At 40.9% G+C, this 71,296-nt stretch overlaps 4 protein-coding genes and 1 long non-coding RNA gene across 7 annotated transcripts in view; 4 read left to right on the top strand and 1 right to left on the bottom strand.

The window, feature by feature from the left end:
- The window catches only part of FETUB (fetuin B), a 14,768-nt gene extending 1,970 nt beyond the window's left edge, over window positions 1–12,798 (top strand). Inside the window, exons 3-7 of the mRNA XM_043473470.1 lie at window positions 264–351; window positions 2,547–2,716; window positions 3,430–3,531; window positions 9,980–10,069; window positions 12,308–12,798. Coding sequence (XP_043329405.1) covers window positions 264–351; window positions 2,547–2,716; window positions 3,430–3,531; window positions 9,980–10,069; window positions 12,308–12,682 — 825 coding nt within the window. The 3' untranslated portion in view covers window positions 12,683–12,798. The remainder of the gene's footprint in view (window positions 1–263; window positions 352–2,546; window positions 2,717–3,429; window positions 3,532–9,979; window positions 10,070–12,307) is intronic.
- An 11,009-nt stretch (window positions 12,799–23,807) lies between these two features.
- HRG (histidine rich glycoprotein) lies at window positions 23,808–32,070 on the top strand. Of its 2 annotated transcripts, XM_043473465.1 has the most exons (8): window positions 23,808–24,068; window positions 25,802–25,918; window positions 26,682–26,772; window positions 27,905–28,071; window positions 29,020–29,100; window positions 29,806–29,907; window positions 31,136–31,190; window positions 31,365–32,070. In XM_043473465.1, the coding sequence occupies exons 1-8, from the start codon at window positions 23,877–23,879 to the stop codon at window positions 31,988–31,990; spliced, it is 1,431 nt and encodes a 476-aa protein (XP_043329400.1). In that variant the 5' UTR covers window positions 23,808–23,876; the 3' UTR covers window positions 31,991–32,070. The 2 variants fall into 2 exon arrangements, with proteins under 2 accessions (XP_043329400.1, XP_043329399.1); XM_043473464.1 differs by having other exon boundaries at window positions 31,136–32,070.
- Window positions 32,071–34,279: 2,209 nt separating this feature from the next.
- On the bottom strand, window positions 34,280–56,795 carry LOC122444820. The gene is made up of 3 exons (XR_006270358.1): window positions 56,702–56,795; window positions 41,753–41,953; window positions 34,280–34,484 (listed from the first exon to the last, which is right to left on the bottom strand). It is a non-coding gene; the product is annotated as an uncharacterized LOC122444820 (long non-coding RNA).
- KNG1 (kininogen 1) lies at window positions 37,810–62,863 on the top strand. 2 transcript variants are annotated; one of them, XM_043473463.1, is made up of 11 exons: window positions 37,818–38,240; window positions 40,493–40,603; window positions 41,595–41,679; window positions 44,916–45,088; window positions 46,221–46,328; window positions 50,459–50,543; window positions 52,618–52,790; window positions 58,671–58,778; window positions 58,896–58,982; window positions 60,477–60,554; window positions 62,629–62,863. In XM_043473463.1, exons 1-11 carry the CDS (start codon window positions 38,049–38,051, stop codon window positions 62,737–62,739), a joined length of 1,311 nt encoding a protein of 436 aa, XP_043329398.1. In that variant the 5' UTR covers window positions 37,818–38,048; the 3' UTR covers window positions 62,740–62,863. The 2 variants fall into 2 exon arrangements, with proteins under 2 accessions (XP_043329397.1, XP_043329398.1); XM_043473462.1 differs by lacking the exon at window positions 62,629–62,863 and having other exon boundaries at window positions 37,810–38,240; window positions 60,477–61,465.
- Window positions 48,085–48,877, top strand: LOC122444818 (40S ribosomal protein S6). Its single transcript, XM_043473472.1, has one exon. It carries the CDS (start codon window positions 48,126–48,128, stop codon window positions 48,873–48,875), a length of 750 nt encoding a protein of 249 aa, XP_043329407.1. The 5' UTR covers window positions 48,085–48,125; the 3' UTR covers window positions 48,876–48,877.
- Window positions 62,864–71,296: the final 8,433 nt, after the last annotated feature.

Raw genomic sequence — 71,296 nt, 5'->3', positions numbered from 1 at the left:
TGCTCACTTGGCTGTGGTTAGAGCTCATCTACACACAATCACATCTAAGCAGGAAGGAGGCTGGGAAGAAGTCAAGCTGTGTCTCAGATGAGGGTTAAATTGTTTAATGATCAGCTGGCAGTTTACTCCACCCCAAAACTACGAAAATTGATCTTGAGTTTCTTGTTCCTTAAAAATGAAATGTCCAGTTTCATTTCAGAGGTATTTTTTTTTTAAGTCTTAGTTCATTCCACTGTGTCATGAAGTGCATTTGTTGGTTCTAGGTTTATGGCCAATGCAAAGCAATATTTTACATCAATAAGGAAAAAAGAATTTTCTATTTAGCTGCATATAATTGTACTCTTCGCCCAGGTAAGAGATCACTTTCATTTTGTTCATTTTAATAACAGGTGAAAAAAGAGCATTTAAGTCTACTATGCTGTAGTGTATAGGGTTTCTTCCATCCTCACTTCTTATTCATCCCAAAGCTAGGTTTTTTGTATACCCAGCACTTGCACTGCTCCTCTTCCCACAATTAATCTTTCTAAATAACCTGCAATAGCTCTACATTGTGTCCTATATCAAATCCTAAATTTTCAGTCTGATGTAAATGGCACAATCTCCATGACAGGTCCCCAGGTTTCCTTTCTAGCTATCTGTGCCTTGTTTCACTGACTGTACCAATTCTGCACTCCATTTAACCAGATGACTCACTATTTTCTGAACACACATCACATTCTCCAATCTCTGCATCTAGTTTGTGCTTCTCCCTCTGCTGAGGATAACCTCTGCCCTTGGAACTCCTAAGCATTCTTTAAAGATCATTGCCAAGGCTGCTTCTTCTATCATGTTCTCTATTCAAGAAAACAAAACAGAACAGAAACAAACAAGAAATAGTGCTTTCGTGTTCTACAGCCCTGTACAACTTTACCCTAACCATTCATGGAGCACAGACCATGCACTGCCTGGATTTGGGGTCCTCTGTCTTATATCTTGTAGAGCATTTTATCCCTTCTTCCTCTCTGCTACAACGCTTCCCCCAGTTCCTAGCAAGTGGGTGTGCGTATGTGTGTGCGGGTTCAGTCGTGTCAGACTCAGCGACCCCATGGACTATAACTTGCCAGGATCCTCTGTCCATGGAATTTTCCAGGCAAGAGTACTGAAGCGGGTTACCATTTCCTCCTCCACCTATCAAGTATAAGGAGTCTATAATATCATTGAATAAATTAATAAATACATATATTCATTCTGGGTCCTGAAAAGTAAGCATCCACAGCATGGGAAAATAGGATGGCTCCTCATCAAACTATTAAGTGCATGTGACTCCCTTGAGGGATCTCATTCAAGAGCAGATTCTGATTCCTGTAGATCTGGGGTGGAACCTGAGAGTCTGCATTTCTAACAAGGTCTAGGTGATAACAATATGATTGGTTCCTTTGAAGGACAAGGCAATAGAACTAAACCTTCCTGGTTGTGAAGATGAGACTCATCTAAAATAAATTCGAGGACAACAACTAATAAAACAGATCAAGTCTGAAATGGAAGTCCTAGGTACCAGAGGTATGGGAGGTCAGGCAATGACATGTGCCTGGGAGTGACAAGCCGTGGATGTCACTCCCCCACAATATGCCTAAATACATCTAAATAAAACCACAGTTGATCAAAGCAATGTGTTTGCTTTGTTAGAACAACTGCTAGACAAGCTTCCTAGTGTGACTTTTACACTAGTTATGCCACCCCCAGCCCCTCCCAGTCAAGACATTCTAGCTGTATCTTTAGTGTGATTAACCTATTCAGTCATACAGTGATTGGATCAACTTCTGTTTTCCAGCTCACGTACATTGTCTAACCAAAGAGGGTGTGTTTCCACCTTCCATATGTCATTAACTCACTCATTCATTCAGCAGGCACTTACTAAGCACCATCCATGTGTCAGACATTATTTTAGGTGCTGGTGACTAAAAGGTAAATAGAACATGACGGTAATGAAATCCCAACTCATTCTCTTTATAGAGGCAGTGATGGGGGAAGATAGTGAGCTAATAGGGAAAATGTTTTTATATCAAAGTAAGTTGACACTTGAACAACATATGTTTGAACTATCAGTGTCCACTCATACATGGATTTATTTTTTCATGAAATACATACTATAATACTGCACTATACTTGGTTGATTGAATCTGTGGGTACAGAACCATGGATACAGAGGGCTCAAAACAAAGTTAAACTGGGATGTTTGACTATGTGGAGGGTCAGCACCCCAACCCTCATGTTGTTCAAGGGTCAACTGTACTATATTATGTGTTTTTAAACTAAATTTCTAGGGTAAAAAGATTTGCATAAGGTGAAAAAAAATATTGCCTTGTTTCTTTTTAAATTGTGAAAGTAATACAGGCTCCTTGCAGAAAGCATGTATTTCTAAATAATGCTTTTCCACTCCATCCTTGACAGTGCTGAGTGTTATCTTTTCTCCTTTTGATCTCCACCTCTGTTGTGATCATGTGATTTACAGAATTATACATAATTAAGGAGTTTTATTTTAAACTTGTTCTCTTTGGCACTTATAGTTTCTCGAAGAGTGATTTCCATGACGTGCCCTGACTGCCCCAGCACCAGTCCCTATGATTTGTCAAACCCCAGGTACATGGAAACTGCTACTGAGTCTCTTGCAAAACACAACAGTGGGAGCCCCTCAAAGCAGTATTCTCTCGTCAAAATCACCAAGACTTTTAGTCAGGTGAGTCTGAAATGTCAGCTACAACAACATGTCTCATAATTCTTGCCATGGTTATCAAGGTACTCCCTTTGATTAGAACCTAAGAGCCTTTTCCTCATTTCCTACCTTGGTAACCTTGATGCACATTCAATTGTGTCTAGTTTCTGAGTTGGTCTGTGGGATTTCCACTAGAATTGTGTGATTTGATTTCATTTCATTGCCCTGAAGGCAAGAAGGGAAATGGACTCATGGTCTCCATGGGTTATTCTACTTAGGTTCACTGTTTATTACCATAGTCCCACACCTGGCTGACCACAGACCACTTAGCAAGTCAACTTCTGTGTTTTAAATACAGGAGTACTTGTTGAGTTTTATGGGTTAGAGGAAAGGAAATGTTCATTTGTGTCTGGATTGTGTTGGTATCTATCAAATGGAGAAAAGTTAATTTAATAACAAATTTACAGGGGGAAAAATAAGCTCACCCAAGGGAAGATTTTTGAGCCCATTTAAATCCTTAAGAAGGGAAGAAATGTATGGGAAAAGTTACATTTTCGAAATAACAAAATCATAATACAAGGTTTGGTCATGGTGGGGATTTCAGGGACAAAAAGCGGCCTTTGTTGACAGTGACTCTGGGGATGCGTGGTTTCTATAAATCTAATGTTGTCAAAGCTGAGTCATGGCACCACTTGGGAAGGTTTGACTTTTATTTCTCACCTCTTGTTTCCTACTAGTGGGTGTTTGGCCCTGCCTACTTTGTGGAATATTTGATCAAAGAATCACCATGCACCAAGTCACAGGGTAGCAGCTGTGCACTGGAGTCCCCTGACTCTGTGGTGAGTATTGCTGAATGTTTTCATAACTCAAGATTTGTGCTCACAGATCATCTATGTGTATTCATAATGTGTAAAATTACACATGAAGTGTTGTAATGCACAAAGCACTTTCATTCACCTTAAGGAGCAACTGGTTAGTTAAAGATGGCCCAGATGCAATAACATTTGATCATAAATGCAGTTTTCATCAGCAACATGGTGCCTTGGCAAAAAATAATCACAGGAGGCTACAAAACATAGACAAATCTCTCAGTGGTTGGTAGCGGCCCTACTTTTATCTGAACAAAACCAGTTACATTTGGAATACATCATGATGTTCCATTCCTTGGACCACTCTTTATTAAGAAGGACGAAATCAAACAGGACTTATTTCAAAGAAAGCAGCCAAGATGGCGAAGGTGCCACCTTGAAACCATCTGAGGCACAGCTGGTAGGAATGTCAATTGGCACAGTGGATTATAGCACAATTAGGCAGAATGCAAGCTGTTTCCCCCATTATTCACTTAGCTATAATAAAAGTTTTATTAAGATATAATTCACATACCATAAAATTCACCCTTTCAAGGTATACAATTCAGTGCTTTTTAGTCTATTCAAAGAGTTGAATCATCAGCACTACTATCTAATTTTAGAATATTTTCATCAACCTTCAAAGAAATTCCATGTCCATTAACGGTCATTCCCCTTACATCATTCAGAGGATCTCAGTTCCCCAACCAAGGGTTGACCCAGCCCCATGGCAGTGAAAGCACCGAGTCCTCACTACTGGACTTCCAGGGAATTCCCTATGTATAAGTTATTATGTATACATATGTTTTCATTTCTTTTGGGTACACACCTTGGAGTGGGATTGCTGGGTCATATGAGAATTCTAGGCTTCCCTGGGGGCTCAGATGGTAAAGAATCTGTCTGCAAATCAGGAGACCCCTGTTTGGTCCCTGGGTCTGGAAGATCCCCTGGAGAAGGGAATGGCTACCCACTACAGTATTCTCTTGCCTGGAGAACTCCTTGGACAGAGTAGCCTGGCGGGCTACAGTCCACAGGGTCGCAAAGGGTCAGACATGACTAAGCAACTAAGCATACACGCATGAGAATTCTATGTTTAACCTTTTGACTAACAGCAAACTTTTCCAAAGTGACTACACCAATTATACAATCCCATCAGCAGTATGTGAGGGTTTCAATTTCTCTATGTTTTTGTGAATGCCTATTATTATCTGGGCTTCCCAGGTGGTGCTTGTGGTAAAGAACCCACCTGCCAATGCAGGAGATGTAAGAGAAGTGGATTTGCTCCTTGGGTCAGGAAGATCCCCTGGAGGAAGGCATGGCAACCCACTCCAGTATTCTTGCCTGGAGAATCTCATGGAGGGAGGAGCCTGGCGGGCTACAGTCCATAGGGTTGCAAAGAGTCAGACATGACTAAAATGACTTAACATGCATGCATGCATTACTATTATCTGTCTTTCTTATCATAGATATCTTACTGTGTATGAAATAGTCTCTCTTTTTGGTTATATTTGAATTTCCCTAATGGCTAATGATATTGAGTATCTTTTAATATGCTTTTGGGCCATTTGTATGTATTCTTTGGAGACACATCTATTGAAATCCTTTGTCATTTAAAAATTGGATTATTTGTATTTTTATTGTTGAATTGTAGGAATTCTTTACATACTCTGGATATGATTCCTTTATCAGATATATGACTTTCAAATATATTCTCCCATTATCTGATTTTTCTATTCATTTCTATTCTTGATGATGTTCTTTGAAGTACAAAAGTTTTTAATTTTAATGAAATGCTGTTTTTTTTTCTTTTGTTGAATGTGCTTTCTGTATCATATCTAAGAATCCATTGCCTAATCTAAGATCACTAAGATTTACTCCTATGTAATCCTCTAAGAGCTTTATAGTTTTAGCTTTAGGTCTCTGACCCATTTTTGAGTTTTTTTGTATATGGTATGAGGTAGGAGGTTCAACTTTATTTGTCTGCTTGTGAATATCCAGTTGTCCCTGCACTATTTGTTGAAAGACTATTACTATTGTTTACCCTGTTTAATTATATTGACATACATTCTAAAGACCTATTGACTATTAATGTAAGGGCTTATTTTTGTACCCTCTATTTTATTCCATTGATCTGCATATCTCTTCTTGTACCAGTACCACACTATCTCCAATACTGTAGTTTTGTAGTAAATTTTGAATTGGGAAGTGTGAGCCCTCCTATTTTGTTTTCTTATTCAATATTGCTTTGAGTATTCTGAATCCCTTGCATTTTCATAATATGTCAACTTCAGAATCAGCTTGTCAGTTTCTATCTTTAAAAAGCAGGAAATTTGATAGGGATTTCACTGACTCTCTAGACCAAATGTAGAAAGTACTATCCTCTTAAAAATACTAATTTTTCCAGTCCATGAATATGGGAAGTCTTTCCATCTGTTTAGGATGGAAATATAATTTCTTTAAGCAATATTTTGTAGTCTTCACTTTTTTTATAGCTAAGTATTTTATTTTTCTCTTTGATGCTGGTATAATGTATTTGACTTTTCCATTTTATTTTGGATTATTCATTGCAAATATATAGAAATATAGTTGATTTTTATATTTTCACCTGTATCCTGTAACCTTGCTGAACTCGTTTATTATTTCTAATAGTTTTCTAGTACAGTCTTTAGGATTTTCTGTATATAAGATCATGTCTTCTACAAAGAGATATAGTTTTACTTCTTCCCTTCCAATCTGAATGACTTTTAATTCTTACCTAACTTTCCTGACTAGAACTTCCAGTACAATGTTAAATAGAGGTGGGAAGCGCAGATGACCTTATCTTATCCCTGATTTTAGGAGGAAAGCATTCAGCATTTCATTATTGAATATGATGGTAACTGTAGGCTTTTTATAGCTGCTTTTTATCAAGTTGAGAAAGTTCCCTTCTAGTCCTAGTTTTGTTGAATGTTTTTTATTGAAAAACAGTGCTAGCATTTGCCAAATGCTTTTTCTGTGTTAGTGAGATAGTCGTTTGGTTTTTTCCTCCTTTAATCTACTAGTGTTGTATACACCACTGATTTTTGTATGTTAAGACAACCTTGTGCTTTGGGGTAAGTCACAGTTGATCACGATATTTAATCCCTCTATATGTTTCTGAACTCAGCTTGCCAGTGATTTTTTTTTTAAGATTTTAAATCTACATTTATAAGAGACATTGGCCTGTAGTTACTCTGTCTTGTCTCTGCCTGATCTTCATGTAAGTGTAATGTTGGCTTCATAAAATGAGTTGGGAAATTTTCCCTCTTCTATTTTATCTTGGAAGAATTTGTGAAAGAGTGGTGTTCATTCTTCTTTAAATATTTGGTAGCATTCACCAGTGAAGCCATCTGGGCCTGGGCTTTTCTTTGTGGGAAGTTTATTTGATTAATAATTCAATTTCTCTACTTGCTATATACCTATTCAGATTTTATATTTCTTCTTGAGCAAGTTTTGGTAGTTCATATCTTCCTAGGAATTTATCCATTTCATCTAACTTATCTAATTAGACAGCGTACAACTGTTTACAGTACTTCATTTTTATTTCTGAAATATTAGAGGTGTTGTACCCTATTTAATTTCAATTTTAGTGGTTTGAGTCTTTTTTTTGTCTATCTAAAACTTTGTCAATTTTATTAATTTTTTCCAAAAAAATCAATTTTCAGTCTCATTTATTTTTTCTTTTACTTTTTTAGTATCTAGTTTTTATATTTCCTCTCTATCTTTATTATAACTTTCTTTTTGCTTGCTTTGGGCTTAGTTTACACCTCTTTTTTCTGGCTTTTTAAAGTAGAAACTTAAGTTATTTATTTACAATCATTAGTCTCTTTTAACATAAGCATTTACATCTATAAATTTCCTTCTAAGCTATGATTGAATCGATTCTCACAAGTTATTCTTGTCATTTTTGTTCCCATCCATCTCAAAATATTTTCTAATTTTCCTTGTGATTATTCTTTAACCAAATGGTTACTTAGGAGAGTTATTTAATTTCTTCATATTTGTGAAAATTCCAATTTCCTTCTGTTATTCATGTCTAATTTCATCTCATTGTGGTTGGAGAATGTACTCTGTGCGATCTCAATTCTTTTTAATTTATTGAAACTTGTTTTATGGTTTAACCTAAGGTATATCCTAGAGAAATTTCCATGTACACTTGAGAAGAATGTATTCTGCTGTTGTTAGGTAAAACAGTCTGTAGTTGTCTGTTAGGTTTAGTTTGTTTATAGTGTTGTTCAAGACTTCTGTTTCTTTATTGATGTTCTGCATACTTGTTTTATTCATTATTGAAAGTGAGCTTTCCAACTATTATTGTTGAATTACCTATGGCTTCCTTGAATTCTGTCAGGTTTTGCTTATGTACTTTGGGGATCTGTTGTGAAGGGCACATATATTTATAGTTGTGTCTTTCCAATAAATTGAGCCTTCTATCATTATAAAATATTTTTCCTTGTCTCTAGTAACAATTTTTGTCTTAAAGTCAATTTTGTCTGATATTTGTATAGTCATTCTCAACTCTTTTCAGTTACTGTTTGCATTGTAATATTTTGTCCATCTTTTAACTTTCAACCTGTTTGTGTCTGAATCTGAACTATGTCTCTCAAAAGCCTTTTATAGGGACCTCTCTGGTGATCCAGTGGCTAAGACTCTGCTTTCGATGCAGAGGGTTGGGGTTTGACTCCTGGTCGGGGAACTAGATCTCACATGCTGCAACCAAGACCCTATGAAGCCAAATAAGTAAATGTTTTTTTTAAAAAAGACTTTTATAACCAGCCAATTGAATATTAGGGAATCATTGGGAAAACATCTTCATCATCTTCTGTGGAATCTCCCTGTCTCACTTTTTGATACCATCTTGGGCAGATCACATAGTTTTCTAGTCATTTTCAGTAATAAGAATGATTTCACTTAGATTATTAAGATTCACTTTCAGGTATTAAAAAATTCCTTTTAGTCAATTCTAAATCAAAACTTCTATCTCATATCCAATTCAAAGTGTTTTCCTCTCTGAGGCTTAAGCCTGACCCAGAGCTTAGGACCTGCTGTGAAGAAGGAGTCAAGGCCTGTCCTTTCATTCTTTTTACCCCTCCTGCAATCTTTTATTTAACTGTGGCTCTTCTGAGTTTCAGGAAGAATAAGACAGGAATAGAGAAAAGAGTCTACAGTCTTTTCACATTACTGGACCTGTAGTTGTAGTTTTCTCTTGGTTTACATTGGCCCTCTGTTTACACTTGAAAAAGTACATGCTCAATGACTCTAAAATTTATCTTCTAAGAATTTACCCTAAGGATATGTGAAAATGTTTAAACATAAAAAATTAGACTCAATCCACTGTTTTACAAAAGAACTTGTTAAATAACACAGAGGAATATTAGGCAGCCATTATAAAGAAAATCATAAAACTATTCGGTGTCATGAAAAGGATTTTCATTATATATTGTTAAATGACAAAAGAAGTTATAAAATATTATGTACTGTATAATTCTATTTTTCTAGAAGAAAAAGTGTGTATTCATTGGGGAAAATGTCAGAAGAAACAAAATCAAATCACTGTAGGAAACGGGTACCTTTCATGCAATTACAGGTCTTTTCATTTTCTTCTTGTTTATCCTATTCTAAATAGCTACTACATTTATAATAAGAAAATAAACATTTTATTTTTAAATAAAGTTTAAGGAGCTGAGAGTAGTCTTGTCTGAGAAGCAAAAACTCGGGGGAAACCTGCATAAAGGGCTGCTGCATGAGAGAGGAAAGCAAGTTTTCTAGCTGACGCAAGGATAGAGTGTGGCCAAGAGACAGATCCGGATTTCTGTGTCTGTCCTATAGACATAGATTTCTGCTCAATACAAAGAATTTTCTAATGGAATTTGTTCCTCAAGAAACCCTGAGTTTCTCTCATTGGAGGCAACTTAGCCTAGTTTGGGTGACTAATTGGTAGGGATGATCTAAAGAATTGGCTTGTGCTCAGTCCTCCGGTGTGTTTGACTCTTTGTCACCCATGGGCTGTAGCCTGCCAGGCTCCTCTGTCCATAGATTATCCCAGCAAGAGTATTGAAGTGGGTTGCCGCTTTTTCCTCCAAAAGAATTGGAGCCTTGTGGTTCAGTCTGTAAAGAATCTGCCTGCAATGAAGGAGACAGGGATTCAATCCCTGCTCCGGGAAGATAGTGTGGAGAAGGAAATGGCAACCCACTTCAGTATTCTTGCCTGGAAAGTCCCATGGACCAAGGAGCGTGACAGGCTACAGTCCATGGGGTCACAAGAGTCGGACGTGACTTAGTGACTACAGCACTATCAACACTACCTGTTACATGGTAGGAGCATAAAAGTGTTGATTGGCTGTGTGTCTATGTAAGCAAAAATGAAGTTGATTCCACCTATGATCATATGTGCACATATAACACTGTATTTTTTTTTCTTTAGCCTGTTGGTATTTGCCACGGTTCTATGAGTCAATCACCAGTAAAGCCGGGCAAGCTCATCTCCGTAAATTGCTCCTTCTTTAATTCACAGGTATTTTTTAGTCAAATTGTTTGTCTTTCTGTGAATATAAGAGCAGGTGATCTATAGTTAATTGCCTCTACCATACATTCTCCTTTTATTTTCTTAAATCCATGATTACCACTTTATTCAGGGTGCCCTAAGGCCACATCCACAAGGTAGCTGATTGAAGATCTCCTACACTTTTTTTTAGTTACAGCATGTTCCCTACAGCATAAGTAAGACCCATTTAGCTTGAATGGCTCAGCCCTCTGTGACATTAAATTCAGTGTCCCAAAGAGTCTTATCCTGAACCATAGGTAGAAGTTGTTTCCATGGAGACACTGAATCCCTTTTTGCAAGTATTTATTAAGCACTTACCATGAGGCAACCTGGTATAAATGAGAGGTGGCTAAGACAGGCCACCTGGGTTCCAGTCCTGTCCTGCCTCCTGCAAGCTGTGTGGACATGCACAAGTTCCTACCTCGCTGAGTCCTGGATGCCTCCTCTGTAGAATGGGATTGCAACACCTATCTTCTTCAGATCCCCATGAGACATAGGTCAGAGGATCTGACTGAAGGGAACTGCTCTGGGCCTGGCACAGAATAAGCAATCAGTAAAGGTGGCTTTCAACTGGTTTTAGAAAAGGCAAAGGAACCAGAGATCAAATTGCCAATATCCACTGGATCACTGAAAAAGCAAGAGAGTTCCAGAAAAACATCTATTTCTGCTTTATTGACTATGCCAAAGTCTTTGACTGCATGGATCACAATAAACTGTGGAAAATTCTGAAAGAGATGGGAATATCAGACCACCTGACCTGCCTCTTGAGAAATCTGTGTGCAGGTCAGAAAGCAACAGTTAGAACTGGACATGGAACAACAGACTGGTTCCAAATAGGAAAAGGAGTACATCAAGGCTGTATATTGTCACCCTGCTTATTTAACATATATGCAGAGTACCTCATGAGAAACGCTGGACTGGAAGAAGCACAAGCTGGAATCAAGATTGCAGGGAGAAATATCAATAACCTCAGATATGCAGATGACACCGCCCTTATGGCAGAATGTGAAGAGGAACTAAAAAAGCCTCTTGATGAAAGTGAAAGAGAAGAGTGAAAAAGTTGGCTTAAAGCTTTAACATTCAGAAAACTAAGATCATGGCATCTGATCTCATCACCTCATGGGAAATAGATGGGGAGACAGTGGAAACAGTGTCAGACTTTATTTTTTTGGGCTTCAAAATCACTGCAGATGGTGACTGCGGCCATGAAATTAAAAGACACTTACTCCTTGGAAGGAAAGTTATGACCAACCTAGATAGCATATTAAAAAGCAGAGACATTACTTTGCCAACAAAGGTCATCTTGTCAAGGCTATTGTTTTTCTAGTGGTCATGTGTGGATGTGAGAGTTGGACTGTGAAGAAAGCTGAGAGCCAAAAAATTGATGCTTTTGAACTATGGTGTTGGAGAAGACTCTTGAGAGTCCCTTGGACTGCAAGGAGATCCAACCAGTCCATCCTAAAGGATATCGGTCCGGGGTGTTCATTGGAAGAACTGATGCTGAAGCTGAAACTCCAATACTTTGGCCACCTCATGTGAAGAGTTGACTCATTGGAATAGACCCTGATGCTGGGAGGGACTGGGGGCAGGAGGAGAAGGGGACGACAGAGGATGAGATGGCTGGATGGCATCACCGACTCAATGGGCATGAGTTTGAGTAAACTCCGGGAGTTTGTGATGGACAGGGAGACCTGGTATGCTGCGATTCAAGGGGTCGCAAAGAGTCGGACACGACTGAGTGACTGAACTGAACTGAACTGAAAGGTGGCTTCTGCTGCCACTACTAGGAGCGGGGAGGCAGCTTATTAGGGACTTTGAACAAGCCATCTTACCTCTCTGGATCATGGTTCAGCTCTGAAATTTGTGAGGCTTACAGTCCAGTTTCCAAAGGTTTTGGTTTCCCCTAGCCCTTATCTGTTCTGATTTTTAACCTTTTATTTATTTATTTAACATTTTTTTTGGCCACATGGCTTGTGGAATCTTAGTTCCCCAACCAGAAATTCAACCCTGGCCCATGGCAAGTGAAAGCCCAGAGTCTTAACCACTAGATGTCAGGGAATTCCCTTTATCCCTTTAATCAGAGGCCCATCTAGCTAATCCCCTTTGGAGAATTCCATCAGAAAGGCACCAAACAGCGTAATCTAGTACCAGGCATAGCAGGGACTTTCTTGGAGGACATTCCCTTATTTGAAAACATTCTCTTTTCAGGCTCCCACCCCTAGAGGTGAAAACGCTGCTGTAAACCAGAGACCTGCAAACCTCACCGAGGCAGAAGAGCCCCAGCAGCAAAACACAGCTCCCACCAACTCACCCACCAAAGCTGTGCTCAAAGGGTCTGTCCAGTACCTTCCTGACTGGGGTAAGAAGCCTGAAGATTCCCAGGAAAAGGAACCTGTTGAGACTGTCCCTGTGCAGCTGGATCTAACCACCAATCCCCAAGGAGAACACCTGGATATCCCCTTCCTCTTCCTGGAGCCCATGGAGGAGCAGCTGGTTGTCCTGCCTTTCCCCTCAAAAGGATGGCGCTCTGCTGAGTGCCCAGGACCAGCTCAGAAGGATGACCCTCGTCTCCTCCCACCATGAGAACCACGTAGAGGATTCCTGGGGGCGTACTGTCCTGCAGGAGATGTGAGGTGATGGGAAAAGAAACAGAAAAACAGTTCAAACATAGAGCAGGCTAATAAAGTAAGTTTTTCGGACTCCTCTTGGTCTCATGTTGCCCAGAAATGGAAATAAAGCTCAACAGTTCACTTTGCACAGTGGGCTACCCCCTTCCTAAACCATCCAAGGCCTCATGCCATACATAGATGCCTCTCTCTTTGTAATGACTTCTTACTTTTAGCCAAGTGTCTCTGATGTAGGGCCTTACAAATATCTTCATCATTCTGATGTTGACCTAAAACAAATGGCCTGAAGATATCTCTCCAGCAAAGATGGATTTATTTAAGGGATAGTAGAGGATTGTGATTTGGGATCTGCAACCGTGGAGAGCCATACCAAGTCCCCAAACAGCAAGAGAAGGAGAAAGCCTTCATAGAGAGGAAAATGAAGTTGGGAGGGCCACACTAAACAAAAAGTCCATGGTTTTTCATTGGCTGAGTCCTTGCCAGGAAAGGAAAGTCTTTCTTCTTCCTCTTGGGCTGTACTGTTGTCACAGGTGAGAGCTCCTCCTTCTGGCTCCCAACTCTATTTAACAGAGGTTTCCGGTTTATAATTTTTTTACATTTCTCCCCTTTTGATCAAGATCTTTCTCTGAAAACACCACTGATCAAGAGTTGGGTTTCCTGACTTCCATGGCTTTTTGTCATTCATTGTCAGGAAGGACCTCTCCTGAGTATAATGTCTCAAACTGGGGGGAAAGCACAAAGATTACAAACCTATTAAGGCTGCATTTAAATGACATGAAAGGGTAGGGAATCTCAGGTCCTTTCATCTAAAGCTCATACTTTATCAAGATCCTAGACATTGGAGATCATCTGAAGCATTATATCATCAAAATTCTGTTAACAAACTTCTCACAGGCCTGGTCTGAGTATCTTTGGAAAGTTGTCTCATCAGATGTCATCTGCTTCAGTTCTGGGAAAGTTTTACTCTCAGGTCACCCGATGATGGGCAGGTCCAATTAGGGTTTGGTACTTTCATTAGATGTATCATGTTAATCCAAGAGTCTTTTCTTTGGAGTTTGGTGGCACAAGAGCTGGTTAGCAGTACCTGATAGAGGCCTTTCCATGAGGTTGAAGGAGAGTTCTTCTGGCGACGTCTTTTCAAACCAGACAAAATCTCCAGGTTGCAAGGTATGATGTTTAAGGTCTTTTTCTCCCAAGGGCACACCGTGAAAAGATTGCTTTACCGAAACATGGTTATTTTTAATAGGAACAATTAGCCCTTTTCAATATTGGAATGCCTCTCCTTTATCAGCTGTGGGTCAAAAGAAGCAGGAGCCAAGTGCATTGGGTGTCTTGTGACCATCTCAAAGGGTGCGAATTATGAGTTCCAAAATGGGCAGATCTGAGATCTAAAGAGACCAATAGCAATGCTTTTGGTCAAGGTAGCTGGAGGGCCTCTACAGACTTTTCCAAGTGAGTCTTAATGATGTTTTCAAGTCAGAGGATTGAGGGTGGTGAGCACAATGGTAGTGTAAAAGCGACCAAACAGCACATATTTATCAAAACACCTGGCAAGTAAACTGTGTTGCTCGATCACTCTGAAGTTTGAGAGGAGTTCCCCAGATAGGGAGAATCTTTTCTAGGAGGACTTTAGCCACAGAAGAGTCAGTAGCCTGTCTACAAGGGAAGGTTTCAGTTTAGTGTGAAAACATGCAGACTGTGACTGAAATATTCTTATGTTCATCACATGGAGCAAGCTGCATGGAATCCATTTTTCAGGTCCAGTAGGCAGTTTAATAAAATATCTGAGAAAAGTATGAACAGGCTTCTGTAGGTTGTACTTTGGACAAGTGGGACAAGTGAGTTAGGTACGTTTTGTACCTTACTAGTGTTTTCCCACCAATATTGGTCCATGACGTTATTTTGTCAGGATACCAATGGTTTAATGCATGTACAGTGGTGAGAAGTGGGAATTTTAGAGTCACCAGTAGAACTGGGCTGCTAGAAAACTAGAGGTTTCTCTTTATTGCTGAAAAATCTTGTTTTTTCTTTTTCTGAGGCCAGTTTTGGGGGCTCAGTAGCCAGTTTTTCTAAATTATCACTTGAGAAATATCCCTTTGGACCATGACAGGGGTTTGGCTGCTGTGGGTCCCTTTAAAGGCAGCACTCCGTGCAAAAATCTCAGAAAGGTGAATTTCCCTTACTTCCCAGAAAGTCAAATTTAGAATGCCCTGGGGATCTTAATAATAGCTAAAGCAATAGGTTAAAGCAGTCCTTTTAATAATTCCTAAACATAGGAGCCATTTAAAAATTTTATTTCCAGAGAAGTAAGGAACGCACATTTTCCCCCATGGCACTCTAAAATTATGAGCTACTCTGAAAGCATAGCTACTATCAGTATAAAGAATGGCAGTTTTGTCCATGGCTTAAGAACAAGCCTGTGTATGAACATATAATTCAGCCTGTTGGGCCAAAGTAGCCTTAGGTAAAGATGCTGCTTCAACCTCATCAAAAGGAGATCAAAAGGTATCCCCAACACAATATTTGCCATTGTCACCTCTAAATAAAATCCATCAGCAAACCACGAGAAACTAGTGTTACCCAATGGAATTTCCTACAGATCATTAAAGGGATCAAGTTTATCAGCGTTAAGCAGTCCCGAAGAACTTTGTCAGTGACGGAGGGCAGAACCATAGCCAGGTTAAGGCTATCACAACGTAAAAGAGTTATGTGAGCAACAGTTAACAAAAGGACTTCATAACAGGTGAGGTGACTGGCTGAGAAATGTTGAGCATGATAAGAGTTCAGGAGGCTTCTAACTGTATGAAGTACAAAAATAGTTAACAAGTATCCCACGACAATTTTCTCAGTGGTCTTAACCAAAAGTGCATTGACTGTAATAGCTCTAAGGCAAGGGAGGCATCCCTCTGCCACAGGATCCAGTTGCTGGCCATAATACCCTGTGAGCTGATGGTGGCCCCTGTGTTTTTGGTGAGTACCCTAAGGCATTCCCTTCCTCTTCACATACAAAAAGGAAAAGGGGAATCTGATCATTGGGATGCCCGAAGTCAGGTGAGAGTTCATTAGACTCTCCTTTAAGGCCTCGAAGACTATGTTGCCATTTCTTCCCACAAAACTGCAGCCTCTATTGTTGAGTAAAACATAGAGGTTTGGCCATAAGAAAGAAATTTGGAATCTAATTTCATTAATAACCAACTAGCCTGTGAAAACCTCACAGCTGTGCTTAGTTTTAGGTCTGATGGGACTTAGGACACTGTGAGGTCTTATCTGGATCTCAGTACAGACCTTGTTCTGTTATCAGATGCTCTAACTATCAAACCTGCATTTGGACAAGCTACAACTTTTCTTTGACAACCTTAAGTCCCTTTAAAGCTAAAAGTTTTAGCAAGTAGATGCTGTCTTCCTGTGAGAAGACTTGAAAAAGACAGCAAAGAAGCAAAGGATCCACCTTTTACTTTTACTTTGTTGCAACAAAGTAAAACCCCTAAGGAAATTTATATCATCCCAATCAGCCTTCAGCCCAGGGAAATCCCTGGCAGTCACTGGTTAGGACTCTGCACTTTCACTGCCAAGGGCAAGGATTCAATCCCTGGTCAGGGAATTGAGATCCCACAAGCCCCATGGTGTGGCCAAAAAACAAAAGAAAGAAAGAATATTTCAGATCAGCCTTCAGAAGGACTGTCAGTATAACCTTGAGGCATTGCTTTCCAGGTGAATTTTTTTCTTCCCAAGTAAAGACAAAAAGGTACTGGCTAGCTTCATTAACTGGAATACTGAAGAGTGCACTGCATAAATCAATTACAGTAAAAAAAAAAATTTACTTCCGGTGATAATGGATGTTAGTAAGTTATGAGGGATAACAATGTTGCTTATTACTCAGAGGTCCTGGACAAATCTCAACACTTGGTCCTTAGATTTTCTCACCAGTAATATGGGAAGTATGCAGGAGCTATTAATGTACAAGGGAAAATGAGGCCTTGAGCCTTGTAATCTTCTATTATGGGCTTTATGCCTTGAAGGGTTTCTTTACAAACAGGGTATTGATTAATTCTGGGAAGAAGTTTTGAGGGATCTACTTGAATCTTGATGGGAAGTATGCTGTGGATTGAGCCCATAAAAAAGTGGTAGCTGATTCAATAGAGACAAATGCTCAGTGTTTCCAGAATCTGCTCTACTACTGTCAGAGATGGAACAAATGAAAGATCAAAAGATCATTTAATTTACCTCATGGGTCACTTTGATGATGACTGTCAGTTTTCTAGAATTATGCCCCTCTTTTTGGAGAAAGACATTCCAGTATATTTCTCTAAGAAGTCTCTAATAAATTAATGAGGGGAGAGGACAGGGAAGCCTGGAGTGCTGCAGTCCATGGGGTCACAAACAGTCAGACTCGACTGAGCAGCTGAAATGACTGAGAGGAACTAAGGGGAAAAGTGTGGATATCTCTCAAAAGGGCTAAACAAAAGGAATGAGTTCAGACACAGGAACCTCTTGAGGCTCACTGGAGTGCCCCACTGTCTGAACTGTTTTAGTGCTTCAAGGCAAGGCCTATCTATTAGCTTTGGGTTGAGTACAAAGAACATATTCTAAAGGAAATCAACCCCAGAAACTCATTGGAAGGACTGATGCTGAAGCTCCAGTACTTTGGTCACCTGATGAAAAGAGCCAACTCATTTTAAAAGACTTTGATGCTGGAAAAGATTCAGGACAGGAGGAGAAGTGGGTGACAGAGGATGAGATGGTTAGATAGCATCACCGACTCAATGGACATGAGTCTGAGCAAACTCCAGGAGGTAGTGAAGGACAGGAGAGTCTGGCATGTTACAGTCCATGGGGTTGCAAAGATTCGGACATGAATTAGCAACTGAATAACAACAACAAAGAGTACGGCTCTAGTGTAAGTTAACTACATACTTCAATTAAACATATATATTAAGAACAAAAATAGTATGGCTCTAGTGTCATTTAGGACTGGAAAAGATTCATCCCCAATCCAGAAAAATGTTTCTCTAAGGCATTTAAGAGGGGTTATTGGGAAGAGCTCCTATAGTTCTTCGGAGCTTCATCATCGACAATCAGGAGGATGCTGGAAAGGCTGATGGTACCTGATAGAGGGCTGAGGGTACCTAAAGCAGTTAAATTTGTAACAATCTCTTTTCCAAAGTCCTGGTCCTTTGCAATCGTAGAGGAAGCCAGGAAGGTTTTCATTTCATATAGGTGCCTTCATTTGTTGGAGTTGAATATTAAGATTTTGGCTGTTTTCCTTGGAGGTGACTCATCTAGAGAATGAGAAAGCTGGTTTGCCAGATTCACTAAATCTGAGCAGACATAGTTGCCTTCTATCCTGATCCTTCTTTTAGAAGGGAAAGATCCTGGTTCAGCCCATTAATAAACATATAGTTATAAGCTACCCAGGTGGAATCAACTTCATATGGAAGACCAGAATCTGAAGTCTACTGTGATATTCATGAACCGGTTCATCAGAGTTTTGTTTACAAGCCTGGATTTTGTTCCCATCAACAGACTTTCGAAAAGCCCTAGGAATTTCTTACTGAGGTTGCTAGAGATTGCCTGAGCCTGATCATATGTTATAGTAAATTAGTGGACTGGACTCCCAGTTGTAATTCTAGAGACTTTTCAGGACTTCCCCAGTTAGTGGTTTTCATTCAATACTGGACCTGGTCTTCACCAATGAGCATATGAATTAGCTGATAAAAGTCAGAGAAGCCAAGCTGGTAAGGGAGTAGGGGGAGTTTCAGAGAAAAAGGAAAGTTTGGTGGGAGAACTTGTCTGAGGGATTGGAAGATATATTGGAGGCACAGACATCATAGAAAAGAAAGAAGAATGTGATGCCAGAGGCAAAGCCTGGGACAAAGAAACCAAGGAAGAAGAGCCTCAGACTTTGGGAGCCCTTTTATCTTTCTTCCATCACTTGTTTGCCTCAGTTAATCTTTTGTAGAGACAATTTCAGACTCCTGATAACAGTTAAGAAGTCTCAAAGTAATGAGTGAAATTAGCATACCACTCAGTTCTGGAAATTTTTTACCTACTGTAGTACAGTTTGATTTTAAGGAAATTAAATTTGTGAATTTCAAAAGTCCACCACAATGGCCACTGGAATTCTAAATTGCCTTGGTCAAGTCCACTTACTTAGTTAGAAATGAATATGAGGAAGGTATTTAGACATAAAATCAGCAGGACTCTCTGTAATGGGGGGCACCTTGAAAAATACTTATATAACTGGGATCCCATTTCTTAGAGTTTTTCCTCTACAGTAAAGAACAATTTCAAACAGCTCGAATATCTCAATTTCAAACAGCTCGAATATCTCATAGCACGAACAGCTCAAACAGCTAGCAGGCTGATCCCAGCCAGTCTTAAGGAGATAGCTTGGTTCTAAAGGATCCAGTATATGTATCTGTGTGTGTGTGTGTGTGTGTGTGTGTGTGTGTGTGTGTGTATGTGTATGCTTGGTCGTGTCCGACTCTTTGTGACCCCATGGACTGTAGCCTGACAGGCTCCTCTGTCCATGGGATTTTCCAGGCAAGAATATTGGAGAGGGTTGCCATTTCTTCCTGCAGGGGATCTTCCCCATGCAGGAATCAAACCACATCTCCTGCATCTTTTTGCATTGGCAGGCAGATTCTTTACCACTGAGACACCTTGAAAGTCTGAAGGATCCAGACTGTAAGGCTTTTAAAGGCCAGTCTCCAGAAGACAGTGCTTCCAAAGGAATATGTCAAAGGCTGAAAAACTCCACACTGATTCAGAAAAAAATCCCCTGTTCCCCAAGGAATGAGTCAAAGGATACCCAGTTTCAGGAGAAGCAGCCTTTGTTCCAAAGGGAATAGGTGAAGGTTAGCCACATTCAGTGAAACAGCCTGATCTCAAATTAGGCAGAAGTGCCAACTTCACATGCAGAATAAGGCCTTAACCAGAAAGAGGGAACCTTTAAATAGATGCTGAATAAAGCCTGGAGCTTTGGATTACAAGGAGATCCAGCCAGTCCATCCTAAGGGAGATCAATCCTGAGTATTCATTGGAAGGACTGATATTGAAGCTAAAACTCCAGTACTTTGGCCACCTGATGTGAAGAACTGACTCATTGGAAAAGACCCTGATGCTGGAAAAGATTGAAGGCAGGAGGAGAAGGGGACGACAGAGGATGAGATGGTTGGATGACCTCACCGACTCAATGGACATGAGTTTGGGTAAACTCCAGGAGTTGGTGATGGACAGGGAGGCCTGGCATGCTGCAATCCATGGGGTTACAAGAGTCGGACACAACTGAGTGACTGAACTGAACAAAGCAAAGAAGGTATAAGCTCAAATCCAGGAGAAAGCTATACCTTCAAACTCCTGGGCAGGAAAAACCATGAACAACAATTGGTTCGACTGTGGATACCACACCTGTTTGCTCACCAACCCTGGAGCTGCTGGGCATCTTCTCCGGGCCTTGTACAGGCCACCAAAATGTTGGCCTGAAACAAATACACTGCTAGCTATCTCTCCAGTAAAGACGGATTTATTTGGGATCAGCAGAAAACTGCAATTTAGGATTTGTAAACTCAGAGAGCTGCAGAGAACTCCCCAGACAGCAAGGGAAGGAAAACTTCTAAAGAGGAAAAGAAAGTTGAAGCGCTATAGTAAACAGAGTCCGTGGCTTTCCATTGGCTGAGCCGTTGCCAGGACAGAAGTCTCTCTTCTTGTTTGCTGGGCTCTGCCACTGTCACAGGGCATGAATGCTCCCCGTTCTGGTTTCCCAACTCTATGTAGTTGAGATTTCTGTTAATTTTTTACAAAAGAATAGTGTGATTCTTCTGATCAAATAATATGAAAATTAAAGGCTATCAAGAGACTGGGATTCACTTCACTCTTCCTTTATTCCACAATCATTTCAGCATCAAGTATTGGTCAGATATTGTCTGCAAAACCTTCCACTTGAAGGTGGATTTTTTTTTTTTCTTACGTGTCTGAACAGTCTTCAAGCCCTGCTGCTGCTGCTGCTGCTAAGTCCTCTGACACCTTGATCTTGGACTTCTTAATCTCTAGAATTATGAAAGAAATTACTTCTATTGTCTAAGCCACCCAGTCTGTGGTACTTTGTTCTGGAAGCCCTAGCAAACTCATACGACAGGGAATTTGCAGATATGACTATTCTCCTCTCTCCCGGGAGCTGTTTCCCAAAAGAGGTTCATATGCCTTGGTATAATTTGCTTAGGAGCAATAGACAACATTCACACACTATTACCCTTATCTGCCTCCTTTAAGATAGAAAAATGACTCAGTCGGGGTATCAGTTGGTGTCTTTGACCCTATTTCAGTCAGGGTCTAGCAAGAAACATAAGACATCGCTAGTACACTATTTGTCTTTAAGGTTCGATAAAGCAGGTGGAAGGGACTTCCCTGATGGTCTGGGGGTTGGGACTCTGTGCTTCAAATGCAGGGAGCACGGTTTGGATCTCTGGTCAGGGAACTAACAGCCCACACACCACATGGCAGGGCCAAAAAATAGAGCAAGGAAAGCATGGCTTTTATGACTACCCCTAGGTCTTAACACAACAGTTCAGTTCAGTTCAGTCACTCAGTCGTGTCTGACTCTTTGCGACCCCATGGACTGCAGCACGCCAGGCCTCCCTGTCCATCACCAACTCCTGGAGTTTACTCAAACTCATGGCCATTGAGTTGGTGAGGGCATCCAGCCATCTCATCCTCCGTCGTCCCCTTCTCCTCCTGCCTTCAATCCTTCCCAGCATCAGGGTCTCTTCAAATGAGTCAGTTCTTCTCATCAGGTGGCCAAAGTATTGGAGTTTCAGCTTCAGCATCAGTCCTTCCACAACAGTGTTCAGGAGAAGCTGACTCTCACTGTCAGTGCCCTCGTCCATCCCCTCAGTGTTCCCATCTCTTTCCCTCCACCAGCATTTGACTCACCCAGGGCACTCAGTATTGGGTGAGGCCAGTGTAGCAATCCTGCTGCTGCTAAGTCGCTTCAGTCATGTCCGACTCTGTGCAACCCCATAGACGGCAGCCCACCAGGCGCCCCCGTCCCTGGGATTCTCCAGGCAAGAATACTGGAGTGGGTTGCCATTTCCTTCTCCAATGCATGAAAGTGAAAAGTGAAAGTGAAGTCGCTCAGTCGTGTCCGACTCTTAGCGACCCCATGGACTGTAGCCCACCGGGCTCCTCCGTCCACGGGATTTTCCAGGCAAGGGTACTGGAGTGGGTTGCCATTGCCTTCTCCATATAGCCATTCTAAATGGGTGTAAATGGTATTTCAACATGGTTTTGATTTGTATTTCTCTAATGGCTCATGACTAGAAAAGCCTAATTAAGGAGTTCAACCTGTTCTCCACTGAAACATAATACGGTTGTGTTCTAATCAATGACCTTCCCTTCCCTCCCTGGGTTGGAGCCGCTGAGTAACACCTTGGCCAGGTTGCATACAATTCCTGTCATTCTAAATTACACTGAAGCCATCTGTTTCGGATATGTAAAAGTTAGTGTTACTAATATTTAAGGTACAATCTCATATATAATTCAAAACGGATTTCTTCCCCTTTTAACACTCACTACATCAGACTACGATTCTGGGAAGTGAGGTCTCATTCCATACACCTTCCCCATGGCTTCTCCAAATTCTTTCCCTTCCCTTGGGTTGTGTCCAAAGCCCAACCAGTTCTCAGCCTTGACTGCACATTGGGAAAACTACCAACGCCTCGGTCCACCCCGAAAGCCCCTGGTTTAATTTCTCTGGGAGAAGGCTTGGACATAAGGATGTTGAAAAGCTCCTTGGGTGACTCCAATATGAATTCAAGGCTGAGAACTATGGCCGTAGACTCTGACACTTCAAGGAGACTGGGGAGGAAGGCAGGTGCTGTAAGTCACTGGTTGTGGGGAGGCAACCTGGGCTGACTTCTCCTCATCCTTCCTGATGCTGCTGGGCTCTACTGGTATGAGGGATCTGTGCAGTTATACTGTTTTTTCAGGAGGGGTGCAGATGGGGGATTAGCTTAATCTCAACCCTATCCCCCAGTGCTGGGTCCCTCACCCAATGGTATATGCCCTCTAACCCTATCTCTGGGAAGGGCATCGAATGACTTGCCTGCTACCTTCACCACCTTCCTCTTCCACATGAACTAATTCTCTTTAGCATACTTTAAGGGTCACAAAGAACTGGAATGACATGAGTGTGCTCCCAACTTTTTCCCAGGTGATACTGAGCAGAATCCTGTGAGGCTCCGGGCACAAAGTTTTCTGTGTCCCCCATTTCTTTGATTACAGGGAACAGCCTTCATTTAGCCTCCATGACCTTCCCTGACTTTCAGTTCAAGCAATTGTTAATTTGAAAAGGGAGGGGATTCCCAGGTGGTGTTAGTGGTAAAGAACCTGCTTGCCAATGCAGGAGATGTAAGAAAGAGGTGTGGATTTGATCACTGGGTGGGGGAGATCCCCTGGAGGAGGAAATGGCAACCCACTCCAGTATTCTTGCCTAGAGAATCCCATGGACAGGGGAGCCTGGCGGGCTATAGTCCATGGGATCACATAGAGTCAAACATGACTGAAGTGACTTAGCACGGACAGGGGTTCAAGACCAGGGAGAAATAGTCAAGAGTAGCCTGGGCCTAGGTCCTGTTTCCTCTTCAACAATTACATACAACAATATCTTTAAGCTGTTTTGCAGATACTCCCACTCCAGGTGGGAGAAGTTAACAATTAATGATGGTATGCTGCCTCCAAATACACAGACCCCAGACCTGTCAGGCCTGAAGGCTGATGATGCTGACTCCTACTTACCTTACCTTGAACCCATTAGAAGAATGACCATAAGCTGATCACAGCCTCTCTGAACAATTACTATAAAACATCTCACTGTCTTCCCCACTTTGGGACACGTGGTTTTGAGGGTATTAGCCTCAAAATGAGGCATGTTTTAAACATGGCATGTTTCAACTTTCTGTCCCCAGGGCCCACTAATCATTTACAGAGTGTTGACAGATAGCTGAACCAGGGGTCAAGGTGAACATCCCCAGTTACATAACGAAAATGTATAAAATCTTGCATAATCAGTTGTGTGTGCATTTTAGAAAATTTGTGTAAACTTCTCTGCCGTGGTAACCCACAGCAAGGGATGCTTTCCACATTTTAACAAGATGAAGGTACTCACTGCAGCACTGTCGTCCATCCTTCTGATCACACAGCAGTGTTCTTGTGCTGTGAATCCCACAGGCTGCGATGCCGTTGAGCCTGTGGCTGCAAAAGCTCTGGACCTGATCAATAAAGGACGGTGGGATGGCTACCTTTTCCAGTTGCTGCGGGTCGCTGATGCCCACTTGGACAAAGTGGTGAGGAGCCTCCCATGGCAGAGCTGAATGGGGCGGTGATGGACCAGGGCCAAAGGAGACGCTAGCTCCTAAGCCTGCCACTTTGCACAGTGGATTGGCTTTGTTCAGAGTTGTCGGTTTCGCTTCTGGGCTGCTCTGTGCTATACTGTGTTCAGTCATGTCTGACTCTTTTCGACCCCGTGGACTGTAGCTCGCCAGGCCCCTCTGTCCATGGGACTTCCCAAGCAAGAATACTGGAGTGGGTTGCCATTTCCTCCTCCAGGGGATCTTCACCACCCAGGGATAGAACCCGTGTCTCTTGTGTCTCCTGTATTGGCAGGCAGATTCTTTACCACTGTGCTACCTGGGAAGCCCTCAGGGCTGCCCTAACTGTTCTTTTATCCTTTGAATTAGTATTTGTTACTAGTATGTCCTGGACTTCCCAGGTGGCACTGATGGTAAAGAACCCTCATGCCAGTGCAGGAGACATAGGGCACGTGGGTTTGATCTCTGGGTCAGGAAGATCCCCTGGAGGAGGGCATGTCAACCCACTCCAGTATTCTTGCCTGGAAAATCCCATGATAGAGGAACCTGTTGGGCTATGGTCCATGCGGTCACAAAGAGATGGACGTGACTGAAGCTACTAAGCACAGTCATTATGTCCTTGATGAGCCTCTAAATACTTATAAGCACTTATGCAGAGCCCAATCAATGGCTAAGTGCTGTAAGAGAAAAATTATAATAAACTATGGGCCTTGCTCTCAAGGAAATAATCATCAGCTCTCATACACACATAGATGAACTGGGTAAGATGGGATACACTCAGGTGACTAAGTGAGTGGAATAAATGCTGGAGGGATAAAATAGAAGATCAATTATCATGGATGGGAGAAGGCTGCATTTGGATCCTGAAGAATGAGCAGTATTTGAATAACATAATGGCTTGGATAATGGCCTTCTAGGAGAATTCCTGGTATACCACCTCTATGTGTGCAGGGAATCTGGAAAGAAGGTATGGAGAAACAGACAAAGGCAGAGGGGTTCCAGAGGTTCTCTGTGGGTTTTGGAACAGCCATCATCTTGGAAGAGAGACATTCCTTAAGCCAAAGACTAAGGCAATAAATAATGGCATCTCTGATTAGACAAAGGAGGTAGAGGCACAGAGCTAGTTTGTAAGAGAAGAGAGTGAATTGAGCTTAGGGCAAGTTGAAATGAAGACAAGAAATCTGGGATTCCCCTGATGGTCCAGTGGTTAGGACTCCGAGTTTTCACTGTAAGGGGAACAGGTTTGATCCCTGGTCAGGGAACTAGCATCCCACATGCTGCCAAAGGAAAAATAAAAGAGTCAATCTATTTAAAAAAAAAAAAAAAAAGAAGAAGAAGAAGCCCAAGTTCAGGAACAGAACAGGATGAGAGGACACAACTGCACATATAGAATATATGGCTGTCATCGCCTATATTCTAGTCTTGTACCTTCAATACTTCCACCCAAACCAACAGTGCCTTTTTGTGACTGCTCTTTAAAATTCATGGGCAGAAGCAACATTATGACCAGTTAAAAACTCTCTGATGCTTTTTATTAAATAAACAGATCAAATGATATAAAGGTAGGGCACCTGCAGTGACTTGTAGAATGACTTGTAGAGAAGAGTAGAATGACAGGAATTCTATTTAAGAAATAAAGAGCTTATTTTTATTGGAAAACTCTGGGTTTCCACATACCACCCAGCCATTGCTTTCTTGGCATTCCCCAGGAATCCACAACTGTCTACTATTTAGTCTTGGATGTGAAAGAATCTGACTGTCCAGTCCTATCCAGGAAGCACTGGGATGACTGTGAGCCAGATGTTTCTCGTCGTCCATCTGAAATAGTAAGTAAACCAGGTACCATTCCTCTCCTCTTAGCATTCCTGACTTCTATCAATAGATAGAAGCAGAAATATCTTCTTGCCCAGGGTGGTTGCACACCTGGGCTTACACAGTAAAACAATAAGAACAAAACTTCTGCCTCATGGCTTATAAGGACTATGTTGACTTCGAGTAATATTTTCTTGAGAGCCATACTGGGAAATCAGTTCAAGAAAAGTCAATGGGGCTTATGGTCCCATGTCATAGCATGACCAGCTATGAGACCTTGGGCAAATCACCTAATGTCTAAGATCCTCTGAGCCTGTAACGGTGAATACTGGTGTCCCTAACAGAAATGGCCAAAAGGATTAGTTGCAGTCACCATGAGGAATAGAGCCTTGTTCTGCACATTGCACATGGGTTCTCAGAGCCCAGCACAGAGGAAGATGCAAAGATAAATCAGCAAAGATATAAGATTTCAGTTCCAGAAAATAAGATGACTACATATCCAGCAGTTTTAGCTTTTTTTATCCTTGAAAATGTTTGGGATATGGCCATGATCTCTTTCAACACTTTCTCTGTGGTTTTCATGAGGGTTTTGGATGCTTGTAGCATATCCAGCTCACAGAACTATGCTAAGAAAATATAGGTTTTTGAGAGAGGGTATGGTGAGAGGAAGCACAATAATTTCAAATGGATAGTAGGAGCATGCTGCCTCATGTTTTGTTTCCTCGGGTCAACCTAAGGAAAGAAGTAGGTGATAAAATAAACCTCTCTTTCTTATAGGTGATTGGACAATGTAAGGTAATCGCTATAACACATCTGGCTGGATCTGAAGATCTTAGAGTGAATGACTTTAACTGCACCACAAGTTCTGGTATGATTGTTAAAATGCTAATTAATTGTAGGTTCATACAAAATTCAATCAAACAGTGCTATTCATCATCGAAGTCTATGAAGTATGTATCAGAAATGGTTCCTGCCCTTGCGGATGCAATTATTACTTGCTCTCTTGAGAAGAGAAGAAAGATTTTTCCCTATTACTGGCACATCTTCTTTTATAGAAATTCAACATCTAAAAACAGACATTTACAAGGGGCTGTATGACATCATTGTAGAGAACATAGGCTCTGGGGTCCAATTTGAGTTTGAACCCCAACCTCAACACTTACTAGTTGTATGGTCTTAAGGGCAAGTTACTTCTTCAAGCTTTCCTCCTTTGTAAAATGAAGATAACAATAATATTATCCCTTCAGGTTCTTCCCAGAATTAACTAGATAGCCTGTGTAGTACACTTTGCAATGTACTTAGCGTTCAAGTATTGACTTCAACAATTGAAAGTTACGTATGTTCACAAAGCAGTTATTCATATATTAACTTGTTTAATCTCAGAAGACTATGAAGTAAAGATTACAATACTTTCTATTTTAGATACAAAATAAGCCTCAAGGAGATTCAATGACCCAGCCTGGGGAACAGAGCCAAAGTGTGGCAAAGACATGACCCTATTCCACTGGTGCTGACTCTAAATTACACACATTTTAAATTCACCTTTTCAAAAGGATGATCACAGAATGTCTTTTAAAATAATTAATCTTAACATGGTTCAATATATAAAAATTTGACAGTCAAGCAACTCCCTCACAAGGTTGCCATAAAGATTGAGCTGCATCTTCTCTTTCTGGGCAAAATTTTGTGTTAACGATGCCTCTCTCCTTGGCAGAGACAGGGAAAAGTTCATTAAAATATTAGCACTTTATGAGTGATGGGTTGTCATGAATAGGGGTCACAACAGAGACTTGAGCATTAGAAGGATCTGGGTTTAAGTTTAGCTCTGCCACTGATTGACTGATTTGATCTTGGACAAGTTACCTCTCCAACCCTCAATTTCCATCTGTAAAATGGAAGCTCTTGTTATTCTTGCCATCACGATTACATGTTTCAAGTGCCAACATTGACATTACTGCTTCCAACTCAGTAACCGCAAAACTGCCAATTTCTTTCTCCAGTCTCTTCAGCACTGGCCAATACAATAGACAGCCCAGTGCTCTTCGATTTCTTTGAGGATACTGAGCTCTACAGAAAACAAGCTGACAAAGCCCTGGAGAAGTACAAAAGGGAGAACAGTGACTTTGCTCCTTTCAGAGTGGACAAAGTGAAGAGGGCTATAAGAGCGGTGAGACTCCTCTAATGTTTAGCTAACATTGAGGCCCCAGGGTCCAACGCAGCAGGTGTGAGCTTGGCAGCCCTGAGCCTCTTTGCTGCCCTCAGTCGACCTTTTAATTTGGGGCCTTTTAAATTGAGGCTCCCTTCTTCAGTTCTTTGGCTTTTGGGGTTGTGGGTATATGTGTGTGAATATTGAGCAGAGAAAAGGAAAAACTCAAACAAGGAAGAGGGAAAGACAGAAGAGAATAATAAAACTTATGTGAGTCATTAAAATAATCTGATCCTAATCTCCTGTATTATGATGGAAACCATAGACTCAGCACCCACCTTACCACTCCTAGTGGTGTGGCTGGAGTGAGACAGTTCTGCCTCCCAGTCCCAGGACCTCAGTGCTTCCCATCCAAGCTAGCCTTGCACAGCGGCTAGTTGATGTCGGTCATGCATTTTGTAAGTGCAGTTAAATAGATTATGGTGCATGCAAACAATGGAATGAATACACCGCAATTAATGAAAACAACATTTTGAATGTTTATGCACTGGAAAGAGTTTCAAGATATATTGCTAATGGAAAAAGTAGGTTACAGAACAATACTTAAGACTATGATCCCATTTATGTTAAATAATTAGATATATGTGTATATGGGCAACATATTTAGGAAAAGGCTTGAAGGAAAAATCCATCAAGTGGATGATAGTGATACCTCGGAGAATGGGAGGCACAAAGGTTGATTTTTCACACTACCCTTAATTATATGTATTAATTGAAACTTTCAATGAAATAGTATTCACCTTATCATTTATGTGATAAATTTTTTAAAGGCAGAGACCATCAGAAAAATGGTGCATATTGGAGATTTCGAATCCTCATAGTACTTTATAGTATGTTGGAAAGTAAGCATCTACCGCTTTTTTTTAACTTTTTATGTTCTTGAAACTGCTTGGATCCAATTTGTTCTAGAGAGGAGGGGAAGGTACCGGTTACTTCCTGGACTTCTCTGTGAGGAACTGTTCCAGTCACCACTTTCCCAGACACTCTCATGTGAGTATAATCGGTGTCTGCGAAATGCTAGGTAACATTCAGAAACCACTTACTATGTGCCAGGCATCCTTCTAAGTGCTTTACATATGTTGCCTTATTAACTCACTGCTGCCCTACGAAGTAGATACTATTTTTATTCCTGATTTACAGATGGGGAAACTGAGGCACAGAGCAGTTAAGTGAACCATGAGAGTATCACATATAAAACTTTACATGTTCTTTACCTACACTTAGCACTGGAATTTTTTTTACCCACTAGGATTAAACACTTAAGTAAAACAAGTAACTAGCTTGTATTAAGAACTGACAGCCAACAGTGCTGTCACTCACGTTACACCATTCCCACCTCACAGTGACTCCCTCTGACAAAGAGGTAACTGAGGCTCAGCAAAGGGTCCTGCCTGATGTTCACAACCAAGCTGAGGTTAGAATCCAGTCTTCCTGATGCTCAATCAAAGGGACTGCTCCCCTGGTCACTTATCCTTTGATACTCAGGTATCTGCATGAAGATCTCCTTATTTTCTGGCACATCTTACCCTCCTCAGGACACAACTTAATGACTAAACAACAACAACCCTGATTTTTCTGAAGCCTCTTTTCCTTTCCCAAATGTCTGGGAGTTCACAGCAAAGCTGGATACCTCCTACCACCTGCGCATACACACTCAAACACACACACCCTAACAGGTTTATCTCTTCTTTACAGATCTTTGGATTCTGCAGAGCAGATTTGTTCTATGATGTGGAAGCCTCTGACTTGGAAACCCCAAAAAACATGGTCATAAACTGTGAAGTCTTCAACCTTAAGGTGGGTTGCTTCAGTAGTCTTTGTCATGATCAGTGCCAAACTAGGTGATTTTTTCACACACACAGCATATATTGTTCTTATGGTTGTTGATGTGTATTGTGTGTGTGTGTGAGAGAGAGAGAGAGACAGAGACAGAAGAGGGAGAAAGAGATGGTGGATGAGGGAGTAGGGATGACAAGGAGGAGAAACACAGAGAGAACAGGGAAAGTACAATTTGGGACAGTACAAATTGCTGATAAGACACAAAAAATATGGATTTTTTTTCCCCCAAGAATTGAGAAGGGTAAGATTTGCCAGAAAAGTAAAATCATGATTAATTCAACCAACCTCTAATGAATTGAAAGTGGTTCTTGTAGTCAGGACTCCAGGGCTGACACTTAATTTCTAGCTTTCAATATTAGGCATAGAACCTAAAAAATGAATGAGGCTAAAATCTACTATATAAAGGTATATGGACTAAGACTCAAAACAGTATTTTACATATGTCCCAGAAAGTTTTTATTTGATAGCAAGATATTCTTCACAGTGTTTTTTATATCAAAAAACAACAAACAAACAAACCTGAGCATAATCCAAGTGCCCATGTACCAGCACCACCCCAATGGAGGGGGCAGGCTTGTCACCATGAACATGGCTCCACAGATTTCTTAAAAATTAAAATCTAAACAAGGAAAATTACACAGAGGTAGGTGATCATTCTTTAGGAGTAGGAGATGTTTGTACCATAAAACCTGACTCTCGTTGAGAATATAAATTATAAGGTATTAATTTTCCAAAGGTTGATCTGTAGATAAGGATCATTTTATAGTATAATTTCATCAGTTTATATTGAGATGGGAAGAATAATAATAAGGAGTGTTTTCACAATATAACATTTATTTCATCTAAAGTACTACCCTTTACCCTGAGATTAAGTTTCTGACTCTGACAAGAGTCAGAAAATAACAAAAATGTTAAAATAATCAAATGTTATTTGATTATTAAAATATTTCTATTGTGAAATAATGATGGTAGTAAATGACAGTTTTGTTTGTAATTTGATTTTGTTTGTTTGTATTTTGAATGTGAGTTGGCTAGAGAAGAATTTGAGAAATCCTTTTTTGATACCCTAATTTTAAAAATAGTTGTGGAATCTAAAAATCTAGATGTCATTGACATAAATTAAATTAAACATCTAGCTTCTTTTTGTGTTACATGATGATATCCACTCTTCTGTTTCCATCATCAGGAACATAGAAACTTCAGTGGTGTGCAACATCATTTGGGCCGTCCCTTCCACCCTGGTGAGCATGAGCATTCTCCTGCTGGAAGGCCTCCATTTAAGCCCAGGGGATCTAAAGATCATGGTCATCCCCATGAGTCACATAACTTTAGATGCCCACCTCCTCCAGAACACAAAAATCACTCAGACAGTCCACCATTTCAAGCAAGGGTTCCTCTACCATTTCCCCCTCCAGGGTTAAGATGTCCTCACCCTCCCTTTGGCCCCAAGTGGAACCACAGGCCCCCTCATAACTCTAGTTCTGATGAGCACCACCCCCATGGACATCGTCCTCATGGACATCATCCCCATGGACACCACCCCCATGGACATCATCCCCATGGACACCACCCCCATGGACATCATCCCCATGGACACCACCCCCATGGACATCATCCTCATGGACACCACCCCCATGGACATCATCCTCATGGACACCACCCCCATGGACATCATCCCCATGATTTCTATGACCATGGACCCTGTGACCCACCACCACATAGCCAAGGTCCCCAAGACCATCATCGCCGAGGACGTAGCCCACCACCTAGGCACTCCAAAGAAAGAGGTCCAGGTGACGGACACTTTCGCTTCCACTGGAGACCAATTAGATATATTCACAGACTTCCTTCACTAAAGAAAGGTGAAGTTCTCCCTCTTCCAGAAGCCAATTTTCCCAGCTTCTCATTGCCAAACCACAATAATCCCCTACAACCAGAGATTCAGGCCTTCCCAGAGTCAGCCTCTGAATCATGTCCTGGGACATTCAACACTGAATTTCTACATATCTCAAAGTTTTTTGCATATACATTGCCAAAATAAAATTTGATTTCCTTGATGGGGAAAAATGAATCATGTCCTGAATGAGAACCAGAAATAAAAATGTGACCAGTAATGCAAAATTGCAAGTTATTATAACCTTATTTTCATACTCAAGATAGGGCAAAATGTGGGTAGGGGAGGAAATGGCATAAGAATAGACAGACAAAAGGAAAGGAGAGGAAAGACATCAGTGCTACAGATTGGAAATTAAGTCCGTCACTGGCTACTATATCACTTGAGGCAAATCTCTGATTCTCAAAATTTCTTTCTTTCTTGGATTAAACTCCTTTAATTCTGGCATCTTTCCTCTGCTGGTACTTATGCTGAGGCTGGACCTACCAAGAAGGAATTTACTAATCACTAAATCACTAATCACTAAAAGGATTACTCTTATAAAAGTGACCCAAATTCTCTTCCACTTGTTATCCAGTCCCCTAAATTTCCTTTTGGGAAAACAAATTCTCAATTCAATTATTAAGGAAACAAAGCTCATGCTATAAATTGTTTTTGTTTTTTTTTTTTTTTTTTAAAAAAAGGCTGCAAGCATGAATCATGACCATAAATTCAGGTGCACAAAAAATACAACTTTATTTTTGGAATAGATTAATTTCTATTTTAAGTTGCCATCCTAACTGAGCTAATGGGAAATTTAACCTCAGGCCTTCTTGGACTTTCTGTTACTCCCTACACAAAGCAGTTCTAGGGTTTTACTCTCATAGTGCCAAGGTGTTTGTGTGGTAGGCATGAGAAGGAGGTCTGATTCTTCACCACTGGTCCACCAGGTCCCCCTGCTGAGGAAGGCTTACTACTCTGTTCACATGATTTTTAGGTCTAGTTTACCTGCTTTTTTCTGTATCAAACTGGCAATACAGGAGTCTCTGTAAGACAGTTAATGGAATGACTGCCAAGAGGTCATTCCATATGGTCACATGGCTCTCTCCCTGAGATCCTGCAGCCTCCAGGCTACGTTTCTAGAAAGCAGGACCGAGATACCCTCTGCTGTCCTTTTCCTATCTTCTCCCCAGAATAGTCTCAGATAGGAGCCTCTTTTCACTTTATTTATTTTCGCTGCCAAAAGATTCCTTTTTCACACTCAAATCCTCTTTCTTTTTCCTTCTTCCCACATCAAGTCTCAAGTATTTTGTTGTTTAGCCGCTAAGTCATGCCTGACTCTTTGCGACCCCATGGACTGTAACCCTCCAGGTTCCTCCGTTCATGGAATTCTCTAGGTGAGAATACTGGAGTGGGTTGCCATTTCCTTTTCCAGGGTATCTTCCCAACCCAGGGATTGAACCCACCTCTCCAACACTGAAGGTCGATTCTTTACTGCTGAACCACCAGGGAAAATATCAAGTATTCAGACACAGGCTAAGATCAGAAGGAGATAGTGAAGGTCAGGGAAGCCTGACATGCTGCAGTCCATGGGGTTGCAAAGAGTGGGACATAAAGACTGAACGACAACAACAAGATTTCAGATTCTCTCCACCTGACTTAATGAACAGTTTCAGGTGTGTGGGTTTGGCAGAAGGAGGTAGATTCTAATGGTGAGGCTGGGGGACGGGGGGGTGGTCAGGGGTAGGGAAACAAGCTAAGGGTGAAAGAGTCTAAGTTCTTAGGCTGGGAAGAAAGAGAAATTCACTCTTTCGCAGTGTTGTCGAGTGACTTCACTGGTGGTCCAGTGGCTGAGACTCCACGTTCCCAATGCAAGTGATCCGTGTTCGATCCCTGGTCAGGGAACTAAAGATCACATGCCGCAACTAAGAGTTTGCATGCTGTAGCTACAGATCCTACATACCGCAAAGAAGACAGAAGGTCCTGCATGCCACAATTAAGACTCGATGAGTCAAACAAATAAATGAAAGTAAATATTAAAGAGCAAAAGCAACCCTCCTCCTGCCCCCCCACCCCCCTGCCCAGAGTGTTATTGAACCTAACTTTGTGTGCCTGACATACTGTAAGGCCAAAAAAAAAAAAAAAAGAGTTTGGATCAAAGAAAGGTTTATTGGTTGAAGAGGCACCAACATGGATGATGGGAGGGCTAGACTTGTGTCAAATTCTATTTATCTTGCTGACTGACCAGGGCACAAGGTTCTGAAAGGGACAAAAGTTAAAGGAGAAGGGATCTTTGTGATTTCAGGATGTCTCAGTTGCAGATCGGAGAAGGCAATGGCACCCCACTCCAGTACTCTTGCCTGGAAAATCCCATGGATGGAGGAGCCTGTTAGGTTGTAGTTCATGGGGTCGGACACGACTGAGCGACTTCACTTTCACTTTTCACTTTCATGCATTGGAGAAGGCAATGGCAACCCACTCCAGCATTCTTGCCTGGAGACTCCCAGGGACGGGGAAGCCTGGTGGGCTGCCGTCTCTGGGGTCGCACAGAGTCGGACACGACTGAAGCGACTTAGCAGCAATAGCAGCAGCAGTTGCAGATACCCTGGCCCTGTCTTGTGACAGGATGTGTTCTCGGTGATTGTGATTAATCTACGGGTTCCTGCGAAGCAAATCAGTCAATCAATGTCTTGTGATCCCTCAACTTCTCTCTAGGAGAGAGTAATAGCAATGGTTGAGGCATTTTATTTCTCAGGGCCTCTGTGATGGATCAGGAGGTTCAGCTCTTAACTGACTCCCCGCACCGCCTTGCTCCACCTCCCCAGTGTCATATATTTTAAGCCCTCTTGAAGCCAGTTGGTTAAAGCCACAGGACAATTTGGGGTCATAAATCAAGGTATCAGTTTAAAATAAAAGTCATGGTTTAAGATTATATTGGGCTTGCTTTTCCTTTGTTTCTGTACTACCTCACTTCCCTAGTTAGTAATTGTGTGAATCTGCTCTTTGGAACTCAGGGAAGGTTTAGAAGACTGAAACTTTTTATAAACAAGAGGCAGGCAGAGGGCACGGGGTGGGGTTCTGTCCCAGGAAGGCCCCGAAGGGTCCAGTTACAACAGGACTTGCCTGTATATACAGGTGCATGCGTGGACGCACGCTCGGTCGCTTCAGTCGTGTCCGACTCTTTGTAACTCCATGGACTGTAGCCTGCCAGGCTCCTCTGTCCATGGGCTTCTCCAGGCAAGAATACTGGAGTGGGTTGCCATGCCCTCCTCCACAGAAATCTTCCCAACCCAGGGATCAAACTTATGTCTCCTGTATCTCCTGTATTGCAGGAGATACCCACTTAACCCACTGAGCCACCTGGGAAGCCCATATAGTTACATAACCAATAAGAAAGAGTGTGACTTTGAAGGTTGTTGATCTGGTTCCAATCCCAGCCCCACAATTTACTAATTATAGCAAAAGTTAAACATTCACATACTTTTTAGCTAACATGTAACAAAAAACATCTAGAAAAGAAGCAATCAATGGTATATTGTCCAAACCTCTAGCACAATGTAAAATCCCTAAAGTAGGAATCCTTTCTTACTCCTTTATTTACCTGTATCAACTGGTTGCATATTATGAATGCATTTAATTGAAATGAATTGAGAGGATTCAATACTGTGTTTTCCAGGAAACTGTTTTAATAATTCAAGCAATGTTTGTGAAAGGACTTAATAAATTATAAAATACTGCTCAAATGCTTCTGAGAGTTATTAAGCTATGTATTTTTTATTTATTTATTTATTTTTTTTTTGGTCTTCCTGGATTTCACCTTTCTCCATTCTCTAATCAAGCTGCCAGCACTGTGTCTGTGCCTTCATGGAGAAATGTGATTCTGCAGGGCTGGCGTTCAGTGGGGTGTCCCAGTAATTGTCTTTGGCTGGTGAGTCTTCTGATGAGTTGTATCTGGTCTGCTTGGTCAGTGTTTGCATGATACTAGTTATTAAACACTAGTACTGAATACCAGTATCATCACTGTGGCTTCAGGAAATGAAACCTAGCTGTATCTCAAGGAGGAAAGGAAAATGGGCTTCCGTGATTACTATTTTTTAAGGAAGAAAGATGAGGCCCAAAGAAGTTTAATTACTTTTTTAGGATCTTACAGTAAGTAAATTGTGGAGCTCGGATTACAATCCAGATCAACCTCCTCCAAAGTCATATCCTTTGCTGTTTATTTCCTGTAGGTGGCACAATGGTAAAGAATCTGCCTGTAATGCAGGAGATGAGATACAGGAGACATGGGTTCAGTCCATGGGCTGGGAAAATCACGTTAGGAGGAAATGGTAACCCACTCCAGTATTCTTGCCTGGAAAATCTCATGGACAGAGGCGCCTGTCAGGTTATAGTCCATGGTGTTGCAAGAGTGGACACAACTAAAAAAATAAAATTAAAAAAAAAAGAGTGGACACAACTGTGTGGTTGAACAGACACACATGTCCATACACTGCCAAGTCCTGTGTTTTTAATTCTTTTGTCGGTTTTATTAAGAAATAACTGACACACATCACTGTATAAATTTTAGGTGTATAGCATGATGATTTGATTTACATAACTGTGAATAATAATCACAGTAATCACAATAATCATCACAATAAGTTTAGTTAACATCTGTCATCTCATGTGTTTTTGTTTTTAGTTGTTGAGTCATATCTGACCATTTGCAACCCCATGGATTGTAGCCCACCAGGTTCCTCTGTTCACTAGATTTCCAAGGTGGGAACACTAGAATGAGTTGCCATTTCCTTCTTCAGGGGATCTCCCCAACCCAGGGATCAAACCCATATCTCCTTCTTTACCACTCCTTCTCAGCCTAGGAATTTACCCAAGTCTCTTTCACCCTTAGCTTTTTTCCTACACACCACACCACACACATACCATCACCATGCACCTGAAACCACTTCCATAAGTCATGGATTTTTAACCATCCTACTCTAAATGTATTTATAATTTGTAAGAACTAATTAGCAGGTGCTGTGCATGTATTATATTAACATTCACTTCTTTAAAAAACAAGTGAAGATAGTATTCTATATTTTACAGAGGAGGAAACTGAAGCTCAGAAAGGTTATATGACCCTGACTTGCTCAGGATCACAGAGCAATGAAGGAGCAGGGTTAGACTGGATTCAAGTTTGGGATCAAGTGTCATGTTCTTGCCACTCTGCCACCAATCAGTCCACACTGACTCCTCTTTTCCAAGGACTCTTGGGGAGACTGAATTGCTGAGCTAGAGACCCTATCAACGACAAAGAAATCAAACATCTTTTTTATGGGGGAGGGGGATAAGACTTGAGGGTAAACATCTCCTAGGGACTAGCCCTCATCTTTAGCCTCATCTTTAGCCCTTCCCGGAATAATTGGTCTTTCTCAGACAGGTGGCTGAGACTTGGCAGTGAAGGACACCCACAGCCATCAAACCAGAAGCAAGGACTGGGGACACAGGGCTTCACCCAACTCATCTCTTCTTGTGCTTCTCCTCTGTCTCCTCCACCCTCGGGGAGCATTTTCCTTTCTAGAACTAATGCAAGTGAGTGGAGAGAGAGCCTGGCTTGACCACAGACCACAGAAAGGATGGCCATGTTTTATATTTAGTTGCACCAGTATCCTGATGTGGGACCCCCCAGCACCCGTGACGTCCTGGTGCATGGGTTCTCCAGGCCTCAATATGACTGCGGGAAGTTTGCTTCTTTGCAGCTAGTTACCCTGCAGAGAAATTTGACATAAGGTGTCTGCACATTGTACCTACTGTGGCACTGTTGTCACATGCAGTGACCTTCATAAATGGCTTTGGGAAAGTCACACGGGAATAACAGAGGTGACTGGTGGGTTTTTCCCTCCTCCTTTATGAGAGTCTGCTCTGATTTGCTCAACAAAGTTGTGCAATCACCGGGAAATGAGCTCTGTGGTCCTACATGCTCCCCAAATGCAAACAAGCAGATCAACCACCCCAGTGTTGTAATGTTTCCGCCTGAAATCTGCTTGGATAACCCAGCAGGGTCCTTTGTCCTTTTGGAATAGGGCAAATAGTGCACGGCAGCAGGAATCAGCCAGTGTCCTGGAGCACTGGGGCAGAGAGAGCAGAGCCCGGAGGAGACAGAGGCTGAAGCTAGTTAAAATCAGTGTCTTGGCTCCCAGCTGACTCCCAATTCCTGGTGAAACTCCTAAAGGGAGACTGTTAAATCATGAAATTGATCACCATCCTTTTCCTTTGCTCCAGGCTGCTACCAAGTTTAGCCCAAGAGTCCTCTCAAGAAATCGACTGTAATGACCAAGATGTATTTAAAGCTGTGGACACTGCTCTGAAGAAACATAACAGTGGAAACAAAGCTGACAACCAGTTTGTATTGTACCGCGTAACCGAGGTCACCAGAACGGTGAGTGAGCTGTGTTTAACCTTGAGGTCACTTGGGATTTGTGCTGTCACTTGGAGCCCAGGCCCCACTCACCCCCAACCCCACCCCACCCCCACACATGCACCCCAATCACCAGAGAACTGACAATGAAAGGGAAGCTTTGTGGTTGTTTAGTTGCTAAGTCATGTCCGACCCTTTTGTGATCCCATGGACTGGAAACTGCGGGTCTCCTCTGTCCATGAGATTTCCCAGAACGGAATACTGGAGTGGGTTGCCAATTCCTCCTCTAGGGGAATCTTCCTGACCCAGGGGTTGAACCCACATCTCCTGGATTCTTTACCACTGAGCCACCAGGAAAGCCCATTCTTAAAGAAGTACATCTAAGAAATATACAATCTCACTTGTGTGGAATCTAAAAATTCCATCTCACAGACACCAGAAGTAGAATGGTGATTGCCAGAACTGGGTGGTGGAGGAAATGGGGAAACACTGGTCAAAGGGCACAAATGTCCAGTTATAAGAATAGGTACTGAGGATCAAATGTGCAGTGCGGTGATTACAGTTATTAAGGCTTTACTGGAAATTTTTTAAAAGGTTAAGTGTTCTCACCACAAAAATGAAGGTAACTCTGTGAAGTGATGGGTGTGTTAATTAGCTTGTTTGTGGTAATCATTGCACAATGTACAGACAACTTTTATTTGTCAATTAAACCTCAGTTATGCTTGGGGAAAGGGAAGGTTTGTCTAAGAGGAGCCAGCTGTGTTGAACAAAATATCTATCGTGAAATCAATGTGGCTCAATGCATCAAGGTAACAGCCATGTTCTAGCTGGTTTTTAGTATTTTTTTTTTAAATCACTGATTGATATACCCAGGATGGAGACAAAGCCTGACAGCGTGTGTGACTTTAAGAAATACAAATCTTTCAATAGTTTATTTAAATGAATTTCACTATAAAACACTGTGTTTCTGTGAGTTAAGCTATCGATTACTTTGGTGGAAAAAAAACCAAACAAACGGCTATTTGATATGACGAGGAGAAAGGAAAAAGTCCAGTGGATACAGGTTTTTTGTTGTTGTTTTCTGAAAATCCAGTCTTTCTGTTTCACATACTTGTGCATACGTGTGAGTCTTAGGGTTCTCTGGCAACAGTTTATTGGTGTCGTCTTTATTGGTTGACATCCATGGCAAATGTGGTTTATTCTAGTTTATTCTAAAATGCCCATAGAATCACTGTTCATCTTTACTTTGCCATGTGGACACTGCCTATACCATGATCACCTAGGTTTTATTAAAATCTGAAACTGGACAGTACCTCAGAGTCTGTTTTGTCTGATGACATCACCTCCCAGATGCAAATACTGTGGAGAGAGCACTTCCCAGTGAGTCAGGAGACCTGCAATCCCGGGCTGGTTCTGCCTTTCCAAGATGGGGAGGCTGCTTAAGCCATATGCCATCCACCTGGGGCCTCCCTACTCTCACCTACCAACTGAAAAGCTTTGCATCTGGAAGTTCATCTAACTCAGCACCTTTAAACTTTAAAAGGTTTATTTATTATTTCATGACATGCTAGACTAAATAGAAAGCAAAACAATGCAAACAAAAATACTAAAATTACTCATAATTAGTCTCACCATCCAGATAACTGTAACTTTTTTTCAAAGTTTAAAAAGGCATATGGTTTGTTTTCTAACTGTAAAAATGATAGATGTTTGTTTTAAAAAATAGATAATTCAGGAATGTTTGTTCAAAGAGAAAAGCAAAAGAGAACTGTACTCCCACCACTGAAAGACACATATTTAACAGTTTCATTGCATAGTTTTCCAGAGTTTTAAAAATCATATGTTTATGTATAAATTGGTTTCTACAAAAATAGGCTAATACGGGACTTCCCTGGTGGTCCAGTGGCTAAGACTCTGAGCTCCCAGTGCAGGAGGCCCAGGTTCGACCCCTGGTCAGGGAGCTAGATCCCACATGCTACAACTAAGACCCAGAGCAGCCAAATAAATAAATAAATAAATAAATAAATAAATAAAATAGGCTAATACTATGGATCTACTTTGTAACTTAAAAATATGTATATTTGTAAATAGTATGTTACAAATTCTTCCAAGCAAATATTTATAAACTTTCAATATTTTTCTAATATTTTAATAAATGTTTTTGCCTTAACTGAATCAAATAGAGGTCAAATGTTCATAACTGTACCAGATCTCAAATGATGTGCTATTGGGTCCATTAGATGAGACCTACCTATCCATGTGCTGTTTTTCAGGATGATCCTGACATGTTTTATTCCCTGAAGTACCAAATCAAGGAGGGCGACTGTCCTTTTCAAAGTAACAAAACTTGGCAGGACTGTGACTACAAGGACTCTACACAAGCTGTGAGTATGTTGACTGTTCCTGAGGCTCCGTTTTTCTCTGACAAGCGTGCCAGACTTGTGCACCAGTGCTGGAGATGATTAACATTGCTGGCTGCTTTTATAGGATGCACATACACCCTCAACTGTGTAGAACAGTCAAATGCTTGATGTCTGTATTCTCACATAGGTGGAAGGGGCGTAGAGAGGCCCGCAGGCCAGAGTCAAACATGGAGAAAGCCCTCCAACAGGAAGGGGACTCTAGTGCCCAACAGGGATATGTGGGCCAGGCCCCAGAGAGGCAACAGATCAATACTTGGCTGAGACCTGGGGCTGGTGAGTGGACAGTGTAGCTGCTTCACCTGAGCCGTCCTGAGTACCAATCCTGCTCTACCTTCAACCAGCTGATCACTTGGAACTAGTGTGCTCCCTTGCAAGGGGAGATCAAATTGACTTCATGAGGTTGTTGAAGGAAGAAATGAGACACATTATGCAAATGATTTTGTTTTAATAACAAGGGGTCTTAACCTAATGTCTACCCTGCCCTGGCACAGCACAGCTGCTGGTCTGGCCATAATAATTGAGGGAGATTGTGATGCTGCCTGCCAGGAACCAAGCCAATCTCCTCATAATCCAGGGAGCCATTTCTTCAATGTCAAAACCCTGGCTTCCTGGATGCAGTTTGAACACTGAAATTGAGAGGTTAATCAAAAGGAGTTTAGCAGGCTGATTCACAGCCATGGTGTGCATCTTGATGGAGAGGAAATATCTCCAGAGCTCAAAACAAAGATTCATACTTTAAAATCTCATGATTTAGAGTGCCTCCCCTCTATCTCATGAATATTGGTGACTTTTAAAAAATAATGATTTGGCTGAAAAATACTTATTCTTGTGCCTCAAAACTCTGCTTAGGAAAAAAAATCTTGACAAGATTTTAAAAAGGAAAGCCATATTTAGCAATAGTACTAAGTGGATTTCATCTGAAAGATTAGGATAAATCTTTTTTTTTTCATAGGCCACAGGAGAGTGCACAGCGACGGTGGCCAAGAGAGGGAATATGAAGTTCTCCGTGGCTACCCAGACCTGCCTGATCACTCCAGGTAGCTGATGTGTTTGCTGGTGCTGCCCTGGGGGGAAATAAACCTTTTCGGTATGGTGCCAAAAACCCTTTACCTGAGGGCGGCAGTGGCGATACCATTTGCAGCCTTGTGGGGGCGGTGGAGGGGTGGAGCGGCAGACTCCTGAGGTGGGCCCAGGCTCATGCCAATCATCCCCTTGGTGTCATCCGGATTCTCTTCCTCAGGAGCTGCGTTGTATTAGGTGTGTGTGAAAGAATAAGAAGACACAGAACTGGCCTCAACTGTAGGTAGCATCCTAGCATGAGAAAAGCACAGGTTTTGAGTCAGATCCGGCCTGGAATCTTTGAAAGCTCTCACTTTCTTCATTTTTCCTTACCTGTGAAAGGAGATAACAATAATTCCCACTTTGTACCATTCTTTAGGGTGAAACTAGATGATACATCTGAAGATGTAATCTTTATAATGTATTAATGATAATCAAGATAAAAGTAGTAACAATTAACATTTATTAAGCACTTATTACCAGCCACAGTTCTAATCACTTCATGTGCAGTAACATATCTAACCCTCAAAACAACTCTATGACTCAAATAGTAATATCCCAGTTCACAGATGAAGAAACTAAGGCCCACAACAGGCAAATATCCTGCCCAAGATCCCGCAGCTAGTAATTAGCAGAGTGGTTGGAATAGACCCTTCATAAATGAAATTCCTTTAGAGTCTAAGTATGGAGCAGCTTATCAACAGATAACCACTGTTAGCTCCTTTCCTCTTGTGGCAGAGGTGCCAGGTACAGAAGGATGGACACATCTAGGTGATGTCAGTCACAAAAGCCGTCCTGGAACTGGCCTTTGCTTACAAGTGAGCTCCAGACAGCATCTTCAGCCACCCTGGTGACCCTCACTGTAGTGGTAACTCTTCTATTTCAGCCTTAATCATCCATAGGGTACCCACAGAAACTGCATCCCTTGAGTTCCCATTCTTGCAAGAAGCTGCATTCAAAGAAAGATAGTCTTGTGACAGAAATCACAAGTCATTAAGATTTTCTGATGGGAATAGCTTTTTATTATTTAGCTTAAGAACTCTATATTATAAGCAGATTTTAACATTAGCCAGAGCACAGCACGTACTACCATGAGAGAAAATGCTTTCTGCCACACCTTCAGAAATTACTGCTAGGTCCATAATGCTTTATCTGAAACCTTTTTGGCCAGATATGTTTTGGAATTTCAAAAATTTAAAACTTTAATTTAAAAGTCTCTCTAGAAACTGGGGCAGGGTGGAAAATCATTCTGTTACCCAGAAAAATTGAGTTTGCATCTTTCCCTGCTCTTCTCACCCTCAGAAGTTTGCTCCATCTCTTCCCCCACCCTAGCTGGGAGCTGCCCTTGAGGTCAGGCAAACCAGCCTCTGGGCTTTTCTCCATCTCCCCCTTTCATCTTCTGTGTTCATCTTTTTTTGTTTGTTTTCACATCAGTCATTTCTCTCCTCTTTCCCATGTAATCCCCTAGGTTTTTAAACTTTGCCCATTACCCTGATTCAGTCTAACGTCTACAAGGAAAGGAGGGGGTAAAGCTATGAATATTTCCCAGTAAGTCTTTTCCTGACACATGTTTATGGAAAGAAAGCTGACACACAGTTGCAAAGGGGGTTGTGTTGTGCTGACTGAGGGATCTTACATCCTTGGATAGAGAGAACCCCAGGGTCAAGGGACCCAGGACTCCTTCATTACTTCCCCTTTTTGCCACATGTGCTGTCGCTGATCAGGGGGTGAAGGCTGTGTGTTATGAACACTGGTAATCTAATACAAACTCTCTCCTTTTAAACATATTTTACATTGTTTTATTGAAACCCGTTCAGTGGCTTCCCGTTCTTACAGGAAAAGTGTCGTTAAGTCGCTCAGTTGTGTCCAGCTCTTTGCGACCCCATGAATTGTAGCCCGCCAGGCTCCTCTGTCCATGGAATTCTCCAAGCAAGAATACTGAGCCCTCAGGGAAGCCCTAAGGGCTTGCTTTCCATTCTTAATTCACTTCCGAAGGTCTAGGAAAGGCCCCCAGCTGAGCGGACAAAGTTGTGGGTATGTGCATCTTCCAGGAGAGGGCGCCATAGCTTACGTCAGGGTCGTCAAAGGAGAGGGTGACCCAGGAAGATAGATAGGAATCCATGCCTACAGAGCACAGTTCAGGCTGCACAACAGAGGCCTCTCTACTGACTGCTGAGTTCTGTGCTCAATCGCATCCAACTCTTTGTGGAACCCAGGTCTCTAGCATTGCAGGCGGATTCTTTGCCATCTGAGCTACAAGCCACTAGGGAAGCCCAAGAATACAGGAATGGAAAGCCTATCCCATCTCCAGGGGAATCTTCCCGACCCAGGAATCGAAGCGAGGTCTCCTGCACTGCAGGAGGATTCTTCACCAGCTGAGCTACCAGGGAAGCCCCTGCTTCCCTGCTTCCCTACTGACTGCTCAGACCTCAAATCACCCCTCCCTGTCTCCCGCTATAAACTGATAAGATGTGTGTACACCGTGTCCCACACCTCTGTCCCTGCCTCATTCTGCTTCATCCAGACCCATTTGTCCCTTCTCCTCAGGCCTCACACCTTGGGTTGTGAGGTTTACCTTGACTGCTCTTCACCCTTCTTAGCTTAGCCTGTTTTCCTCAGAAAAGTCTTCCCTGCCTTTCCAAGTTCTTGGGCTCCTGCCTTTCCAAGTTCTTGCTGAATTATACTGAAATCATCCATCTCCAGTTCTATCTCTTCCCCTTGACTTTGTCCAACTCCTTCATGGCAGTGAATATTACTCACGAATTTATGTATCCACACAGCCAGGCTCAGCACAGGACATGTTATAGCAGGTGTGAAATACATATTTGTTCAGTAGAAAGCATACAGAATGTATTACACCCTGAGTCTAGCTTCAAGGGGCTTTCATTAACACTGAAAAGTAACTTAAAATACATCTGTAATGTTTTGATTTTTATGAGGATAGATTCGTGTATCACTCCTGTAATTTTAAGTGACTTTAAATTTTAAATAACCATGCACAACAGAATGCATACAAGATGTTCCTAAGTGGATGGTGGGCCTTCTCTGGCTCAAAAGCAGACTTGTGTTCTCTTTTTTCTAGTGCTTACTAGGGTTTACTGGAAAGTTTGTTATCAAGGCTTGTTATTGATGAGTTATCTGACTTATTCAGGGCAATGTATGTGAATGTAGGTTTCGCTCCTTAACGCTGCCCTTTTGCCTACTCTTTGTCAAGCTGAGGGCCCCGTGGTGACAGCGCAGTATGACTGCCTTGGCTGTGTGCACCCCATATCTACCAGGAGCCCCGACTTGGAGCCTGTTCTGAGACATGCCATCCAACATTTTAACAAAAACACCAGTCATTCCCACCTCTTTGATCTGAAAGAAGTAAAAAGAGCCCAAAGACAGGTCTGTTCTTTAATTTTTCTCTTGCCATAGTATTGCTAAAATGTGTTAGACCTTTAAGGTTTAGAATTTCATTATCTAAAATAAATCTTTGGCCAGAGGACAACATGATTCCACAGGTGGTGGTGAGGAACTCTTCCGTGTTCTCATATGACCAGCTCGGGAGAACAAAAGCTTTCTCCACAGGCACAGTGATTTGGATGCTGCAGTGTGTAAAGAGGGGAAAGGAAGCTAATCAGACTTCCTTCCTGGGAGATTTGTTTTTAATGAATGGGTGGTCAGCTCTGCTTGTGCTGTGAAATGGAAAAGTCATTGGTGGAAAAAAAAATCATTCTGGCCTTAGGATTTTAAAAAGACTCTATCATCACCTAGCTGTCATGAGGCAAACATGACCCCCCAATACTAAAATGTACCTAAAAAGGTTGGCACAGTTGCTGGGTACCCTCTAAATTATAGTCTCTGTTTCAATAGAGAAAAGAGCAAATACTTGTATTAATAAATCTGGTTTTTCCATTGAAGCCTTTACTGACAGTTGACTGAGCCCCTTGAATTTCAGCCTCTAATTATGGAGGACTTACTTTGGTCAGTAGCATTCCTTGCTTTTAATTGACCTTTAGTTGACCTTCTGGAGCTTGCCTTCATACAAGATGCAAGCTCTGCTTGGTTCTGTTCATATCCGGCTATCAGGGTGGGACCCACTTCAGATAAAGCAGGAGAAATCTTACTGCCTGGCAGTCTGGGAGCCTAAGGACCTACTGGTTAAAGCCACTCCAGCTCCCAAGTTTTCTTTATCCACCTAGAAAAGCATTATTAATATTTTACAAAATTTAACAGATCATTTTTTTTCCTGCTGTCCACAGAGGAAATATTGCTAGGTCTTACTTAAGAAAACTCTATCTATAAATTGCTTTTCATTTTCAGATGTGTAGCTGTATGTGTGTATGTGTGTGTTGTGTTGAAGGGTGTGAGCATCATAAAGTGCTCAATATTAATTTGGTAATGATTTTTGCCTAGTAATAATAATAGCTTGTATTTTTGAACACTTACCAAATGCCAGATATTATTCTAAGCTCCTTCTAACACTGTGAATAATGTTTAAACTGACCTTTAAATATTCAATCCAAAATTGTTTCAGGTGGTGGCTGGATGGAACTATGAAATTACTTACTCAATTGCACAAACTAATTGTTCCAAGGAGAAATTTCCATTCTTAACTCCAGACTGCAAGTCCCTTTCACATGGTGTAAGTAGGCAAAAAATCTAATTATAAAGTTCTTAGCCTTTTGTGTCCAGTATTTATAGGTGTGGGAACTCAGCTGTCCAGGAAGACTCAATCACTAAAATTTTAGATGACATTCAACAGTTCCCTTTCATGTCCCATTGAGAATGTGAAACTCATGTCACCTGTCAAGCTGCTTACCTAGTGGTCAGAGTCTACACATCTGGCAATAAGCATCTACAGATGTATCCAGGGACTAGCAATAGCCTGAGACAAAATGATGCCACAGTCAAGTTTGTCTTTTCATGTCTTCACGCTTTCCTATCTTTTCCTTCTGTGTGCTCAACAGCCTTACAAGGCTTCTGAACTCTACCCAGGACAATACTTCCAACTGTCTCTGCTTGTTTTCTCACCCTCCCTCCCCTACTTTTCTCTTTAATAAGTACATCCTGAGTCTCTCTCCCTTAGTGACCCTTTCTAGGATGATTACTTATTACTTATTACTGAACCAAAATTATGTTAAAAGAGAGCATTTCAAGGTGGCAGCAATTAATGCATGTTAAGATGATCAGGCATGAGGTCCTTCCCAGGGGTATATGCACTTTAGCAGAAGGCTGTTCTTTAAGCAAGGGGTGGCTGCAAGTCTGTTCGCCTAGTCTTTCTAGGTGATAAGAACTATTAGAAATAGATAGTAGGGATGATTGCACAACCCTGTAAAATGTCCCTGAATTATACACTTAAAAATGGTTAAGGAGCGTCCCTGGTGGCTCAGTGGTAAAGAATTTGCCTGCTAATGCAGGAGACATGGGTTCAATCCCTGACCAGGGAATACCCCACATGCTGCAGAGCAGCTAAGCTGGTGTGCTCCAAATACTGACCCTGTGTTCCAGAGCCCAGGATTGTAATTGTTGAAGCCCAAGCACCCTAAAGCCTGTACTCTGCAATGAGAGAAGCCACTGCAGTGAGAAGCCCGGACAGCAACCAGAGAGTAGCCCCACTCGCTGCAACTAGAGAAGAGCCCGTACATCAGCAAAGGTCCAAGTACAGCCAAAAATAAATAAATTATTTTTAAAATGGTTAAGATGGCAAATTGTATATATATTTTACCAGAATTTTTAAAAATAATTAAAAAAAAGAGAGAGAGAGAAACCCTCTAAAATCATAGGTTCTAGTCACTGTGTAACTTTGTCAGTTTTAATTGAATCTGGCCTTTTAAGCATCTATAATATCTTCTGTTTTTTATGCTTAGCTTCAAATTGAGGTTATATAGGCCTAAATGTTATCTAGCTTTAATCTTGCTGCATCTGTTTATAAAAGCCCCAGGTAAGTTTTTGCTTTGCAACACAGAAATGCAAAGGCTGGTTGAGGTAACAAAGCCAGTCAGATTTTGGTGTAATTGTCCTAAGCTTTCACTTCTTCATCTGTAAAATCGTGAAGAATAATAGTATCTATCTCACAGAGTTATTACAGTAATTAAAGAACATAAAATGCAAATGAATTATTTTGCCCACAGTTGGTAAGATTGAAGGCCTTTCTATTCAAAGTGTGGTCCAAAGACCAGCAGCATCAGCAACGCCAGGGAGCATCTTAGAAAAGTAGAATCTCAAGTCCACCTACATCTACTGAATGAGAATCTGCATATTATCCGTAACAAGATTCTCAGGCAATTCATCTGCACGTTAAAATTTGAAAAGCAAAGATTTAAGGAGTTTCCTAAGCAGTTCTCAGTCATGTTACACCTTAGAATCACTAGCCTAGCTTTAAAAAACACCTATTCCCGCTCTTTTTCGTGGCGCCTCGGAGGCTGTCGGCCACTTCAGAATGAAGCTGAACATCTCTTTCCCGGCCACTGGCTGCCAGAAGCTCATTGAAGTGGACGATGAACGAAAACTTCGTACCTTCTACGAGAAGCGTATGGCCACAGAAGTTGCTGCTGACGCTCTGGGTGAAGAATGGAAGGGTTATGTGGTCCGAATCAGTGGCGGGAACGATAAGCAGGGTTTCCCCATGAAGCAGGGTGTCTTGACCCATGGCCGAGTTCGCCTGCTACTGAGTAAGGGGCATTCCTGTTACAGACCAAGGAGGACTGGAGAGAGAAAGCGCAAATCTGTACGGGGTTGCATTGTGGATGCCAATCTGAGTGTTCTCAACTTGGTCATTGTGAAAAAAGGGGAGAAGGATATTCCTGGACTCACTGATACTACAGTGCCTCGTCGCCTGGGTCCCAAAAGAGCTAGCAGAATCCGCAAACTTTTCAATCTCTCTAAAGAAGATGACGTCCGCCAGTATGTTGTGCGAAAGCCCCTAAACAAAGAAGGTAAGAAACCTAGGACTAAAGCACCCAAGATTCAGCGTCTCGTGACTCCACGAGTTCTGCAACACAAACGCCGGCGTATTGCTCTGAAGAAACAGCGTACTAAGAAAAACAAAGAAGAGGCTGCAGAATATGCTAAACTTTTGGCCAAGAGAATGAAGGAGGCCAAAGAAAAACGGCAGGAACAGATTGCCAAGAGACGGAGGCTGTCCTCTCTGAGAGCTTCTACTTCTAAGTCTGAGTCCAGTCAAAAATGAGATGTTCTAAGAGTAACAAATAAATAAGATCAGACATCAAAAAAAAAAAAAAAAAAAAACACCTATTCCCAAACCATTCCCCCAGACCTTCTGATTTAATTGGTCTGGGGTCAGATGATCAAAAGTTTCTCAGGTAGACCAAAGGTGCTGGTGATACTGAGAACTTTTGAGTTACCTCCAGTATACTTCTCCCCATCCAAAATTGAGGTATTGTAAGTGTGGTATTTCCTATATCTTTAAAAAACATGACATTTATTATATTCATGTGTATTCTTTTGTTGGAAATATACATTTATAGGAATCTTCAAGACACTAAGAAAACAAAGGGAAAAAATAATGTTATATCATATTTCCAACCACTCAAAGTTATCTGAGTGTATTTCCTTCTTGTCTTTTTTTGGTGGGGAATATGGCCAATTTTGACCGTTTTGTGTGTGTGTGTTTTATTAGTTGTAATTACTTTACATGCTACATTTTTTTTCTATGTCTTTAAAACTCTCGATAAACTTCTTTTTAAATAACTTTTAATATCCTAGTGACGATACCATAGATTGCTTTTTAAATTACTTTCCTATTTTTGGTCCTGTGTTCAAAAGCAACAAAATATGTTGTTTCTGTTTTTATTATGATTAATACCTCACCAAACATCTTTTAGAGTAAAGCTATTTCTATGTTTTGGCTGGTGATGCAGTTGGTAAAGAATCTGCCTGCCAATGCAGGAGACACAGGAGACACAGATTCCATCCCTGGGTCAGGAATATCCCCTGGAGTAGGAAATGGCAACCCACTTCAGTATTCTTGCCTGGAGAATCCCATGGACAGAGGAGTCTGGCAGGCTACAGTCCATGGGATCACAAAGAGTCAGACATGACTGAGTGACTTAACACTTGCTTCATGTGGCTTTGCTTATCCTTTCTGTTTATTTTACTCCATTAAAATTTTTTGAATTTTTTTATTTTTTGGTTGTGCTACCCAGCCTATAGGATCTTAGTTCCCCAACCAGGAATCAAACCCATGCCTCCTGGAGTGGAAGCATGGGAACTTAATGACTAGACCACCATGGAAGTCCCTCCCCATTATGTTTAATCTTTCATTATGTTTTTTATTATATGCTATTATTCTTGAAGATGGAGTACCTTGACTTTGGTTTTAACTTAATCTGAAAGTCTTTGTCTTGCTAAGAGAAAATGTTACCCACTCACTTGTATAGTTACTATTTCTACATTAGGTATTCTTGTCATCTTATTTCATGTCTCTGCGTGTTTGGGTGTGTGTATTTGTCGGTGGTGGTACTACTTTTGCATTGTTTCTTTTTCCGTCTTTTGAATATAGACTATGTTTTGCTTTGTTTTTCTCTATACAATAATTTGCAGAGTCAACATCCTATTTTTAATTTTACTAGTCATTTAAAGATTCTTAAAAACATTTTTAATATATGCTCTTATACGCTTTAAAAATTTTTTTTTCATTTATTTTTATTAGTTGGAGGCTAATTACTTTACAGTATTGTAGTGGTTTTTGCCATACATTGACATGAATCAGCCATGGATTTACATGTTCTTATATGATTTTTTAAAAAACAGGATATTGGTGAATGTACAGATAAAGCACATGTGGATCCCCAGCTAAGAATTGCTTCCTTCTTGCAGAAATGTGACCTTTATCCAGGTAAGGGATAATACGTGTTGGTATTCATGTTGGTCCCAGACAACTGGCTAGGTCTTTCCATAGATATTGTGCTTTGGTTCCCATGATAAAGTCTACATGACCCGCAGACCTTACTAGGAACACTGGGTCCCATCCCTGCCCCGCTGTGCTACAGCAGGTTCACCTGAGACGGTTCAGCAAGTGGCCAAAGAGAATACGGTGACAGAAGGAAAAATTTCTGTTTTCTGGGCAAAGCTGCCCTTTGATTACGTCAGCTGGTCTTTCTCGTTACACCAGCTGTCTCTGCATCAGATATTGTGAACTGGGGAAGCTGTATCTCATTTTTAACTACTCAGAATAAGATCCTTTCAATTAAAGGTTTTTTCCTTTCCATGTTATAACATGCGGAAAGGGTGATAGTGCACGTTTAAGGTCAAGTTAGTATTTCTTATACCAGTCAGCTCAGGCATGTCGGACTCTCTGAGACCCCATGGACTGCAGCATGCCAGGCTTCCCTGTCCATCACCAACTCCCGGAGCTTACTCAAATTCATGTCCACAGTGTCAGTGATGCCATCCAACCATCTCATCTTCTGTCGTCCCCTTCTCCTCCCACCCTCAATCTTTCCCAGCATCAGGGTCTTTTCAAATGAGTCAGTTCTTTGCATCAGGTGGCCAAAGTATTGGAGTTTCAGCTTCAGCATCAGTCCTTCTAATGAATATTCAGGACTGATTTCCTTTAGGATGGGCTAGTTGGATCTCCTTGCAGTCCAAGAGATTCTCAAGAGTCTTCTCCAACACCACAGTTCAAAAGCATCAATTCTTTGGTGCTCAGCTTTCTTTATAGCCCAACTCTCACATCCATACATGACTAGCAGAAAAACCATACCTTTAACTAGATGGGCCTTTGTTGGCAAAGTAATGTCTCTGCTTTTTAATATGCTGTCTAGGTTGGCCATAACTTTTCTTCCAAGGAGCAAGTGTCTTTTAATTTCATGGCTGCCATACCATCTGCAGTGATTTTGGAGCCCCCCAAAATAAAATCTGTCACAGTTTCCACTATTTCCCCATCTATTTGCCATGGTGATGGGACTGGATGCCATGATCTTAAGTTTTCTGAATGTTGAGTTTTAAGCCAACTTTTTCACTCTCCTCTTTCACTTCCTTTTTTTTTTTCCTCTTTCACTTTCATCAAGAGGCTCTTTAGTTCTTATTCACTTTCTGCCATAATGGTGGTGTCATCTGCATATCTGAGGTTATTGATATTTCTCCCGGCAATCTTGATTCCAGCTTGTGCTTCCTCCAGCCCAGCATTTCTATGATGTACTCTGCATTTAAGTTAAATAAGCAGGGTGACAATATACAACCTTGATGTACTCCTTTCCTGATTTGGAACCAGTCTGTTTTTCCATGTCCATTTCTAACTGTTCGCTGCTTGACCTGCACACAGATTTCTCAGGAGGCAGGTCAAGTGGTCTGGTATTCCCACCTCTTGAAGAATCTTCCACAGTTGGTTGTGATCCACACAGTCAAAGTCTTTGGCATAGTCAATAAAGAAGAAGTAGATGTTTTTCTGGAACTCTCTTGCTTTTTCGATGATCCAACGGATGTTGGCAATTTGATCTTTGGTTCCTCTGCCTTTTCTAAATCCAGCTTGAACATCTGGACTCATCTTGAACATTCTTATACCAAGGGTTGGCTTTTCTCATACTTGGAAGATAGCTGTGTACATTGCACAATATGAAGCATTACTGAAGTTTCCTGCTCACCAGAGTCATAGGATTTAAAATTTTCCCACTAGAAAATCATTCCTTTACATTAAGCATTGCTTTTTACAGTTTCCATCAAAAATGCAAAGACTTAAGAAAAGGGCAGCATATTGATTGAGTCACCTTCTGATTGAAAGTTTCCCTAAACACACTTGAGGAAAAGAGGAGGAGAGACAGTCAGTTGGAGGTCTGATAGACAACCTCCACTGCTGGATCTTGGGCTGCCACATGGCCCTCTGTCAGTGGACGCTGGATCACACGTGGAAAAGGTACTAGGCTAGATTGCCCCTTCAGGGCATACACTGACATAAAACCTGCCTCTTTCAGGGGAGGATTTTGTACAACCACCCATCAGGCTTTGTGCTGGCTGCCCCCAACCTATACCTGTTGACAGCCCAGAACTGGAGGAGCCTCTGAACCATTCCATCGCAAAGCTTAATGCAGAGAATAATGGAACCTTCTATTTCAAGATTGACACTGTGAAAAAAGCAACAGTACAGGTCTGTAAATTATAGTGATAGTCTAATGCAAATTGTTTACTAATTTTACCACTGATCTTGGCTCTGGATTGGGAAACAGTGCACCTGACAAATGGGATTTGGTAGACTTGAATTTCAAGTCCCAACCTCACAGCATGCTTGATGTGTGATCTTGGACAAGTCATTTAAAGCACTGTCTCCGTTTTCTAGCCATAAAGGACTATAGTAAGTGTTAGTTGCTCAGTCATGCCCGACTCTTTGCGACCCCATGGACTACAGCCCACCAGGCTCCTCTGTCCATGAGATTTTCCAGGCAAGGATAATGGAGTGGGTTGCCATTTCCTTCTCCAGGGGATCTTCCCAACCCAGGGATTGAACCCAGGTCTCCTGCACTGCAGGCAGATTCTTTACCGACTGAGCTACAAGGGAAGCCCATAAATGACTATAGGAAGGGTCAAAAAAATAACATATCAGTCACTTCTCAAAATCTAAAGTGCCATATAAGTACTAGCAACTTGTATAATTAAGAAAATTGAGAGCTAGGAAAAGCAAGACTTATCCTTTGCCTTTCTAGATCCATCTCTCATTATAACATCACTCAGTGCCTTGGGCTCCACTACATCAGCCAGTCATTGCCCAGACTTTCTTTGCATGCTCATCTCCATGTCATTTTTCCCCTGCCTGGGGTGCCATTCCCCTCTACAAGTGTACCCTCTAGGAATTCATCTCTCCTTCCATGCCTGTCATAGAGGTTAAGGAGTATCCTTGTTTGGAGGTCAGAGGGCCTAGCTCTGCAACAGCATCTGCCACTCACATCCTGGGTGACCCTGGGCAGTTATTCAGACTCATGAAACCTTTGTGGCTGGATCAGAAAAGCCCAAATCCCTTCCAACTCCAATAGCATGTGACCAATGTATTTATGGACAGATTCCTATTATGGGACCTGAAAACTGGCTTCCCCAAATACAAGCTAAAGAAAAGTCATCAAAAAGGAGCCAAACTGGGAATTCCCTGGCAGTCTAGTGGTTAGGACTTCACACTGTCACTACTGAGGGCATGGTTCAAACCCTGGTCAGGGAACTAAGATCCCACAAGCTGCGCAACATGACCAAAGGGAAAAAACTATTATAGCAAACAAACATGATTTTCATAGGCTTCCCTGATGGCTGAGAAGATAAAGGATCTGCCTGCAATGCTGGAGACCTAGGTTCAATCCCTAGGTTGGGAAAAATCCCCTGGAGAAGGGAATGGCAACCCACTATAGTATTCTTGCCTGGAGAATTCCATGAACAGAGGAGCCTGGCGGGCTACAGTCCATGGGGTGGCAAAAAGTCAGACACGACTAAGTGATTAACACACACAAAACATGATCTTTATAGTCTACAAAGAAAATCTCACTTTAAAAGTTCATAATTCTGGCTCAGTAATTGAATTTCTAGAAATATAAAATAGAAAAATTCTTTAAATACAATAATATTCATTGCAGCTTTAACTATAAAAGCAAAAAATAAAATGGTAAACTCTCAAAATGATCAATAATATAGAAATGATCAAATTGTGTCCAGCATATCCTTACAATGGAGTATTAAGCAGCAATTTTAAATCTTTGTGAGGAGTTCTTGATGTAGAAAATGCTTGTGTTATACTATGCAGTGAAAAAGGGGGCCATAAAATTTAATAAACATTCTGTTCTCGATCATATTATTAAAAAGTACAGAAAAAAATACTGGAAAGAAATGTCTCAGATTATTCATAGCATTTAGGTGATGTCACAGAGGGCTGTTGATTGTAATCTTCCTTATTTCCTGTATTAGTTTTATATGCTGGGGTGGAGGAAGACCTAAACCAACCGTATTAAAATAAATCAAAACTGACACTATGATTTCTCTCCTACTCACACACTTATTTCTGGATGCCATATCCTCTCCCTGATTTCACTAGCACATAAGCTATGTTAGGCTTACTTGAAAGGAGTACCAATTCATGCTGCTCTTGTCTTTGTCAGCTTTTCTTCTTGCTCTGTTTTTCTGTAAAATTCCCTTATTCTTACTGATGCAGGGACAGTCCAGTACTCCACCACATAATGCATGTCAAAAAGTTGCTGTCAGGAGAGAACCACTCATTCTCAAGTGTGTATATCTAGTCCTCTTGGTAGTCCCAGTTCTTTCTATAATTTAGTCAACATACTAGAATGGATGTGTTTATGCTAAGGGTACAAGGAAAACCACAATAGAATAAGCTACATCCCTTTACTTGTTAAAGTAATCTGGAATATTGTGAGAATTTCAAATTTACTTTTAAGAGGTTACTCTTTACTTATTTTTGCATTTAAAGAGAGCAATTTGGTCACTCAAGGCAGCCCTAGTGGAAGCAGCTGATTTATTGGAAATCAGCTTACCATAATGAATTTGCAATAGCCAGTCTCTTAGTGACCCATTTGCCAAATTGCTAATTTGTTTTATAATTTTATTCTTGCCTTGGCTTTGCATGTTTAGTCCTATTTGGGAACATGTCCATTCCAGGTTGGTTTCATACTTCAGATACCAAACATTTCTTATATCCTTTGTTTTCTCATGTGAACGGTTGTGATTTCTGTCACATGCTGTTCATTTTGCCCTATCCCCACGGCTGCTGTTAATGTTCTTCCCTGCCTCTGCTCAGATAAGTACACTTCAAGGATCTGTGGGTGCACATTCAGGAATTTTCCTTTGACAAGAAGTCCTAGAAAGGTCAAGGAATATGTAGATGTCTGAGATTTATGATGCAAATTGACAGATCACCAAATGATTTGCAATTATATCAATGTACCTTCACACCATGTGGATGTAAGGCACTGGCTGATGGTCTTGACTTGACCTATTCGAATACTACCAGCAGTGACTGAGATTGCATGTTTCCCACACCTGGCCAGGTGTCATCTCTGTTTTTTATCCTTGACAAGATGCAAGGTTAAACATGATGTTGTATATAGCTTTTTAAATGTGCATATCCTTGATTGTTAATGAAAGTCAACTTGTTCTGGAGTAATGATCTTTTTAACTTCTCCAAAAGAGTTGGTTATGTCCTTGGTTCATTTCTTTAGTGTTGGACTTTCTGTGTATAAGAATATTGACCCTACATCATATTTTTCCCAGTTTACCTTTACTTTATTCACTGTGACATTCGAGAATCAGTTTTCATTTTTGTCTAGTCAAATTTCCACATTTTCCCCTTCCTTTAGGTTCTTTCCTCTGCTTTTCACCTATGAAAAGCCTCATCATCCTAAGAACTGATTAATGTTTTTTGTACCTTTCTAGCTTATTTAGTTTAAATGTCTTAGGCATTTGGAACTTACATTACTAAGTAGTATTCTGTACTTTAAAAACAAAACTTGGACAGGATGGACTTAAGCAGGGAACACCTCTGATAAGAACAGCAATATAGATGCGATTTTGAGGTTCTTAAACACAAGATATTACTAGGTCTACTTTATTCCTCCTCTGTGGACCCTGAATAGAATTGAGCCAACAGCTGTGTTTTTTGTCATATATTGTCAACTTTCCTAGGCAACATCATATTAATCAACTGTGGCTCAGAGGTAAAGAATCCACCTGCAATGCAGGAGACTGGGGTTCAATTCCTGGGTCAGGAAGATCCCCTGGAGAAGGAAATGGTAACCCACCCCAGTATTCTTGCCTGGGAAATCCCATGGACAGAGGAGCCTTGTGGGCTATAGTCCATGCGGTTTCAATGAAACTGGACACAACTGAGTGACTACTTAACAACAACAATGTCAGAAAACTGGATTAAAGTATACTCTCAAATTAAGCAACAAAATTCATGATCACCAATGTATACACTCTAAAACACTTTTTGGACTTCCCTGCCCAGCTTATACACATCTGGAGTTTTACAAGTTATCAAAATTGTCTTAAAAATTTTACTTTGCTTACCTAGAAAATGATGCCAGAAAAGGTAGAGGAGTAACTTAGCTCTTTCTGTGACTCTGCTCTCTTCATCCTCCTCCCATTGTAATTCCTCCATGCTTTTCAAAAAAACACAAAGAGAAAGGGAAGACTGTTACGTTATGGAATTATACTATCACTCTGTAACTTTATTTTTTCAATAATGGTCAACCTTCTAGGAAACAGGTATGTATAATATATTCTTTTCGATAACTATATAATATTATGCACACACACTTTTTTAAAATTTTTTTATTTTTGTAGTGGTTTTTGCCATACATTGACATGAATCAGCCATGGATTTACATGTGTTCCCCATCCCGATCCCCCCCTCCCACCTCCCTCTCCATCCCATCCCTCTGGGTCTTCCCAGTGCACCAGCCCTGAGCACTTGTCCATGCATCCAACCTGGGCTGGTGATCTGTTTCACCCTTGATAGTATACTTGTTTCAATGCTGTTCTTTCTGAACATCCCACCCTCGCCTTCTCCAACAGAGTCCCAAAGTCTGTTCTGTACATCTGTGTCTCTTTTTCTGTTTTGCATATAGGGTTATCATTACCATCTTTTTAAATTCCATATATATGCGTTAGTATAGTGTATTGGTCTTTATCTTTCTGGCTTACTTCACTCTGTATAATGGGCTCCAGTTTCATCCATCTCATTAGAACTGATTCAAATGTATTCTTTTTAGTGGCTGAGAAATATTCCATAGTGTATATGTACCACATCTTCCTTATCCATTCGTCTGCTGGTGGGCATCTAGGTTGCTTCCATGTCCTGGCTATTATAAACAGTGCTGTGATGAACACTGAGGTACACGTGTCTCTTTCACATCTGTTTTCCTTGGTGCACACACACATTTTAAATCCTAGAATGAGGGACTTCCTTGGTGGTCCAGTGGCTAAGACTACACGCTCCCAATGCAGGGTGCCTGAGTTCGATCCCTGCTTAGGGAATTAGATCTCACATGCCTCAACTAAGAGTTTGTGTGTGCAACTAAAGATCCCACATGCCACAACTAAAAGGATCCCACATACCACAACAAAGATTGAAGATCCTACATGTGGCAACTCAGACCTGGTGCAGTCAAGTAAATAAATAAATATTTAAAAAAAAAAAAAAAATCCTAGAATGAAATGCTGAATAACTTAGTCTGAAAATTGGGCCACGTTAACTACCTTTTAAATTTATCTATATAATTTTAAAACATTTTATAAAGTATATTTTTCAAGTATGTAAAGGCTGTAAGCCTTTTTAAAAAAACTGTACTTGGGATTTTGTTGAAGTCAGTGTATTGGAAAAAAACCACACAAGGACTTTTACTTTTGAAGTAAATGAAATACATGTATTCTAGACCAAAAAGAAAAAAATTGAGCCACAAATGTTAACAGCAGATAGTATTATATAATGATTAAAACTTGCTAGAGCTTAAAATAGTCTCTTAATACTAAAAAAAAAAAAAAAAAACCACCTCGGAGAAGCAAGCTAGAAATCCAAAGAACTTTCCTAATCACATAATTTAATCCACATAATTCCTATAGCAGTACTAACTCAGTATTTCTCTGATTCAAGCTTTCGTAGAACAAAAAGGTGTGTTTAAAGGAAATATTTAAGTTTTCTTCCTACTCGTCTTAGATTGTACATATTATGACTTGAGCCTTTGAATTGCTGGTGAATCTTGCAGTTGCTGAACAATAAAACTAAGGAAAATATAAAAATAAAAATGATTGCATGGTTTTCTTTTTCCATTTAAAAAAGGAAATAAGCCCAATTGCCAAATATTTTAACGTGCATACAAAGTTTTGTTGTCAAATATTTGTACTTTTTGAGGGTAACTCATTTGTTCAGTACATAATTAAAATGTCAAGATTCTCTCCTAAAAGCCCTTATGATAAAATGTATGATTTATTACACAGCATTAATTAAGCTCCTATTTTGTGCTAATTCATTTTCCAGGTGGTAGCTGGAACAAAGTATTCTATTGTGTTCATAGCAAGGGAAACCACATGTTCTAAGGGAAGTAATAAAGAGCTGACCAAGAGTTGTGAGATCAATAGACATGGTGTGAGTATAATACAGCTGTCTTACTGATTCCCTGGAAATCTGTATGATGTTTTATGCTTATTTATGTATCCCATGAATAACACTGTTTTCTCTTTTGGCTTCGATTTTCATGGATAGCTAATTCTAAACTGTGATGCTGATGTTTATGTGGTGCCTTGGGAGGAAAAAATTTACCCTACTGTCAACTGTCAGTCACTTGGACAGGTATGATTCTAATTGCAGTTGGTTTGGGGTGCTGCTGCTGCTAAGTTGCTTTAGTCATGTCCGACTCTGTGCGACCCCATAGACGGCAGCCCACCAGGCTCCCCCGTCCCTGGGATTCTCCAGGCAAGAACACTGGAGTGGGTTGCCATTTCAAGTTATGCTCATTCTGAAAAATCATATTTGGAGGTTGAAAATGAATCACTATTTACATGAATTGGAGGACTATCTTTTTAAAATGGGGAGAACACTCACATTTCTATGCTGATCTCTCTTCTCATGGCTAGAAAGGGAGAGCAGCTGTCCCATTAATCACTTCTCAGACACGGTTAGTATCCCGTGAGTCCACAGGTTCTCTTAGGGAAGCACATCCAAGGAGCTTGGGAAAAATGCAGGTCGCATACCCCACTCTACATTTCCTGAATCAAAAGCTATATTTTAACACAGTCCCCAGGGAAATCATACCCATATGCAAGTTTGAGAAGCATTAATTTGCATCATTTTTTTACTTCTTAAAAGAACCCTGGGAGGTAAGTAGTACTTTCCCCACTTTCAAGATTTAGACATGAAAAATTACAAAGATGCTAAAGTCCTAAAGAGGATAATAACTTTATCAAGTGCTTCCTCCATCTCAGACACTGTACTGAGGACTTGACACATATTTTTCTCCTGACAACTCTATGAGGCAGGTGATTTTATTATTCCTATTTTACACACAAGGGAAGTGAAGCTAGTGGTGCTCAGACACAAATCTAGGTCAAATCAGAGCCTGCTCTGCTCACCATCATGCTGGTAACTAGTAGGCTGTGACTTGTTTGACCTCAAAGACCATGCTCTTTGAATCACCAAACACTGCCTCCAACCACCACGTTCTCACAGCTAAGTGTGTAGGTAGAAATAACCCACAAAGCCATAGCTTCAATGCAAGTTGGCTCTGCTCCCTTTGTTCTGCATTTAGGTTTTTGCCATATGTAGGTATGTATATAGTCTAATACAAACATTATACAAAGGCTGTGTTTCAAGCTTGTGAACATATATATCCTAATGTGTTTCAATTCAACGGAGTGATTATGGATATATGCTGCTTATCTATTCCATTCTTAAAGTCAGTTAAGGTCTTTTTGGATTAAAAGCAGTAATGTGCTAATAGAAATAGTATCAATTAATAAATAATGTGCCATGGCTTATGGAACCATAGGCTTAGAGGGTACCCTAGAGATTATGTAGTTAACCATCCAGTTTTTCCTGATTAAAAACTCTATTTTAGAGTATTATTAGGAAGAAGAATCAATATCTCTAAATTATAAAATCAATCAAAAGAGGAAAAAATTATTCATTTTTATCCTTTATGGAATATTAATGTATATAGCACTTAAAATCAGGCAAAGACATTCCCCATCATAAACTGAGATAGCATTGTCAGGCCCCCATCCCTTCTTTCTTCTTTGATAGTGTGATTTTCACAGTAATGCATTCATCTTAATATTTCCTGTTTAGACCTCACTCATGAAAAGGCCTCCGGGTTTTTCACCTTTCCGATCGGTACAAGTGATGAAAACTGAAGAAAAAACAACTGTAAGTCTACCCTACTCTGCCATGTCACCTGTACAAGATGAAGAGCAGGATTCAGGAAAAGAACAAGGACCCACTTATGGGCATGGCCAGGACCATGGAAAGCAAATAAAATTACACAGCCTTGGCCTTGGCCATAAACATGAGCATGTCCAAGGCCATGGGCACCGTAAGGGTCACCATCTTGGCCACGGACATCAAAAGCAACATGGTCTTGGCCATGGACATAAGCATAGTCATGGCCCTGGAAAACATAAAAACAAAGGAAAAAACAATGGAAAGCATGATGATTGGAGAACACACTATTTGGCAAGTCCTTATGAAGATAGCACTACATCCTCTGCACAGATGCAAGAGAAGACAGAAAAGACAACACCTCTCCCTTCCCTAGCCCAGCCAGGTGTAGCAGTTACCTTTCCTGACTTTCAGGACTCAGATCTCATTGCCACTGTGATGCCTAATACACTACCACCTCCCACACAGAGTGATGATGACTGGATCCCTGACATCCAGATAGAGCCAGAGAGCCTTGCATTTAAATTGATTTCGGATTTTCCAGAAACAACTTCCCCCAAATGTCCTGGTCGCCCCTGGAAGCCAGTTAATGGAGTGAATCCAACTGTGGAAATGAAAGAGTCTCATGATTTCGATCTCTTTGATGCTCTTTCTTAATTTAGGCAGCCAGGGGTATTTCTTTAACATCTCATCAACCCCTGTCCCCATTGTCCAAAGATCCTCATATAATACAACAAAAACCATGAACATTCAGAACAGCCTAGAGAGAAATAAATGGTGAGACTCCCCATGGGAACACCATCAATCTCTATGGATGACATAAAACTGTGTGCAGAATTCTAACTCCTTTCTGAGGTTTCCTCCCAAGTTTTCTTAACTAGCACAGAAAATGGACAAACTAATATACTTGTGGCCTACTGCAGCTGCTTTTCTGATAATGAATGTGTACCTTAAAACCTACACCATCAATTTTCATACAAAGATTCTTGACATTTTGAATAAACTGTAACATCTGGTCCATATGTGGCAATAAGGGAAGTTAAGAGACTGAACGCTGAACTTCTTAATGGAGAAAAAATAATAATAAAAACCTCCAGAGGTCAAAGAGGAACAAGAGAGAAAGACAGATGGGCCAAAGGGAAGACAGAGAAAATAAACTGACTTTCTGTTTCCAAAATGGGCTAGTAATCTCAAACAGTTACTCCCATGTGACAAAGCTATTCTGATAATTCTTTTTCTGGCTGAGAGTGTTTCTTGTGAGTCAGTAATTTGTTTACTCATTAACTACGCTTTGCAATAGGGCTTTCAAATAGGAGTTTTCTGTTTGTTTGTATGTTGTCAGCGTTAGACTGAGTAATCCTTGCTGTCCAATAGCTCTGAGTTTAATGATAAGGATGGAAAGCAGAAGTAACACAAAGGCTGGCCTGCTTGAGGAAATCTTTTTTTAATAATTGATAAGGGGATATCATGAGATGTGATGCAAATTTTCAGAAATTTTTTTTTTTTTTGTTTCACATTTATTTTTATTCATTTGGCTGCATAGAGTCTTAGTTGTGGCATGTGGGATCTAGTTCCCTGACCAGGGATCGAACCCAGCCCCCCTGTATCAGGAGCGCAGAGTCTTAGCCACTGGACCACCAGGGAATTCCCAAATTTTCAGAAATTTTATGAGAAATTCTTCCTAGTTCTTCCCTTTATAGTTGCATTTTCTTTTGCTGTAACATTGAAGTATATGGGCTTTTGCAGACGAGAATAATATGATTATCTTTAATTTACTGATCATGTGAGGGAGGCATGTCTTTCACAACCCCTGCTGTGCTTTCGCCTAGGGAAATAGGGCTTTATACACCTACACTCACCTGTGGATGCATGTCACTGTTTCTTCAACTTACTGGTTGCATTTGAGCCTCTGAGTTTTTATTTCATTCCAAATATTATCTATACTTGCAAATAAAGAACCAATGATCTCAGAAAAAGGTCTCATCTTGTCAATTAGTGGCTTCATCTTCCTCTCTTTGAATGATACCCTCAGATTGTTAACAGAGTTTTACTATACTTACAGAGGCATGTAAGGTTCTGCGAGTACAAGGGCCAACCTCAAGAGGCAGGGGCAGAGCCAGCACCTCAGGGTGAGGTCAATTTACCGGCAGAATCTCCGCAGTTGGCACAATAGCCCCGACAACCTCTGTCAGCAGCCCTGCGTGGAAGGACGAGAAGATGGGGTAGAATTTAATTAGAGAAGAATGCCATTTTATCCCTCTGTGGCTGAGTGAAATAAAGTTCTGTCTTTATGCTCCCCTCCTGGTTCATTCACACTGGTCTCCTTTCAGTCACAACCAACCTGCAGCCAAGTCGAGATGATCAGAGAGCCAGCACTAGGGCTCTGCCCTGGGGGCTCACAGCGCAGCCCTGGGGCATTCGTGCTCACAGAGGCAGGATCCTTCAGCTGGGGCTTCCCTGTCACAGAGACCTTGTCATGGGTGCTCAATCAAGGGGTAGTGGGTCATGTTTCCACCATGGATCTAAGGACTCTCTCTTTCCCTTTCCTTCTTCCTTCCCCTCCTGACTCCCAACCCAATGCTGAGAGAATTTGTCGTCTTATATTATTTTTTTATGATCTAAATTATTACCAAAAGAGAAAAAAATCTTTTGTTAATATATCTACTAACTTCTCATTATCAGAAAATACTGTCTCAAAAAAGTTGAAAGAAAATATAAAATTATCTTTCTGATCTGGGTAAAAGAAAAAAGATAGAAAACCCATAGAATAAAAAATAAGAGATTTCAAGTTTTCTGTAACAAACATTTATTGAAGCCTCCTTTTGGGGTGTAACTTAATCCTCACCACCACTCACAGAAAGGTCTCCGTGATCACCTTTCCTTTACAATGAGGAAGTTATAGCTCACAGAGCCCTGCCCAGAGTCACAAAGTTAATATGTGACAGAGCTGGCATTCAAACTCAGACCTTTGAACTTCATCATACTGTGTTATCACGGGGCTTTACAGGATTATCGATATTGTCATTACAAAAAACACATCAAGATAATTTCTCACTCTGAGATGATTATGATTTCACTCCAAAGCCCTTATGAAATATTTCACTGTATCTGGTGCTATTCTGAGTCCTGCTCATGGTAAATTAGAATGCAGTCAAGCATAGGCATTAGCTATTTACCACAGTCAGTCCTGAGAAAAAGAAATATTTTTTGTTATATTTTAAATGTTGAGTTTTTATTGAAAACATTCCCCTCCGTTGTACTATCCAGACTGAAGAGGCAGTCAGCAAAAAGAAACCTGTGCAATCATTTTAAAGAATTACAGAGTAAGATGAAGATGCCATCAATAAGATGACAGAAGTGGACATGTCTTCTTTATTGTCAGTCTTAGTTTAAATACTTGGCAGCTCATCACATGTTTGAGGTTTCCTGAGTGCTCAGAGCATGTGTGTGGTAATTGGTGCTTCTACTCCTCTTTAGTCGACTTGGGTTCACATATTCAGCCTATATGCTTCCCTGATAGCTCAGTTGATAAAGAATCCGCCTGTAATGCAAGAGACCCCAGTTCGATTCCTGGGTCAGGAAGAACTGCTGGAGAAGGGATAGGCTACCCACTCCAGTATTCTTGGACTTCCCTTGTAGCTCAGTCAGGAAAGAATCTGTCTGCAATGCAGGAGACCTGGGTTTGATCCCTGGGTTGGAAAGATCCCCTGGAGAAGGGAAAGGCTACCCACTCCAGTATTCTGGCCTGGAAAATTCCATGGAGAAGTCCATGGTGTTGCAAAGAATTGGACACGACTGAGCGACTTTCACTTCATTTCACTTCACATTCAGCTTATGGGAGCCTCAAAGCAAAAAGAAGAGAAATAAATTCTAAAAGACATGAATGCGTTCCCTTGAAGAGCTTACAGTCCCTTTGGGAAACCAAGACAAAAGCATAGGGAACAGATATTTAATCCAAGCAGCATCTTTGTGGAGCAGTGAACCTGGCTAATATGATGGGAAGATGTTGAAGAGGTGGGAGGACCAAACTGGAGAGAAAAAATGAAGCCCTAGTGAGATGGTTCTTTAAAAAAAGTTTTATCGAAATATAGTTGACCTAAAATGTTGTGTTACTTTCAACTGTACAGCAAATGATTGATAAATGTGTACATGCATGTATGAGTGCAAAGTCACTTCAGTCATGTCTGACTCTTTGCGACCCTGTGATTGTACCCTGCCAGTCTCCTCTGTCCATGGAATTCTCCAGGCAAGAATACTGGAGTGGGTTGCCATGCCCTCCTCCAGGGGATCTTCCCGACCCAGGGATTGAACCCACATTTCTTACATCTGCATTGGCAGGCAGGTTCTTTACCACTAGCACCAGCTGGGAAGCCCATACGGGAGTATACCTAAGTTTATATGTATATAGATAGGTAGATATATTCTTTTTTAGATTTTTTCCATTATAGGTTATTAAGAGATATCGAGTCTAGTTCCCTGTGCTACCAAGTGGGAATTTAGATTGAAATAGTTAGTGTGGGACCTGTCATATAAATGGGGAAGTAGCATTAGATAGCTTAGTTTTATGGACTAAGCCTGTAGGAAACATGTGAGAACCTGCAATTACATGACTCCTTATATCATAAAGAACATAAAGAGATCATTCCCTTTAAGTTCTATTTCTACTACTAATCTAGAAACCTGAAGCTAGCAACAGACCTTTGTTATAGCAGCTCTCCTGCCTTTTATCTTTTCTACATGACATTTGGAGATGGTACTGTATTGTGTCTGGAAATAACACTCTTCTATCATGGCTATTTAAAAATGGATGAAACAGTAGCTCCTGCAGAGAATATAAATACAAGCTTTTTAGGTGAGTGATATTTACCAGCTGGGTGACTTAGTACTGTGTCAACTGGGCTAAATAGGAATTATTTAAAAAAAAAAAACAAAAACCTTTTGCTATGTGGCTCTAGGCTAAAGTTGTTCAGAGGAGAAATTCATTTGTGATTGAGAAAATGAAACGAAGCAGTGCTGCTACTCCCGAAAGTCGCGGGATAAGACGCAGAGATGCTGCTCGCTCCTGCTGGTCTCAGCCTCCCTGCTTTGAATGTGACAACCCCCCCACCCCAACACCAGCCTTGTAGACCTCCAGCCTCATGAGGCCCGCCAGGACCACAGCCTTCCACAGATGTCTTCACCAACTCTCCTTCACCGTCCCTCTGGCAGCCGGATGTGTTTGTCCAGATTTCCCTAAAAGTTCTGGTTTCTAAAAGCACCAATGCCTCTGTATAGAACAAGGAACTCTGCTCAATATTCTGTAACAATCAAAGTGGGACAAGAATTTTTTTTTTTAAGAATTTTTAAAAGAATAAATACATATATATTTGTATAATTGAATCACTTTGCTATACACCTGAAATTAACACAACATTGCTTATCAACTATGTTCCAATATTAGGTTTTTTTTTTTCTTTAAAGTACCAGTCCCTGAGGAGGGCTGATTTGTAACCTTTCAACTCCTTTTCCCTGGATCTTACTTCCCTAGCCCCTCCCACCATGGTGTAAAGTCTGATTTCTAAGGTAAATTCTTTGTATAATCTTCATAGTGGTTCTGCTTCCCTGATCAAACTTTGACTAATACACCAGGCTTTTCCCTCCTATTGTTTTTCCATAAGGGAACACAACCCATGGCTTTAGAACGCAGAGCCAGGCCCAAGAATACAGCTGCCTTTAAGCATCTCCTAGGAAATGAGTAAAGTCTGTTCCTTCCCCAAGAAGATCAGTTTAGTGGTGGACATAGACATATAAAAGTGTATATATAGTTATCATATGTAAAATAGATGACCAGTGCAAGTTTGATGCATGAAGCAGGGCACTCAAAGCCGGTTCTCTGCGACAACCCAGAGGGATAGGGTGAGGAGGGAGGTGGGAGGCGGATTCAGGATGGGGGGAAACATGTACATTCGTGGGTAATTCATGTCGATGTATGAAAAAAACCACCACAATATTGTAAAGTAATTAGCCTCCAATTAAATAAAATTTTTAAAGGCCAATAAACATATGAAAGTATACAATTTTCATCACACCCATAATTATCAAATAAATGTAAATATAACTTTAAAAAAGTGTATATAGATCAGCATAAAGATTACAGCAGTAGGTAGAGGTGTGCTTAAGGGGCAGTGAGAGCAGGAAGGAAGAGTTGAGTCTGAGAGGCTGTAAGCAACCTGAGATGCCTCATACAGCATTGTACTGCCAGGACCCAGGCGCACTGCCATAAAGAAATTTAGTGTTCAGTCAACATTTCCTGGATTCAAGTAAACTGCACTTGTGTATGGCACAGCATTAAGCCCTAAAAATATATACACATTGAACAAGACAAACAGTTCTTGCCTTTTCCCTGGATCTTACTTCTCTAGCCCCTCCCACAATGGTGTAAAGTCTAATTTCTAAGATAAATTCCTCGTACTGTGGTTCTGACAGTCGTTCTGCTTCCAACTAGTGCAGTGGTTCATAAACGTTAGCATGTATCAGAATCTCCTGGAAGGCTTGTTAAAACCTGAATTGCTGGGGCCCATTTCTTTTTTTTTTTTTTAATTTTTTTATTAGTTGGAGGCTAATTACTTCACAGCATTTCAGTGGGTTTTGTCATACATTGATATGAATCAGCCATAGATTTACACCTATTCCCCATCCAGATCCCCCCTCCCACCTCCCTCTCCACCCGATTCCTCTGGGTCTTCCCAGTGCACCAGGCCCGAGCACTTGTCTCATGCATCCCACCTGGGCTGGTGATCTGTTTCACCGTAGATAGTATACATGCTGTTCTTTTGAAACATCCCACCCTCACCTTCTCCCACAGAGTTCAAAAGTCTGTTCTGTATTTCTGTGTCTCTTTTTCTGTTTTGCATATAGGGTTATCGTTACCATCTTTCTAAATTCCGTATATATGTGTTAGTATGCTGTAATGTTCTTTATCTTTCTGGCTTACTTCACTCTGTATAATGGGCTCCAGTTTCATCCATCTCATTAAAACTGATTCAAATGAATTCTTTTTGACTGCTGAGTAGTTTCTTTCAGGGTGGGTGTGAGGTGGGGCCCTGGAATTTGAATTTCTAACAGGTTCCCAGGAGACGCTGGTGCTTCTGGTTTAGGTAACAGAATTTTAGAACTGCTGGTGTAACAGTTCCCCCCCTGGCAGGCTTGGGCAACTTTTGGAAAATAAAAACTCTGTTAGAGCATCATCCTAGACCTATTAAATCGTGTTTTAAAAGCTTTGCAGGTGATTTTAATCTGCAGGTCAGTGTTGAAACCACTGATGTTAATGGTAGCAGTTACCATTTATTACTTGCTTGCTATGTTCTGGACACCATCTGAAGAGCCCATACACATTATCACATCTGTGAACCCCATTTTACAAGTAAGAAAACCTCAGAGAGGTGAGACAAGCTGGCTAAGATCACATAGCAAGTGTTAGGAGGAGAGGCAGGATTGAATCGTCTTTCTGACCTCAGAATCCACACTTAGAAGACCAGTGACTGGGCCTCACAGAAACTGCGCACCTGATTTGAATACTGAATGATGCATAGAAGTGCCCCAGGCAGACCAAGGGAAAGAGTATTTCAGGCTAAAGTACTGAGTTCCACATTTCCAGAGGTGCTGAAGAAGAGCACAGAAGTTAGAGGTATTCTGGGGAGGGTCTCTGAGCTGGGTAGGTGGGCAGGACAGAATGACATGGATGGCTCATCGTCCTCCGAGATTCTACAATTCTGTAATGAGGCAATCTAGAGCCTATGGACCAAGAGGAGAAAGAGATAGGCAATGACATTTGCTCAGTTGCCCTGAAAAACTAATAACGAGCAGACAGCTCTCTCCCGCATTTCATCTCTGTTTTGAACATTTACTACCCTCATTCCAAAATCTTATTCACCTCAAAACAACTTTTGTTGTGTGATGTGTCATATCTGATTCTTTGCAACCCCATAAGCTATAGCTCACCAGGCTCTTCTGTTCATGGGATTCTTCAGGCAAGAATACTGGAGTGAGTTGCCATTTCCTTCTCCAGGGAATCTTCCTGACCCAGGGATTGTCTCCTGAATTGTAGGCAGATTTTCTGCCTGTTGAGTCATCAGGGAAGCCCTAAACAACTTTACGCTAGTTCTATGTGCTAGTTCTAGGTAAATATTCAATAAAAACCAGAACATAAGACAGGAAAATGTAGGACTAAGATGGAGGCTATTCACATGCAAATATTCACTTAAATGTTGAAATCCACTATTAATTTTTCTCTAAGGTTCCTGACATCTCTATTCTTTCTTTTTATATACTATTTTATAGTACATACTTTAACATTTAGTGTGGAAAATGTAGAAAATACAGAATAAGGTAAAGCAAGAAATAAAAACTCCTGTCACCTCATCAGACTTCCTCTAGTGGCTCAGATGATGAAGAATCAACCTGCAATGCAGGAGACCCAGTTTTGATCCCTGGGTCGGGGAGATTCCCTGGAAAAGGCAATGGCAACCCACTCCAGTATTCTTGCCTGGAGAATTCCATGGACAGAGGAGTCTGGCAGGCTAAAGTCCACGGGGTGGCAAAGAGTCAGACACGACTAAGTGACTAACACTTTGACTGCTTTCAATCTCATAAGCCAAAGGAAACTACTGTTGAAATTTTGGCTATGACTTTTCAGAAATATTTTCTCCAGCTACCTGAAGGTATGGGTATTCCAAAGAGGAAACTATCTTGTAAATATAACATATAATCTCTATTTTTTACTCAGTATATATCATGACCACTTTTTATGCCCATAGATTTGATTTTCATAAATTCATTCACAACTGTGATAAATATATGAATAACTTTTAATAATGATACACTGCTGAGAAACTGTAGCTGGTGAGAAAATTCAGTAAGTATGTTATTTGTTGTTGCTGTTACTGCAGGGATACTACAAAAGGTGGATCCATAAAAGAGGTGGAGACTCATCTGAGTAGCTGACTCACAGTAGTCTTTACTTTCTGACTAAGTGGTTCTAAATTTGAAAGGTGATTCAGCTTAAATCTTATTCAGGTGAGTGAGGATTCTTTGTGAGAGTTCAGCCCCAGCAAGAAGCAAGTTTTCCCTCGTGGCCAGGAAAAATGAGAAACAGATTGAAGAGTGCAAGTGGCCCTCACCTTCCCCCTGGTTTCTTTCCTCCTATATGGGGAACTGCTGCCCCCCAGAGGATAAATGCAGAAGTGAAGGTCTTTGTGTGAGGTCCATAGTGGCTCACTGGTAAAGAATCTATCTGCCTGCAATGCAGGTTCGAACCTGGATGGGGAAGCTCCCCTGGAGGAAGAAATGGTAACTCACTCCAGTATTCTTGTCAGGGAAAATCCTACGGACAGAGGAGCCTCACGGGCTACTCAAGGGCACTTGAACAAAGTGTTTTCTTTTTAATGAATGTATTTCCATCCTTTCTTTTCATTGTTCTTAGAGGGCTGCTGTATCATTTCAGTTTGCCTAAGAGTTCCCCAATTCCTTTTGTTATATGCTGTGGATTTTTTTCCTATGTGAAATTTCTTACGTACCCAGGAAGATGTAGGACTCTGAAAGGCACCATAGCCTTTCCGAAGCAGCAAAAGATTTCTGTCCTGGAGGACCAGTGTAGATATACCCCAAAAGACAGGGGACAAGAGCCTCCCTCGGTAGAAGTCTTTGCATTATGTAGGACGACTCAAGGATGGAAGAAATTAGAAAAGAAAGTCGAGTTAAATTTCTCAAATTCAATGGGCCTCCTATAATTGGTGACAATAGATTACTAAGACTTATGAGTCTAAGGGAAAGGATCGTAAAGATTCTCCAAAAAAAGTGAAACATTAAGCCTGATGGGAAATTCTCTAAGCTGTGAAGAAAGATAAATGCTGGGTTGTCACTCTGTCTGCAAGTGCCTGGCAATAAAATTACACTCTAGAGTTTATAGAAAGGCATCAAGTAGGTTAACATCAGTCTTCAGAAAATTGAAACTTAAAAGGTCTTTTTTCTAGGCAAAGGCGACTTCCAAGTGGAAAATTTTAAATTTAAATGAGAGTTAAAACTCTAATCAAAATAAAATTTAAAACATATAAATGTATATGTTATACATTTAGTTATAAAGATAACTAAATTATTAATACAAATTTAAACACTATCGTTTTCTACTATAAATACTCTCAAAACATTTTTAGATAAGATAAAGGAAAATTTAACTTTCATTGAATGACCTGTTGTCTCTCTTACTTATACTGTAAAAAACAGAGATAGAATTTAAAATGTAAAACACGGCAGAGTGACCACAGGCCAACAGTGAGTTGTTATAAAAAGGGAGAGAAAAGATTAAACAAATACAGGAGACCCCTTTCATTTGTAAGATGACGAATTATAAAGACACAGCTTCCAACTGAAAAGACTTTGAAAAATCCTTTTAACCAAGATTTATGGTTTTCATGTTACTTTTAAAATACATGAATAAAAGTAAATAAACAGTAAACTATAAGCCAGATTTATATAATACTATTCAAATACTTTAATAATTTATTTCATATATTCTGGATGTGGAAGATAGCTGTATTTCTTCTCCTGGTTTTGCTATGTGAGAAATAAAAATGCAAACATAACATTTTATTTCATGTGAGAAATTCAACATTTTACAAAATGCTAAATTAAAGTTTCAAAATTCTAAACACTTGCCCTATAAATTATTATTGCTTAAAATATATAAACATGTA

Source organism: Cervus canadensis, chromosome 7 (genome assembly GCF_019320065.1).
Source record: "Cervus canadensis isolate Bull #8, Minnesota chromosome 7, ASM1932006v1, whole genome shotgun sequence".
NCBI classification, from domain to species: Eukaryota; Metazoa; Chordata; class Mammalia; order Artiodactyla; family Cervidae; genus Cervus; species Cervus canadensis.
This window is presented reverse-complemented; position numbering and strand designations above follow the sequence as displayed.

Bases quoted from the DNA above. Each gene is read 5' to 3' on its own strand.
- KNG1 (XM_043473462.1), top strand. From the start codon at position 38,049: ATGAAATTGATCACCATCCTTTTCCTTTGCTCCAGGCTGCTACCAAGT. The intron at 40,604-41,594 runs GTGAGTATGTTG...TTTTTTTCATAG, and splicing joins ACAAGGACTCTACACAAGCT to GCCACAGGAGAGTGCACAGC. The intron at 45,089-46,220 runs GTCTGTTCTTTA...AAATTGTTTCAG, and splicing joins TAAAAAGAGCCCAAAGACAG to GTGGTGGCTGGATGGAACTA.
- LOC122444818 (XM_043473472.1), top strand. From the start codon at position 48,126: ATGAAGCTGAACATCTCTTTCCCGGCCACTGGCTGCCAGAAGCTCATT.
- HRG (XM_043473464.1), top strand. From the start codon at position 23,877: ATGAAGGTACTCACTGCAGCACTGTCGTCCATCCTTCTGATCACACAG. The intron at 24,069-25,801 runs GTGAGGAGCCTC...GGCATTCCCCAG, and splicing joins ATGCCCACTTGGACAAAGTG to GAATCCACAACTGTCTACTA. The intron at 26,773-27,904 runs GTATGATTGTTA...TTCTTTCTCCAG, and splicing joins TAACTGCACCACAAGTTCTG to TCTCTTCAGCACTGGCCAAT.